The sequence below is a fragment of the Papaver somniferum genome, chromosome 9, assembly GCF_003573695.1.
Source record: "Papaver somniferum cultivar HN1 chromosome 9, ASM357369v1, whole genome shotgun sequence".
Lineage (NCBI taxonomy): Eukaryota > Viridiplantae > Streptophyta > Magnoliopsida > Ranunculales > Papaveraceae > Papaver > Papaver somniferum.
In genome coordinates, this window is record NC_039366.1 from 187,640,699 (window position 1) to 187,712,787 (window position 72,089).

A 72,089-nucleotide genomic window follows, 5' to 3' on the forward strand; every position below is an offset into this window, starting at 1 on the left:
GGGGAGCGGGATGGAGATTGTTTCAGAATAATTATCCCCCCATCCGTACCTACCCATCTGCCTTCACGTGTATGCGGCGGCATTTTCTGCCCGGCCTTTCCAGCTCCCATTACAGATAGATATTACTGATCGTCACCCCATGGTGCATGCGCATGGTTTACATGAACCATACCTTAGACACTGTTAATGCATTGTTTATGGTAGTGCCATGATGTATATGCGAAATACGGAAATGGCTTTGTTTACTAAAACTTACTACGAGGGAGAAGATGATCGTTGATACACTGGCGGATCAGATGGAAAATGCATTCTCATTTGAACTATAACGTGCGTGAATAACAGGATTAAAGAAGTAAATATATGTCTTGAACTCGTCTGCTCACAAGAGAACCATTGTCCCGAATAAAAAATGCCCAACGTCCAAGCGACAAGACCAACCTGGCTCATTTGTTTAGATAAAATCGTAACAATGTAGATATTTTCAAGTCCCACGGTGGGATGGGTTTAAAATCTGATCCTTACAGCTTACAATGAGTCCAAGTTTAGCTACACTTTAATAAGAAGGTTCAGACATATCGCAGGCGATATCAAGAGATAAGATGATGATGTTACAAAATTCTAGACGAAACATGCAGCACATGCAACCTAATGGAAGATATAAATAAGTGCTAGCTTTCGTGTTACACGTACGTGGCGATCAAGTTATACGTGTCACCGTTTTACTTGATAAAATGAAGAATTTTGCGAAGCAAGCAGACACGTGATGAGAGGCCATGGACGGTGTATAAACATTGTGTATTTATTGTGTTTCCTCAGTTTTTTTGATTCGGCAGTAAAGTTGCTCGTTTTAGCCAAGCAACAGAATGATTGGAAATAACTACGTCCATTTGGTGCTCTCCCTGACAGCCAGTCTTACTCTTTTCGCCTCCATTCAACAGATTACAGAAGATGCAAACATGAATGATTCTTTGATTGAATGCCCGTATTAGTAAGTTGGTAACTTTGATCCACATTAACGTGTTCCTGGATGTCCGAAAATCTGTTAATCTCCTTTGAAATTTCATTAAGAATAGATATGTGCAGCGAAGTTATGAGAATTTCACTAAGAATATATATGTGCAGCAAAATTATGAGCTTTTTTTTATTGTAAATTTTCTTTTCTATTATACAATGGCTCATTCTGCAGAGGTAACTGATAAGTAAAACAGAAAAATTGTAGTTACATCGAGCTTGAGCCTACTTGACTCACAAATGACAAACTTGTCATCACACCACCTCTCTCCAGTCCTCATCTCCACATCTCCATTCCTTCTGAATCCCTTAAGTTCTCTCCCTCCCAATAGAATGGAGAGCTGAGAAACTAATGGGGTGGGGGAGGTAAGATTATTATCCATACCATTATACCCTAATCATATAGGAAATTTATTATTATAATAGTTTACTTCTTTTATGTATTTTGCAATTTTCAATCTTCATTTTCGTTGAGAGATCCGAGGGGGAAGCAAGTGTCCTCACCACCTGTATTCCACAAAAAATTAGCGTAGGAACTTGCATGGAACATATTGCCCGGGTCTGCCTCAATTGCCTCCAAATATCTTTCCTCGGCTGCCCCAATATCCTTCTTTACTGTCCACAAGAAAGTCGCATAATGACTTAACAATTCTGCATCTACTGGCTCTATATCCGCTGCTCTCTTGAAATACTCCTCGGCTCTGTTTCCACCACATACACAAGGAAGGAGATTAGCAAGATCTTCAGTATAAAAACAACAAATGCATTTAACTAGATTCCAAGGTGAGACCACACATTCAGGTCCATCATCCATGACAATGACCCAAGCCTACACAATAACGTGCATAATCGCGTGGTGAATTCATGGAGATGTACTTGCAATTCCTAAGATATTTTTTTTGCCACCCTAACTTATCATTCAATTTCCAAATCCAAGAAACGCGACAAACATCAACATGGGAATTTCTTCATCAATTACCCTTCTTAGAAAATAATTAATTAGGGGAACGAAAATGAGAGGGAACAATCAAAAAAGAGAGTTTTGTTTTTATGTTTGTTCATATTTTCATTCTCTAAATGATATCAACCACTACCTAATTATATTTGAAAGTTGAAACTAGCAACTTTGATCCTAAATTTCATCAAGTCTACAATTTTAAGGGGGTAAAAATAAATTACCTGTCATGGTTATGGACGACGAGGTGCAGGAATTTAGCATAATTTGCAAGGAGAAGGGCATTGTGAGGCTCTTGTAAAAGAGCTTGCTGGTAAATAAGCTCTGTTTTGAATAACTTGTCGTTGGTTAAATCGGAATCGATTTCAACCTTCACTGGCGACACAAAACTTCGCATAGTCTCGTGATCAAGAATAGAATCCCTAGACTGCTCTTGCATTTGAGAAGCTTCTTTAACTACTGAACTCCACAGCGTCACCTCATCCTCTCTCAACCCTTCTTGATTTATATCTGATTCCAACCAATCTGCCTCTTGATCTGTTGATGAAGTCGACGGATTCCCAAGAGACGTCATCTTTGAAATCTCATCAGGAGCAATGTTGTGGTGAGTAATTGATGAGAACCCATGGAATCCCCCATCACCACCATCGGTCCCACTACCTGTAACTGATCTAACATTACCACCACCACCTTTATTTCCTCCAAGAAAAGTAGTCTTCCCACTTGAAGACGTATCTAATGCTGACTCGTCCTGCTGATGCTGATCCTGAGGCTGATTTTGATCTTCTATTACAGTGGATACCATCTCTGTGATTGCTGAGTAAGACTCCAAACTAGGATAAGCTGCAATTGCTGCATTTTGTGACATTGAATGTACTGTAAAATTTGCCATAAGGATCATAACAGAAACCATGAGGGTTGGTGTGTGCGAAAAGATCTGTTGAAACAACCAAACAAATGACGCATGCATTTCCTTATGCACTCGAGCTAGAATGCCTTGAAGATCCTCATAGTATAACAACTCTCTCATCTGTAATGTGTAACTATGAAGTTCTCGAAGTATAAACACCATCGAAGAGAATGCTTTCTTCATAGAGCAACAAGCCGACTCCCCAGCTTCTCTAAAGCCTTTTTTCCATTGATTCTTTCTCCTTAAAATCCTAAGAGACAAAGGAATATCAACACTGCTCGCCTTCATCTCAATGTTGGCAAGACTCATATAGTTTAAACCTCCTGCCCAACCGATTGGATTAGGGCCAATTCCAATTAACGAAGTAGAATCCACACAATTCATACTCACAGGTGGAAATGGCCTGCTATTCTGAACAAGATTATTAATAGTCTCACCCATCTTTGCAAGTTCTTCATCAAAGCTATTATAAGTAGTGTAACAACTGCTTTCACCTTTGATATCTCTGGAATCCGAAGAATTGTCTCTGCCCAACTTTGCATCTTCATTATCACCCACTATATTCAATTTAAGAGCCAATTCTTGAATCTCTCTAGTAAATCCATCATCAAAGAATTCATCCGAATTACTAACAGATCTTCTAAGATTGCTGCCTCTCGGTTTCTGAGTCTCGAACGATTGAGTTCTCGAAAGCTTATTAGTAGATGTTCTCCGTGAGAAGGAAGAAGATTGAGGACTATGAACAATTCGACAAGCTGCCGGAGGTTTCCGATTCCTCCTATGCGTCGAAGAAGTAGATGAAATCGCGGAAGCAAATGATGTATGAGAAGAAGAACTAGAAGAAGACGGAGATTGTGATGGTAAATGTTGCGACCAATACATACATGTTCCACCAATCGTTACTTCCATTTTCGAAATGAAAGTAGAATCAACGTTCAACGAGACAATACAGAAAGATGAGTTGGAAAAATGAAAAAGCGTTTGATAAATTAAAGTTTCTTTTTCTTTTGATTCGGATCCAAAGAAGAAGATGCAAACTCACTTTCTTCAAATTCACTCAAAACCTGCAGAAAAGAAAGGAGAAACAAATAAGTCAAATTCCAATTACCTTTTCAATCACTTCATTGGTACCTATAAACCGACTAGATACATTCTTCATTTTCAAGATAAATCAACCAGGGAAAAAAAAAAACTCCAAAAACTCATTCTCAGATTTCAACAGCACTCACATTTCAGATAGTATAGCAATTACCATAAAAACATTAAATTTTACACCATAATCATCATCATTACCATCAGTCTCGAAAACTTAATCGATAAAAAATAACTCAATTCGAGAACTTTACGCCATTTCCCAAGTGCAAATAAAAAATGCAAAAGCAAAATGAAAGACTCACCGGATTCCGTCGATACTTCCGATGAGATCTAAAGAACTTAATAATAAGCTTTAACAAACAATCTGACGCACACAGAGACACTCACAGTTTCTGGTTAATGAAAGACAGAGAGAGAGTTCTTTCTTCTTTCTATTTATACTGAAAATTTCATTACGTAGTTCCAAAAGAAAAGAAAAAAAAATGATTTTTTTATTTTTTCTTAAGAATATGAAGAATCATACCAAATTAGTACCGTACTACCGTATGTATATAGAGGCACTGTATGTATTAGTGTTTCTCTTTGGTATACGAAAAGAAAAATTACGGGTCAGTCGGGTTGGAACTATGGTTTTGGGCCTCCAAGTGATTTGCCACTGAGGTGTTACTATTTAGTAAAGTACCCGAATTTTCTGTATAGACGGTTGGGGGAACTCTAATTTTAACATTTCTAGATCTGACACGCGTAAATTAAGAAAAAAAAAAGTAAATAGAAAAAAATAATAGAAATTCATAGAGCCGTGTTTTTTGGTTTAGGTCCCTACCGCCGATTAATGGGGGTCACTTTTAGATTGCCACATGTGGTTATATTTGGACTTCTATTCTCCTCTTTGCCAAAAAAAGAAAAAGGAAAAATTCACTCTTTACTCGTGAAGTTTTACACAACTTTTTGTGTAATAAGCCCATTTGTCATGTTTTCAATCGGTGAGTTCAAAAGGTGAAGCTTCCTACGAATGTTCATGAACTAAGATGCGCAAGGTTGCTAATGGGGTACCCTTTTGTTTGGAACGATTTTTTGGGACCATGATTTTTTTTTTTGGGGAATCAATTTTGGGTAAAGACATTAGAAGTAAATCTAGGTCACCCCTTATCTAGATATTTATATTAATACCTAAATTACCCTCCTGATTAATTTTGTGTGATGATTAGTTTGTGTTAATAATAGTTAGTGTAATGATTAGTGAGATGATTAAGTTAAAGATAATTAGTGAAATTAAAAAATCAGATGTTTTTTTAAAGAAGTAGAATTATTGAGAGAGTAAAGTTAGAGAAGATGAAGAAGGAAAACATGAAAAACGATGGATTTTACCAATCACAATCGGAGGAAGGGTATTTGGGTACCCAGGTAGGCTTCAAACTTAGATAATGTTGGTTGAATTGCTCCAAACTTTCAAAAAAAAATGAAAATTTTTATGTAGACATGCGGGCCAGTTCGGTTACCATATGTCAAGAACATGTAACCGAACACACCTGAAAGTGTAGTTCGGTTACGTTTTCCAAACACGCAGGTTACCGAACTCGCTCGCTAAAGGAGGTTTTGGTCGTACAATGTAATGTTCGGTTACCTAGGATAAAATGGTAGGTAACCGAACTTTGAACTTAACAATTTATTTGGGTACATCTTGTGTGTTCGGTTAGTTCGCAAACTTCAACGCAACCAAGTTTCCAACCGAACTGCAGGTTAAAAGTAACCTAGTGTTAGAAGTTCGGTTGGTTCGCAAACTTCAACATATTTTGCGAATCAACCGAACTGGGCTTATATATGCATATATGCAATTAGGCAAACGTTCGGTTACTACGAAATTTATTTCTTGGCGAATTAGGTAGAGTTCGGTTACGAAGTTTCAAAGGTAGAGTTCGGTTACAAAGAAAACTTAATATTTTTGCGAACGAACCGAACTTGTGGACTTCACATTATTTTCGTAAACTAAAGTTCGTTGATATCCTTATTTTGCGAAGGAACCGAACTTATGGACTTGTGTTGTTCTAATACAAGGAGTTCGGTTAAAAGTATTTTTTGCGAATCAACCGAACTCTGAGTTCAGTTAAGAAAAAATTAATTCGTGATAACCGAACTTTTCTCTGAAAAAAAAACCCTTCATTAAACCTCTCTGCAACTTCCATTTTCAACTCATTTTAATGATTACTTCTCATTTATTCAACCAAAAACGAATGACAAGTAATGGATTTGTGAGAATATCTTTGTTAATGTTTTAAATTAAGCTATATATATATATATAGTGGTGGTGGTTGGTGGTCGTGGTAATCGGAGGTGGTAGTGGTAATCGGTGGTTGGTGGTGGTGATAATCGGAGGTGGTGGTGGTGGTAATCGGCGATGGTGAGAGGAGGTGGTGGTTATATATATATATATATATATATATATGTGGTTATTGGGTTGGTTTTAAATTAAATTAGGTTAAGAATAGGTTAGTCATTTCAATGCTTTAGGACATCCCTTATAACTATAGGGTAGGTGAATTAATAGAACGATGATCCCAAAAAAACCAGGATCCCCATCCCCAAAAAATCGTACCTTGTTTGGAGTATCCCAGCCCAAAGATAATTGTTTTTTGTCGTATATGTAAACTGATATATCCCAAGCAAAATGGTACCCATTAGCAACCTAATATGATGCGTAGCTGCCTTTTTTTAATTTTTTTGGTTGTGTGCAGCTTCATTTTTCTTGTTTCAAGCTCATTCACTGCTGTGGAGTTCGGTTGACCATGGTTTATTTAGAGTACCAAGTTGCACTGTGGATTCGTTGAATGTACCATTTTCAAATTTAGTCACACGTGACTTGAGGCATTGATGTTGATATGAACGGTGCTCAGAGAGAAGGTTGCATAGTTTTCATTTAGTTGTCCTTGTACACAATGCCTTGACACGTGCGCGGTGAGTAAGATCTTTCCCGCAATCCGTACCTGGCTACACTCGCTTCTTATGTAACCTGATCAAGGAACGGCGAGGTGTTCTTTGGTTATTTGTTCTTTTACACGGCAGTACGGGAGTGTTTAGTTTAGTTTCTTCTGCTGTTATTAAATGTCTTTTATAAAAAATATGTGCAATTTTAGTAGAACGACATTTTTGTTCTATTGGTGAAAGCTTTGTCTCGTGCTTCAAATAAAAAATAAAAAACGTTTTTCTCAAATTAATTCCAGTGAAGCAAAATGCCTGAGGTTAACATTTGGCAACAAAAATAAATGATTGCTAATTAGGTTTATTCAAATCCCATACAAAACAAAGGACTGTCCATATTATCTTCAATGGATTTTGGTGTTTTTCCCGGTAGATTCGTACCCATTACCAATGCTACCGAATTAAGAGGTCGGACGGATGGCATCCCTTTTTAATATCTTAAAAACGGGTCGTATGTCTGAAAAACCATAAAATGTGGGAGTATAGACACCTAAAATAAAATCAAATTAAATATAGTTTTGGATTAAAATCTTACCCAAGCTGTTATACCAAAAAAATAAAATAAAAAGAAAATAACTCATGTTCTTTACATCATGGCCTTGTGGGTGGAATAAACTTCTACGTGTGGACGAAACCAGTATAAAAATATCTCATGGGGAGCATACAGAAAATGAAAATTAACGGTCCAAAATGAAAGTTGTACGAGCGAAGCTATGAAATCAACTTGCTCATAATGCTTTTCTATCACGCCTGATATCAGTACTCATTTTTTAAATTTACTTCTGTTTTCTTTCTTCTTCTTTATTTGGTGAAAATATCAATGTTCTGAAATACGTACATATAGAATCTAGAATGGGCCCCAGCTGAAAATTCAAAGAATCTTCCCTTGACAATCGAGGAAACGTCACTGTTATGTACGCGATTCCAGTGGGACTACTCCTCATTTTCCTCCGTTGAAATAAACAAACCCACTCTTAGCCGTTCAATATGAATCCCAAATCTGACGAGGCAGATTCACCGGCTGTAACTAACTCACGTACGGGTGGGTGATCAAGCACTATGACCACAACTTTCCTATTTTTGCACCAGCCCCAACTTACAATGAGTCCCGGGCCTCCTGGCCTGAAGAACGTAATATGGTCATTAGCCGTGTACTTTTCATTAGGAAAGATAAAGATTATGTTTCATCGTTAATTAAATAAGGTGGGGATGGAGGATAACTACGGATACTTACCTTCCCAAATGCTGATTGATCGTGCTGGATAAGTAATAGAAAATTATTGACAGATAACCATCTCCAATCCCTACCACTGCCTAGCTAGCTTATTACTATTCTCGTAATTGGTTAGTTGCTTAATTATGAAGCCACGTACATCAGGACTAATAGCTTTAGTTCTTTCTTTTATTGTATTCTTCTTGTTTTTCTTTTTCTTTCTATATGCACCGGTTTGTTTTTGGTTAGCAGTTATACTAGTAACTTTTGCATATCGCAAAAACTTAATTAGTTTGTTCGTCTCTGGAAAGAGATATTATCATTTTTTATTTGGTCTATATTATATTATACCGATGACAACGACTAATGGCGTTATGTTCTGCAATCAATATTTTTGGTTACGGTGGAGTTTGTTATCTTTTAGTTTAGCTAGTGATTTCATGCATCATTTCATCTGGATGTTTCACACTGGTGGATCATATCAGATTCAAAAAATCTGTAACTAAAGCCACAATCAATCGTGTAGGTGTTCACGATCACAGCCATGCATTAATTCATGCACCAAATAAAGATTGAATAACAAAGCTATAGAGAAGATGTTTTGAGGGGCCTTAATTCACATGGCTACTTGATCTTGTAATCCCTGATAGGACACGAGCATGGAATGGATACACCAACTCCACGCCAAGTTCCTGCTCTTAATTTACACTATCTCTCCATTAATCACATCTCTTTCTGACGTTCTAGCAGCTGACTAATAATTCCATTCCTCGCCCCTACACTACGTACTGATTAGTGTTTACTCAGTCTTGCATCCACAAGTTGGTTTTGTAAACCAACTGGCAGCTTCTTTTAGTTGGATAAATGAATAATTAAGGTGAATTGTTCTTTTCCTTTGTTTTTTTTCACTCGCTGCGACACGGACATGACAATAATGTACCACTCCACGGACCGGTTGTTCTAATTAGAACTCTTTATATGTAGTAAAGTAATTGATGTTTTTCTGTGTTGAGAGAGTTACAGTCGTTTGACAATATCTCAAAACTGGTTTTCATTTCATTATCTCATAGCAGAGACACTGAGCTTGAGTTTCAAAGCTCCAAAGCGTGAAGTGGATAAGCCCTTTGTAAAAATGTCTGCAATTTGGTCCCGAGTTGATAAGAATTTGACATCCAAAGCCCTAGCAGCAACCAATTCACGAACAAAGTGGAAAGCAATTTCAATATGTTTCATACGATTATGGAAAATAGGATTAGCAGTCAGATAAGTGGCACCCATGTTGTCACACCACATAACTGGAATTCTTGGTGAGTGAAAAAATAGTTCAGATAAGAGATTGTACCCAAATCAACTCAGAAGTTGCATCTGCCAATGCCCTATATTCTGCCTCTTTACTGGATCGGGAAACAAACTTTTGCTTTCTAGAACACCATGAAATCAAGTTAGGACCCATGTAAATAGCCATGCCACTAGTAGAGCGCCTATCTGCCAAGTCACCTGTCCAGTCAGCATCTGAGAAGGCCTGTAGTTGAAGAGAAGATGACCTCTTGAATTGCAAACCATAAGAAAGTGTGCCATTCAAATATCTAAGAATGCGCTTGACAGCAGTCCAATCTGATTCAAACGGATGTTGCATAGTCTGACAGGCTTTATTGACTGCAAATGATATGTCAGGTCGAGCGATTATGGCATATTGTAAAGCTCCCATTGTGCTTCTATAGAGAAGAGGATCATCAAAAGGAGGTGAATGAGAAGTATGTGTAACTTTGAAAAATGGTGTACTGCAGGGTTGTGCTGATTTTATTTTGGTCTTAACCAAAAGATTAGTGATGTATTGCTCTTGAGATAACATAACACCTGCAGAGTTTGATGTAGCTTGAATGCCTAGAAAGAAATGAAGAGGGCTCAAGTCCTTGATAGCAAATTATTTTCCCAAGTCAAGAATGAGTTGATTGACTGGTGAAGGATTACGGCCTGTGACCAAAAATATCATCTACATAGATGACAAAGTAAATAGCAGCAGAAGTAGTTACCTTGTAGAAAAGAGAAGTATCAGTTTTGGATGCAAAAAAGCCAGATTTAAACAAAAATTGACTAAGTCTATCAAACCAAGCTCTAGGGGCTTGCTTTAATCCATAGAGAGACCTCTTGAGCTTGCACACATGATTAGGCATTAGCTTATCAATAGACCCTGGAGGCTGAACCATAAAAACATCTATGCTAAATGACCATGAAGAAATGCATTTTTAACATTCAATTGCCTGATTTTCCATCCTTTGTAAAGTGAGATAGAAAGAATCATTCCAACTGTAGTAGGTTTAACCACAGGGTTGAAAGTGTCCTGATGATAAATTCCTTCAATATGATTATACCCTTTGGCAACCAATCTTGTTATGCTGGAATCTGCTTTTCTCTTCATTCTAAAAATCCACTTGCATCCAATGACATTGTGTCCACCCATAGCTTGTACTAGCTGCCATGTGCCATTTTGTAACAGTGCATTGATCTCTTCATCCATGGCATCTCTCCACCTAGGATCCTTACAAGCTTCAGTGTAGCATGTAGGAACAGTAATATCTTCACAGACAGATTGCACCTCTGAAGCATATACTTTTGGTTTAAAAATTCCCTTCTTGCCTCTTGTGGTCATGGAATGATCATTAACTGTAGGTACTGAAGAAGTGGGTGATGACATAGTTGGTGGGATTGATGAAGTGGGTGGTGACATAGTTGATGGGAGTGAGGAAGAGGTTGTAGGTAAATCAGAGATACAAGTGGTGTCAGCATCATTAGAAATTTTGGAAGGAAGTGAAGAGGATGAAATTGACATTGTTGGCAGGGATGAATTTGTAGACTGCATATGGTTAATAAGAGTTGCATGTGGAAAATCATTTTCATCAAATTTGACATCTCTAGAAATGATAATTTTGTTGGTGAATGGTCATGGAATGATCATTAACTGTAGGTACTGAAGAAGTGGGTGATGACATAGTTGGTGGGATTGATGAAGTGGGTGGTGACATAGTTGATGGGAGTGAGGAAGAGGCAGTAGGTAAATCAGAGATACAAGTGGTGTCAGCATCATTATAAATTTTGGAAGGAAGTGAAGAGGATGAAATTGACATTGTTGGCAGGGATGAATTTGTAGACTGCATATGGTTAATAAGAGTTGCATATGGAAAATCATTTTCATCAAATTTGACATCTCTAGAAATGATAATTTTGTTGGTGAATGGATTAAGGCATCTGTAACCCTTGTGCAATGTGTTGTAACCTAGAAAAATACATTTGACAGATCTAGGTTGAAGTTTGTGAGCATTGAATGGTCTAAGACAAGGATAGCAAGCACAACCAAAAATGTGTAGAAAAGTGTAATCAGGTTGAAGATGAAATAAGTATTCAAGAGGAGATAAATGGTTCAAATTTTGTGTGGGTATCCTATTGATAAGAAAATTGGTTGTTTCAAAGGCATAAGACCAATAAGACAATGGCAGAGAAGCATGGGAAAAGAGGGCCAAACCAGTTTCAACAATGTGCCTATGCTTCCTTTTTGCAGTTCCATTTTGTGCATGAGCATGGGGCATGACACTCTATGGCCAATTCCACAATTATCCAAATAGGTAGAGACATTTATGTATTCTCCTCCCCAATCTGACTGAACAAACTTAATTCTTCTGGAAAATATATTCTCAACATGACTTTTAAATTTCATAAATGTAGATAACACTTCAGATTTATAAGCTAATGGATATATCCATGTGAATCTACTATAAGCATCATAAATGTAGATAACACTTCAGATTTATAAGCTAATGGACCACACAAGTTTTCATGACTAACAGAAGGAAATGGTAATGCATGACCTTTAGCTTGTTGACAGGCAGTGCATATTGAAGTTGACAAATGATCAGCAATAACTCCATCAACAGAAGATAATATGTGCTTCAAAGTCTTGTATGCAGGATGTCCTAATTTATTGTGTCATTAAGTAGTTGTATAAGTACCAGAAGTAAAAGCTTGTTTGAGATCATCAACTGTAAAATCCAAATGGTAGAGTCCATCTTTAACAGGGCCAGTGAGCAGAGTATGACGGGTATCAAAAGCCTTCACCAGAAATTTGTCATGATGAAATTCAAAATAACAATTATTCTCCTTAGTAAATTGTTGTACTGAAATCAAATTCTTTGTAATTGAAGGAACATGTAGTACATTAGAGATAGTAAATGTAGGAGTGCCATTCTGAAAAGAAGAAGTGCCAATATGAGTTATGTGCAAACTTTAGCCATTACCAACACGCACTTGATATGATCCTTGATAAGGAGAATGAAGATTTAAGTTGGATAGATCAGAATTAATGTGGTGTGTTTCACCAGAATCAGGAACCCAGCCAGATGATGAAGCAGTATGGTCTTCAGTGTAAGTAGCATATGCCTCAGGTTCAGGTCACCAGAAATCATCATAATTTTCATAGTAAGGATCATTAGTTGTATAGTATGCAGATGTCATTGTGTTGTCAGATTGAACATATCTATATCGACAAGTTGGTGCGAAGTGTCCTGACTTATTACATATTTGACAATCAGTTGAAGGATTGAACCTCATTGGTGAGTAAAACTGGTTTTCATTGTTGAAATGACCAAATCGTCCACCACCATCAAATCTGCCACCTCTATAGCCACCACGAAAACGAGCACCATTGCGACCACCTCTAAACATATTTTCTCTTTGTGGAGAATCTCTAGAACCATAAGAAGACCAATTTGAATTGGAATGAGGGTGAAAATTTGAGTTACCTGAATACTGTGAATTGTTGCCATAAGTTGGACTGTTAAGACTGTGATTATTTTGTGCAAACGAGTGATGCTGATTATGTTGATGTGGTTGCAAAACATTCGCAGATGCAGTTGTAAGATCCACTTTAGATTCACCATTCACACGAATTTCCTCAGATAAAAGTAAACCAAGCAGCTCAGATGATGTGATAAGATTTTCATTCTTCAGTTGATGAGTAGAGATGGATGTCTTGAATGCATTGAATTCAGAAGGCAGACCTTGTAATATGTGAAACACCAGATCATCATCAGATATTGCTCGATCTATTTGATCTAATTGATGAGAAATGGATTTAGCTTTTTTGAAGTACACCAACATTGAATCTGTGTTTTTCTTCAATGTGACAAGATATGATTTCAATTGCATTAACCTTGATTTTGTAGTAGCATTGTAGTTATGTTGAAGACGAATCCAAACTTCATGAGATAAATACAATCCATAACCCGAGAATGAATTTCTTCAGCACAAGCAGAAAATAACCATGATAAAAGAGATTGATCTTGATTATTCCAATAAGTATAGACAGGATTGCGAATGAATTCAGATTCTGGATCTGAATTTTCAACATAATCAGGTCGGAGGATAGCAACAGCTCCATCTGCAGAATTTCTGCGAAAATACTTTGCTGGGAATTAATAAGATCCATCTAGAAATCTAAAGAGGTTGTAGCTTCGAAGTAATGGTATAATATGAGATGTCCATAGTGTATAATTGGTATTTGTTAATTTGGAACGGTGGTTTGAATGTTAATGCAATGTGTTTTTCAGTTTCTGGCACTGATAAATTGTTGATGGAAATACAAATTGATAAAAGGAAGGATGGATTTACTGATTGAATGAAAAAGAGATGAAGAAATTAGGGTTTATGGTGTCTGATACCATGTTGAGAGAATTACAGTCGTTTGACAATCTCTCAAAACTGGTTTTCATTTCATTATCTTTCTTATTCAATTACAGACACAGGACTTGGATATTTATTACATTTAATGATTATCGGCTACTGTATTGGCCGGTGAATCCACCAACACATAACTGACACCTCTCGGTTGCACACATGTGAACTGCACAGGTATTTGACAAGAATAAGTCAATGGTCTAACATTCTGTTAATAATTTTAATAAAACAAGGAGGAATAATGATTTTCAAGTTGTGTGTTTTCCTTTTTCTCGATAAATCTTATAAAGTTTCGTTCTTGACAAAAATAGGGATTACATGAAGTTCAAGTATATAAAGATTAAAGATCAAAATACAATTCAAAGTTAAGAAGAGTGATTTGTGAAGAAAGAGTACCAAGCAATGTGAAAATTAAAAGAATAATTTTACATCATAATCCAACCATTTTTGATAGATTTTTTTTTCTGCAGAGAAAAAGATCTTTCTCATAAAAAGAGAATAATAAATGAATAATTAAGGCGATTTGTTAGATAAACCAACTGGCAGCTTGTTTTAGTTTGATAAATGAATAATTAAGATGAGTTTGTTCTTTTCTTTTCTTTTCCTCTCTAAGTTGCGACACAGACATGACAGTAATGTACCATTCCCCTGACTTATTGTTTCAAACAGAACTGCCTATGTCGTAAAATGTTGATATTTTTCCTATTTACATAATAATTTTAAGAAAATAAAGAGGATTAACGATTTTCTAATCTTTTTTTTTTGTTCTTGTTAAATCTCATAAAATTTCATTCATGATAAAAAAAAAGTGATTAAAAATGAACTTCAAGTACATCAAGATTAAAGATAAACATGCAATATAAAGGTATTAACAAAGAGTAACTTGTGAAGAGAAGTAACGAACTACTAACAAGAGTGTCAAGCAATCCGAAGATTAAAAGAATGATTTGGGATTACAAGCCAACCGTTTTGATAGAGTTTTGTAGAAAAAGATATCAATTCATAAAAATAGAAGATATGCCTAAAGTTGTGAATCTTGATCACCACACTTGAACTTCCACCCAAAATCTCCACTAGAATCACAAAGAAACGTCATAGGAGCGTATAGAAATCTCCATATAGGAGAAACAAACAAAAGGGACAAAACACCCACAAAAAAATCATAAAAGTCTACTAAAATCAATGTGTTAGAGCATTGCTCGGTCGAACTCGCATGCGTTGCTATCTCAAGCATATTTGTCAATGTTAGTGATCAAAACTATAAGTCTTGATTTTTAGTCTACTATAGCTAAGGTCTCGGACTAGGATAGAAAGTGTAGTTGAGCTCAAGAACTCCATGGAAATCATCATACAAGACGAAGGACTACTCAAAGAACCGGTGGATCTTCATCGACTAAAAGGTATATGGAGAGTTGAACTTATCTATCACTCAAAAGTCTATTTATCTCCTATCTTGAGACAAAACTTGTTTTGTTATATAGACTTAGATTATACACATTTGCTATTTCGAGCCGAGTTTATCTCGCCTATCTATTTCTCGAAATATGTGTTGGTAAGCTTTCGCTTTAACCAAGTTCATCTTTACCTAGTGACGAAAGTCATGACAAGTTTCAATCACTTTGGAAATTGCTTACTTTGACGAAAAATAGTTTGTGAATAATAACTATAGAATTTCAACGTCCTCTAAGAATGTTCCAATGATTGAAATGAGAGTTTAGATTATATAACCATTGGAGGATATAAGCATTGTTGTGGAAACACATATATGTATAAGTCCTTATTCCTTGAACCAAAGTTTGCGAACTTTGTTGATCAAGAGAACCGGCATGGTGGCGTGAGCCAAGTACGCGAACTGGCGGAAGTTCTCGTCCCGAGAATTTCTATTGGAGTTTGTGAACTCCGTCCGGGAACTTAAGTCCGCGAACTTGAGTAGGTTATATCTAAAAACGATGTTTGTGAACTTATTCTTATATAAACTAAGGAATGCAAATGCAAACCGTGGCTATATAGTTCATGAACCGATTCGAGTGAATCAAATCGTTTTTGCTTCGATTGTGTCTTGTGTAGTTACATAAGATTTTCTTGCAATTGAACAACTCTCTAACTAATTCATTTAAGTCACTTGAACTAGTTATGGTGAAGAAGAATATGGTTGATATGAAAGTGATCATATGGCTAACCATTTGGTTGACTATTGTTGAACCAACAAATGTACAAGTTTGGGTATGGTTACACAAGCCTAGAAACATGCATTTCATTTGTGTGTAACAAGCTAGTTTTCGATTTAACAGTTGAAAGATATTAGCTTGAATCTAAATCAGGTTTTCATCTAACGGTGAATATTGAATGCTTTGTTACCAAGCTAACATTGATTGCAAACCCTGATTTGAAAGACTATATAAGGGAGAACTCTAGCAACTGGGAAACCTAATCCCCACACCTTCTGTGTGATACTAGTTGTGCTAAGCTAGAGTCGATTCTCCTTTAAACTATGGTTTCTTCTTCTAAACCAGGTTAACGACTTAAAGACTTCATTGAGATTGTAAAGCCAGAACGATACTACTTTCTCGTAGTTGTGTGATCTGATCTTTTTGTTTCTATCGTACGAGTACAATTGTAATAATTGGCTTGATATTGATATCTCCGATAGGCAAGATATAAAAGAAATCAAAACACTTCGTCTCATCGTTTGTGATTCCACAATATCTTTTTTCGCTGCATCGATTAGGATTATTGTGAGGTGATTGATAATACTAGGCTGTTCTTCGGGAATATAAGTCCGGTTTATCAATTGGTTCCTGTTCACCTTGATTTATCAAAAGACGAAACAAAACTCGTAGGTATATTCGTGGGAGACGGATTTATCTATTACCGTAGACTTTTCTGTGTGATACAGATTTGTTTATCAAAGTCTTCGACTTTGGGTCGTAACAACTCTTAGTTGTGGGTGAGATCAGCTAAGGGAATCAAGTATGTAGTATCCTGCTGGGATCAGAGACGTAGGAGCATAAATGTACCTTGGATCAGTGTGAGATTGATTGGGGTTCAACTAACAGTCCAGACCGAAGTTAATTTGGAGTAGGTTAGTGTCTGTAGCGGCTTTATACAATGTGTATTCAATCTGGACTAGGTCCCGGGGTTTTTCTGCATTTGCGGATTCCTCGTTAACAAAATTCTGGTGTCTGTGTTATTTCTTTTCCGCATTATATTTTGTTATATAATTGAAATATCACAGTTTGTGCGTTGTTCAATCAATTAGAATATCCGACCTTTTGGTTGTTGGTTTAAATTGATTGACACTTGGATATTGGTCTTTGGTACCATGCAAGTTATCTCTCTAGTATTTGATAAATACTCGCAGATTTCTATTTGCTTGAGTATATATCAAATGGAGAGATTGAGATATAAACTCTTTGATATACTTTTTATCTAGATTGCGCCTGACTGTCTAGTTGATTCTCTAGAAAGTATATTGGAGTTTGTCCATATAGATTGTTAAGCGAAATATTGGGTGTGGTTGTTGTACCCCACTTTTTCAATTGGTATCAGAGCAGGCAAACAAGTTTAAAAAACCTTACAAGTCTGTGTTTGTGGCAATCTGAGTATGAGGACAGAATCTCTGACATATACGCATACCAAGATGTCTTCTAAAGCTTTTAACTATGCCAAATGTCTTGGGAATACCTTAAAGGATTACCCCTTAGATGATTCTTCTGAATCCCGAGGTAAGAAGATTGGTTCATCTCGTGATGACATATCTCTCTCTGATGAGACATTGGGCACTATGGAAAAAGCTGAGATGAAGCTCACCAGAATCTCAAAAAACTCTACTGAGATTATTGATTTTCAGGATCAAGATCAACTTATTGATGAATTTGAAAAGTCTCTTGATCGAGAACATGAACTCCATAGCATCATTGAGTCCTTCTCTAAGAATATTGATAAACTTTTCCAAGAGACTACTCTACAGCGTGAAAAGATTAGTGTTCTTAAGGATATTGTTAAGGAAGACTCAATTAGAGAGAAACGTTTGATCGAGACGCATTCATCAGAGCTTTACAGTCTTCGTGTCGAAAAAGAAAAACTAGAAGCATCCCTTACTCTAGCCAATGAACAGTGCAGATCCTTGGAAAAGGAAAACTCTGTCGTAAGGAGAAATTCTTCTGTACAAACTAATTCTCATGGATTGCAGTACATGAAGGATCTTCCAGAAAAAGGTTGTGTCAAGAAAGGTTTACATAACTTGCAATCTTCTCATATGGCTATGAAGTTAAAACAGGTGTCGTTTATTGCTTCTCCACGAACCTGTACATTCTGTGGGAAAAAGAATCACTATGCTATCCATTGTTTTTCCAGGAGGAAACAAATTTCTAAACTTCATAATTTGCTTCTTTCCACTGTCAATGGAAAAAATAGTCAGTTGACTACTGCAGTGAATCACATGCCCACTGAAAACCAGAAGCCTTATAAATATGACCTCTTTCCTAGAAATCATCACAAGGTTCAAATGCTTTCTAGTGGTATAAATCCTTGTGCTGCCGATAAAAGCATTCCCTGTGTTTGTAAGACTGTTTCTGGTAAATCTAAGTCTAGAAAATGGATTCATATCTATTCCGACCTTCTTGAACCAGTTGCAAGAGGTCATAGACTTAGTCCTCAGAGAAAGCCTTCTGACGGATATGATAAATACACCGTGTCTTACTCTTCTGGGATGAAAGACAAACGAAGAAAGGCGAAGAACACGAAGATCAAACTGTCAGACGATATATATAACTCCTTTCTCGATGATCACAGTGGGATTAATTTCCAACCTATCACCTGACTCCAGGTATTATTTTTCTTGTTTCTAACTTGAGAGGTACAAGGAAATTTATTGAGAAATGCTCAAGTATGTTGTATATTATTTCAGTTTGGTTTTTGTGCAAGTTTTTGTGCTAACAGTTCACAAACGTCCGCGTCCTCCTCTTGAGAGTTCTTAGGGTTTCCAAAAACAAGTGTTTCCTTCTCCTGTTTACATACACATATATATTACTCTATATTGTGTCTCTCCATCCCTAACAAAAATTATATAGATAACTCTGCAAAATCTCAAGAGATTGTGCATCTTGATATGGAGGAAGACGCTCAAGGACGTGAGTCAATGCAAGAGTTGGTTCTAAAGAAGATGCTTGAAAGAAAGGATCACAACTCCTGGATTGATGATTCCGTCAAGGATTTGATTCGTGTTCAGAACGATTCAAAGGTCGAATTTGCATATCTTCAACTGCAAATAAACCAACTCTTGGATGGTCAGGCCAGAATCCTTGCTAATCAGAAGATTATGATACGGAATCAGAAGAATCTCATCATGGACTACACCAAGGCTAGGCAGCTTGCTCGGGTTGTTGATCGCAAAGTTAGTGTTCTAACTCATGAACATGGTATGTCTACAGTCAAGAGAATAAAGGAAATCAGTGATACCTTCTTTGATGGATTCATTGAAAGATATGAAGTTCTCAACGAACTTTGATTATCTCCTTTATTTGCCTAGTAAATCTTCTATTTTCTTGTTTTAGTTAGAAGAATAACTAGAGTTTGGAATAGCCATTATTGTGATTACACATAGCTATGTCCAACGTTTTCATATTCATGTTTTTAGATTTATTGGTTTAAACTCTAAATTTTTTTGGAAGATGATTTATTGCAGTATTAATCTTTATGGTTTTATATATTGCGATTTTGTTATGGGATATGTGTGTTTACGTCCGTGAACTATGATTGTCGCATACTTTGTCAAAAATAAAGTCTTTCGTATGTCGATATGCATGTATTGATAAAAGAATGAATAGACTTTTGACAAATACAAAAGTTAAGCCTATTATGTCAATTATTGATGGAAGATAGGTTAAAATCTTTTGTTTACAAGGATTATGTCTATTGAATGTCGTTATGCGAATAGTGACGGAAAATAGAATGAATCCTTGTGTATTCCGCAGTATTGATCTTCCCTGATCCATATTTTATGTATTACTGTGAGGCTCCGTAAAGTGTCTTATGTTGAGCATAAAACGACCAAGTTGATTATTTTATATGATTAGCTATGTTGTTGTTCCGTGAGGTACTTTATGTCGAGCATATTCAACTAAATTAATCATCTTGTTTGGTTATTTAGTTGTTGCTCCGTAAGTTTTCTTTTGTTGAGCACGACCAATTAAATTGATTACTTTTGTGATTAGTTTGGTTGTGTATTTCGATTAGATTAATTATGGGTTCTCTTGTGATTAATCTAATTGTATGTTTCTAAGTCTCCATAAGTTCATTTATGTTGAGCATTTGTCGATTAAATTAATCATGGATTCTCTTGTGGTTAGTTTAATTGAATATTTTTGGATTTAAATTCATACTTGTATGTGATTTGTTATGTCCAAAGAAATCCTTCTTTTCTTTCGAAATTAAGGTCGCTCGTTGTTCTTTCGGGAATGACATTTTATGGGGAGAGTTCTTAATTGAACTTGTGCTTAATTTCCAAATCTTTGTGGGAAGTGCGGTGTTGGAATACTATAGGGGTTATCTTATATCTTTACAAACTTCTTGATGAATGCATTTAACTTCGGCTTTATGATTGCATCTAAATAAGATGATATATTTTTGCTTTCTTTTGGTCAAGAAATGTCTCTTTCGGAAATTTCATTAGGATCCCGTTCTTGTACCTTTGTTAATTTTATTGAGAAAAAGGGGGAGAATTAATATGTAGTTCACACTACAAATACATATGGTTTTTGGATCATTATGTAAGGGGGAGTGGTTTCCATGTGAGATGGAGTTTTGACTAAGGGGGAGTGATACATATCACCATAGTATTGTTGTTGAAGTTGTGATACAACTGAACTTTGACGCAGTGTAATGATACTATGACACTTTATAACAATTATTGAGAACTCTTGTTTTCTCGTTGTTATAGATATGGATTTTCAACAACGATGATGCTGAACTTACAACCTTTAGGATCATTGGAGTACTTGGAAGTGACGAAGATTTCAAGTAATGTTGAAGATTAGGCAATAATGTTGAAGATTAGGCGTATGGAATAGGAGCCACAAAAGTTAGTTAATTTATTTTTTTGTATTCCATATGTATTGATAGTTTTGTCACTAAAATTGACAAAGGGGGAAATTGTTAGAGCATTGCTCGGTCGAACTCGCATGCGTTGTTATCTCAAGCATGTTTGTCAATGTTAGTGATCAAAACTATAAGTCTTGATTTCTAGTCTACTATAGCTAAGGTCTCGGACTAGGATAGAAAGTGTAGTTGAGCTCAAGAACTCCATGGAAATCATCATATAAGACGAAGGACTACTCAAGGAACCGGTGGATCTTCATCGACTAAAAGGTATTTGGAGACTTGAACTTATCTATCACTCAAAAGTCTATTTATCTCATATCTTGAGACAAAAGTCGTTTTGCTATGTAGACTTAGATTATACACATTTGCTATTTCGAGCCGAGTTTATCTCGCCTATCTATTTCTCGAAATATGTGTAGTAAGCTTTCGCTTTAACCAAGTTCATCTTTACCTAGTGACGAAATTCATGACAAGTTTCAATCACTTTGGAATTTGCTTACTTTGACAAAAAATAGTTTGTGAATAACAACTATAGAATTTCAACGTCTTCTAAGAATGTTCCAATGATTGAAATGAGAGTTTAGATTATATAACCATTGGAGGATATAAGCATTGTTGTGGAAACACATATATGTATAAGTCCTTGTTCCTTGAACCGAAGTTTGCGAACTTTGTTGATCAAGAGAACCGGCATGGTTGCATGAGTCAAGTCCGCGAACTGGCGGAAGTTCTTGTTCCGAGAATTTCTGCTGGAGTTTGTGAACTCCGTCCGGGAACTTAAGTCCGTGAACCCAGTACGCGAACTTGAGTAGGTTATATCTAAAAATGATGTTTGTGAACTTATTTTTATATAAACTAAGGAATGCAAATGCAAAGCGTGGCTATATAGTTCATGAATCGATTCGATTGAATCAAATCGTTTTTGCTTCGATTGTGTCTTGTGTAGTTACATAAGATTTCCTTGCAATTGAACAACTCTCTAACTAATTCATTTGAGTCACTTGAACTAGTTATTGTGAAGAAGAATATGGTTGATATGAAAGTGATCATATGGCTAACCATTTGGTTGACTATTGTTGAACCAACAAATGTACAAGTTTGGGTACGGTTACACAAGCCTAGAAACATGCATTTCATTTGTGTGTAACAAGCTAGTTTTCGATTTAACAGTTGAAAGATATTAGATTGAATCTAAATCAGGTTTTCATCTAACGGTGAATATTGAATGCTTTGTTACCAAGCTAACATTGATTGCAAACCCTGATTTGAAAGACTATATAAGGGAGAACTCTATCAACTGGGAAACCTAATCCCCACACCTTCTGTGTGATACTAGTTGTGCTAAGCTAGAGTCGATTCTCCTTTAACCTTTGGTTTCTTCTTCTAAACCAGGTTAACGACTTAAAGACTTCATTGAGATTGTGAAGCCAGACCGATACTACTTTCTCGTAGTTGTGTGATCTGATCTTGTTGTTTCTATCGTACGAGTACAATTGTAAGGTGATTGATAATACTAGGCTGTTCTTCGGGAATATAAGTCCGATTTATCAATTGGTTCCTGTTCACCTTGATTTATCAAAAGACGGAACAAAACTCGTAGGTATATTCGTGGGAGACGGGTTTATCTATTACCGTAGACTTTTCTGTGTGATACAGATTTGTTTATTAAAGTCTTCGACTTTGGGTCGTAACAACTCTTAGTTGTGGGTGAGATCAGCTAAGGGAATCAAGTACGTAGTATCCTGCTGGGATCAGAGACGTAGGAGCATAACTGTACCTTGGATCAATTTGAGATTGATTGGGGTTCAACTAACAGTCCAGACCGAAGTTAATTTGGAGTAGGCTAGTGTCTGTAGCGGCTTTATACAATGTGTGTTCAATCTGGACTAGGTCCCGGGGTTTTTCTGCATTTGCGGTTTCCTCGTTAACCAAATTCTGGTGTCTGTGTTATTTCTTTTCCGCATTATATTTTGTTATATAATTGAAATATCACAGTTTGTGCATTGTTCAGTCAATTAGAATATCCGACCTTTTGGTTGTTGATTTAAATTGATTGGCATTTGAATATTGGTCTTTGGTACCATGCAAGTTATCTCTCTAGTATTTGATAAACACTCGCAGATTTCTATTTGCTTGAGTATATATCAAATCGAGAGATTGAGATATAAACTCTTTGATATACTTTTTATCTAGATTGAGCCTGACTGTCTAGTTGATTCTCTAGAAAGTATATTGGAGTTTGTCCATATAGATTGTTAAGCGAAATATTGGGTGTGGTTATTGTACCCCCCACTTTTTCAATTGGTATCAGAGCAGGCAAACAAGTTTAAAAGACCTTACAAGTCTGTGTTTGTGGCAATCTGAGTCTGAGGTCAGAATCTCTGACATATATGCATACCAAGATGTCTTCTAAAGCTTTTAACTATGCCAAATGTCTTGGGAATACCTCAAAGGATTACCCCTTAGATGATTCTTCGGAATCCCGAGGTAAGAAGATTGGTTCATCTCGTGATGACATATCTCTCTCTGATGAGACATTGGTCACTATGGCAAAAGCTGAGATGAAGCTCACCAGAATCTCAAAAAACTCTACTGATATTATTGATTTTCAGGATCAAGATCAACTTATTGATGAATTTGAAAAGTCTCTTGATCGAGAACATGAACTCTATAGCATCATTGATTCCTTCTCTAAGAATATTGATAAACTTCTCCAAGAGACTACTCTACAGCGTGAAAAGATTAGTGTTCTTAAGGATAATGTTAAGGAAGACTCAATTAGAGAGAAACGTTTGATCGAGACACATTCATCAAAGCTTTATAGTCTTCGTGTCGAAAAAGAAAAACTAGAAGCATCCCTTACTCTAGCCAATGAACAGTGCAGATCCTTGGAAAAGGAAAACTCTGTCGTAAGGAGAAATTCTTCTGGACAAACTAATTCTCATAGATTGCAGTACATGAAGGATCTTCCAGAAAAAGGTTGTGTCAAGAAAGGTTTACATAACTTGCAATCTTCTCATATGGCTATGAAGTTAAACAGGTGTCATTTATTTCTTCTCCACGAACCTGTACATTCTGTGGGAAAAAGAATCACTATGATATACATTGTTTTTCCAGGAGGAAACAAATTTCTAAACTTCATAATTTGCTTCTTTCCACTGTCAATGGAAAAAATAGTCAGTTGAATACTGCAGTGAATCACATGCCCACTGAAATCCAGAAGCCTTATAAATATGACCTATTTCCTAGAAATCATCACAAGGTTCAAATGCTTTCTAGTGGTATAAATCCTTGTGCTGCCGATAAAAGCATTCGCTGTGTTTGTAAGACTGTTTCTGGTAAATCTAAGTCTATAAAATGGATTCCTATCTATTCCGACCTTCTTGAACCAGTTGCAAGAGATCATAGACTTAGTCCTCAGAGAAAGCCTTCTGACGGATATGATAAACACACCGTGTCTTACTCTTCTGGGATGAAAGACAACCGAAGAAAGGCGAAGAACACGAAGATCAAACTGTCAGACGATATATATAACTCCTTTCTCGATGATCACAGTGGGATTAATTTCCAACCTATCACCTGACTCCAGGAATTCTTTTCCTTGTTTCTAACTTGAGAGGTACAAGGAAATTTATTGAGAAATGCTCAAGTATGTTGTATATTATTTCAATTTGGTTTTTGTGCGAGTTTTTGTGCTAACAGTTCACAAACGTCCGCGTCCTCCTCTTAAGAGTTCTTAGGGTTTCCAAAAACAAGTGTTTCCTTATCCTGTTTACATACACATATATATTACTCTATATTGTGTCTCTCCATCCCTAACAAAAATTATATGGATAACTCTGCAAAATCTCAAGAGATTGTGCATCTTGATATGGAGGAAGACGCTCAAGGACGTGAGTCAATGCAAGAGCTGGTTCTAAAGAAGATGCTTGAAAGAAAGGATCACAACTCCTGGATTGATGATTCCGTCAAGGATTTGATTCGAGTGAATCAAATCGTTTTTGCTTCGATTGTGTCTTGTGTAGTTACATAAGATTTCCTTGCAATTGAACAACTCTCTAACTAATTCATTTGAGTCACTTGAACTAGTTATGGTGAAGAAGAATATGGTTGATATGAAAGTGATCATATGGATAACCATTTGGTTGACTATTGTTGAACCAACAAATGTACAAGTTTGGGTACGGTTACACAAGCCTAGAAACATGCATTTCATTTGTGTGTAACAAGATAGTTTTCGATCTAACAGTTGAAAGATATTATCTTGAATCTAAATCAGGTTTTCATCTAACGGTGAATATTGAATGCTTTGTTACCAAGGTAACATTGATTGCAAACCCTGATTTGAAAGACTATATAAGGGAGAACTCTAGCAACTGGAAAACCTAATCCCCACACCTTCTGTGTGATACTAGTTTTGCTAAGCTAGATTCGATTCTCCTTTAAACTTTGGTTTCTTCTTCTAAACCAGGTTAACGACTTAAAGACGTCATTGAGATTGTGAAGCCAGACCGATACTACTTTCTCGTAGTTGTGTGATCTGATCTTGTTGTTTCTATCGTACGAGTACAATTATAATAATTGGCTTGAGATTGATATCTCCGATAGGAAAGATATTAAAGAAATCAAAACACTTCGTATCATCGTTTGTGATTCCACAATATCTTTTTTCGCTGAGTCGATTAGGATTATTGTGAGGTGATTGATAATGTTTGGTTGTTCTTGGGGAATATAAGTCCGGTTTATCAATTGGTTCCTGTTCACCTTGATCTATCAAAAGACGGAACAAAACTCGTAGTTATATTCGTGGGAGACGGAATTATCTATTACCGTAGACTTTTCTATGTGATACAGATTTGTTTATTAAAGTCTTCGACTTTGGGTCGTAAAAACTCTTAGTTGTGGGGGAGATCATCTAAGGGAATCAAGCACGTACTATCCTGCTGGGATCAGAGACGTAGGAGCATAACTTTACCTTGGATCAGTGTGAGATTGATTGGTGTTCAACTAACAGTCCAGACCGAAGTTAATTTGGAGTATGCTAGTGTCTGTAGCGGCTTAATACAGTGTGTGTTCAATATGGACTAGGTCCCGGGGTTTTTCTGCATTTGTGGTTTCCTCGTTAACAAAATTCTGGTGTCTGTGTTATTTCTTTTCCGCATTATATTTTTTTTATATAATTGAAATATCACATAATATGTGTTGTTCATTCAATTAGAATATCCGACCTTTTGGTTGTTGATTTAAATTGATTGACACTTGGATATTGGTCTTTGGTACCATCCAAGTTATCTCTCTAGTATTTGATAAATACTCGCAGATTTCTATTTGCTTGAGTATATATCAAATCGGAGAGATTGAGATATAAACTCTTTGATATACTTTTTATCTAGATTGATCCTGACTGTCTAGTTGATTCTCTAGAAAGTATATTGGAGTTTGTCCATACAGATTGCTAAGCGAAATATTGAGTGTGGTTGTTGTACCCCAATTTTTCTCATTGAAGATTGAAGCAACAACTTAAATAAAACTAACCCAAACTACTAGCTGACTAAGAAAAAAAAAGTATAGAAATCTGCTAAGATCTGGCCTCAACTAGTGAAAATCCGAGCAGGTTGGGTCAATATTGAAGAAGGTCTTTTTTAGGTATTTGAGAAGGACTTGAAGAAAAGAGAAAATATGAGTGAGAAAAATACACTGATTTAAGGTTTATGTGTCGTATTATACCCGTATATACATGTATCATAGTGTAATATATAAATATTAAAATGACATTTATCTCAAGTTACAAAATGTATATTTGTTAGGACCGTACATGGTACGGTTTGGTTCTGTTTTTTGCCAAGCCAGAATTAAAGTTGGTAATCTCGGTTTTCATAATTTTAAAGCCAGTGATTATCAATAAGTAATTCGGTTAAAACCGATAGGTTTTGGTAAACCTTCAATACTCATTTGACCATTTCACTATATCAGTTTCTAAACCTAAAAACTAGCTCAGTTCAAGAAATTTCGATAACTTAAGGAAAGAAAATGGAGAGAACATAGAGAAGAAATGATCAATACCCACAAGACTAAGATTAAAATAAAAACAGATTTATTCTGTCTTCTTAATTTGAGAAAATTAAGAGCCCAAATTCCAAAAAAAATCACAAACTAAGGAAACAAAGATCATTAAATTAACGTAATTGTTGTTGAGGATGGGTTATTTTTAATGATGGTTAGGTGCACTGCACCAAAATCAAGGAATAACAACAAAAGTTAATAACATGTTTAGCGTCGTTGCTAAATTATAACAACAATCCTCTGTTGTTTCGCAACAACTCTTGGCTTGTTGCTATTAGCAACAACTGAAAATTACGATGCTATTGGAGCATGTGTCTCGCAATACTTTTCTTGTTATTCTCCCTAAATTTTTGAATTTGTTAGGAATCAGGGTATGTATTCCATCATTTCCCACTTAAGAGGAATTTCTCCTTCTGAAAACAAAGTACATTGTACTGAATCTATTTTAACGACAAGTTTATTGCCTTTACTTATTCTATTTAAATATCTGAGCGAGCCCGTGTTTTTCTTGTTAAAATTTGTTACACCGCGTTTTGCAACAGTTATGCTAATGTTGCGAGCCCCATATGTAACAGATAAAGCCTGTTGCTAAATGCTACTTTTGGTGTAATGGTATACTTCAACAATAAACTAGTATCTCCTTTCAAGTAATTGCGACTTCTTTTTCCTTCAAGAAAACCACTCTTATAACACATAAGCATCCCAACCTATGTTAGTATAAGTAACATAAGTAATGATGTGACAAACAAGAATAACAAACAAAAACGAATGTTGATTTTGAGACTCTAACACTTATCTAGAAGCCCTGGACTCTGAGAGGGTTTCTTTGTTGTCGATATTCATGCCAAGTTGCGATGGCTTCTTTACCCTCTCTACTGAGGAGGATAGATTGAGATATGGTAAATAATACGTTTATTTAGGCTTGGGGTTATAATGTACTAATATTTAAGGGTATAAATTTCTAATATCTTACGGTCAAGATAAATCGGTTTTAACCTATGAATCCACAGTTAACAAACCAAAAGAGAATGTAGATTTTGAGACAGTAATACCTATTTAGAATCCATGGACTTTGAGATGGTTCCTTTGTTGTTGATATCTGATGAGTGCCAAATATTGTATATATTTATCCCTTTTTGTTGGCATTTTAACTCATCTTTTGTGCATTAATTCTACATTTTATCCCATATTCTGTATTTTCATTGTTTTCAAGAATAAATATTTTTATTAATTAATTCTGCATTTTTAGGTAATAAATAAAGTTCGGATGAGTCGCGGAGCGAAAAGAGCAGAAAAGTAGTGAAAAGCCGGGAGAAATTACGCAAGGAAACCGCGAAGAATGGTGCGCACAACCTCATTTTCTACACACAAAAGCGCCTCCGTTCTCAGCCATCAGATCATTTCTCAGAAGCATCCGACGGTCGCTCCTTCATAGAGCATCAAAATCTGAAGTCTCTGCCAAGCACCACAGCGCTGAAATTCCAAGCCTTCAGATTAGATGGTAGTTGAATCCACGGCGCTCCCTTGCTGTGCATCAAAGTTTGATACTTCCGCTTAACACTACAGTACCTAACATCATCTGAAACCGTTGACTTCGTTGTGTTTCAAATCCAACGGTTGCATCGATTCATCTCTTATCTTACCGTTAGATCTACCAACCATCTTCGCATCCAGCGGCTCCTTCGCTGGACATCGAACCTTGATATCTCGCATAACACCCTAGCAACCGAACCATTTAACCTCAACCAAACATCTCCTCCTTCCTCTCCATCGACCTCACCCCCTCTGCAGAGCCATACCCTGCCGCACCATCACCACCACCTTCTTCCCTGTCGTCACCACCCCTCCTGCAACAGCCACCAAACCACCAACTCTCCCAACAACCGCAACCCATCACTACTATCATCACCCCTATCACCTATTAAGCTATTTCAACAACTCCACCATCCTCTTCACTGTTAGGATTGGATTTGGTGAATTAGATTGATAGATGAAGCAATTGGAGGCGTGGATAGCATGAGGGGAGTCAGAGGAAGAATGGGTCGTCGCACATGGGAGGAATTGTGCCATAAAATTAGGTAATTTGCAAAACCTAATTTCACTGATTTTGGGGGAAAATTGGGGAAAGCCCTAATGATGTAATTGGGTATAAATATGTGGTGAGGGATGTGTGTAAAAACTATGTTGGGATTAGCCCACATCCAGGACTCTCATGTCCTGTTAACTGTTAATTTTCAATTTTCAATTTACAAGCTCATTTCAGTTCATGTTGTTCTCAATATTGTTTCTTGTTAATTGCTGTGCTCTTGTTATGTTGTGATGTTGTGTTATTCACTGTTAATGTGTTAAGTATCATGTTAGGTTAAATTAATTCCTGTTAGTATTTCAGTTCTGCTCCTGTTAGTTGTGCTTATGTTCATGTTTGTTTATATGTTTATCCTCATTGTTGTGTCATGTTTAATTCACTGTCATTTGAAGGAATGTTAGGCTAGATACATTTGAAGCAATGAACTGATTGTGTAATGGAAGAAATCAGTGCTTAAAGCAAGCTGATTTTCTTGCCATTCCCTGTGTATGCTTGTATGCAATGTGCTGATTGTGCATTGGGGGAAATTAGTGCTCACTAGTGACAATGAGCAAGCTAATTTTCCTCCCATTCTTTTAGTTTGCCTGTATTCTGCCTAGCCTTGCTTCATTTCAGTTTCTTTATCACCCCTGCCCTTGGCTTAGGCCTTGGTTCATCTTGTGTTGTTTTCTGTTGCTGTTGTGTCTTCCCTGTTGCTGCCCTGTTAGTTACCCACTACTTGTTTTCTTGTTGCTTCCCCTACTGCTGTTGTTTCCTTGGCCTTGCTGTGCATTTGCCTCTGTCTTGCTGTTCTTGGCTACTTGCATTGTCTTGTGCTGCAATACTGCTTTCTTTTCTTGGCCCTGTGTACAGCTGCTGCATTGCCTTCTATGCCTCCCTCTGCAGCTGCTGTTGCTTTGCTCTGCAGTTGCTGTTTCTCTTGCACTTGCCCTGCAGCACTTCTGTTGCTTCTGCCAAGCTGCTGCCTTCTTTTTCCTGCCTGCTGCTGCTGAGTCCAAAACTCAATTCAAACTGAAGCCCAATTCAGTCAACTGTGGGCTTAACCAAAGCCCAGTTGTTTAAGACCAAAGCCCAAATTCATTAAGGCCCAATCCAATTCAGGCTTAATCAAAAGCCTAAGTTTAAGGCCTAATCCCATTTGCACTTCAAAGACCAAACTGAGCCCATGCTCAGTTCCTTTTATTGTGAACAAACCCATTAGCACTCAAAGCCCAATTTAAGCCAAAAGGCTTCAAAACCCAACAACAATTTAGGAACCCAATTAGCTAAAACACTTCCAAAACACACCCGATCTCTGTGGATCGACCCGTACTTGCACGAGCTACAACTGACGACCGTGCACTTGCGGTATTACTGTAGGCCCCCGTTTTTATTTGCGCTCAATTTCTATACCCTTTCGAGGCCTGCCAAGTTTTTGGCGCCGTTGCCGGGGATTGGTGCTGTGTTTTATCTGTGTTTGTCTTAGCTATTTTGCATTTCATTTCATAGCATTTGCATCTGCATCTGCTTCACTTCATTTGCTGTTGGACCTGCTGTTCTGAACCTGTTCTTCCTCTGCTGGGACGCCACCAAGGAAAAGAACCAAAACCCAACTGGGTTTTTGCAACAATATCAGAGCAGCTGGGCTGTGCTACAAAGGTAAGCCTAAACCCATTCCATTGAGAGAACCCAACCTGTGGGCTTCCAAATTTCTTTAATTGTGGGCTTGTAATAATTAACCCAATTTTTTGGGCTTTTTATTTTTCTATTTTGGGTTTGTAATAATTTATTTGTGGGCTTGTTTGTTTAATTTGTGGGCTTGTATTTATTTTGTGTGGGCTTGTTTAAATTCTTTCATTGGACTTGTATTTTGGACTCTGGGTTTAAACCCAGCTGAGCTTGTAACCGATTGTGGACTTGAAAAGTGGACCGCGAAACCAAAGTTTTAAAACAAACGTCGGGCCTTAACCAACTGGGCCAAATTAAACTTTCAAAATTAAAACTTGGATTTTCGTAGGCCGCAGCCTTCATTCCATTCCATTAGAGGCTTGCACAGTGGGCGTGCTCCCAATTCAAAAACCAAATTTCATTTTCTTTTTCAAGAAAAAAAAAAAAAAAAAAAAAAAAAAATTCTTTTGCTCCCTATTTTTAAAACCAAATTTCTACTTTGCTCCCATTTTTTAAAACCAAATTTTCTTGTAGATAATGTGTTAGTTAAATTTCTTTTGTATATATTTTGCTAATCCAATATGATCTCGGCTGAAATATGTTGGATTTTTGCCTTGAATAACGGAGTTTTAATTCTGCTTTCGCCGAAATCGGGTATTCTCTCTCCTTTTACTCTACTCAGCATGTCCCTTTCCATATGTTGCATTTTAATTCTTTCCATATTTTGAAACATTGAGGACAATGTTTAGTTTAGGTTTGGGGGTATAGAGTAGATACCACGATAATATGCTATAATTGAAAACAAAACTCCTTCTTCTTTTTGAAAAAATTGAAAAATTCCAAAAAAAAAAATTGAAAAATCAAATTCAAAAAAAAAAAAAATTAAAAAATGAAAAATCATAAAAATGGAGCTCATTTACCTTGAAATGTTGACTCTTGTGCAAATATGTATTTTTATTAGGAGTCTTAGTCTAGATATTTAGGCACCCTGATTCTAGCACAATTCACATAGTGATAAGAAATTTGCACGCGCACGATCTACCAATACATGTATGGCCTCGATCTTCAAGGTGTTGGATAGGAAGTTACGATTGCCAATCACTTTAGAATACTGAACGAAACTTGACTAGCTTGTTCTTTGGTTGGTTGGGATAGAAGATGGAGGTTACATTAAGAAAGACAACCATCGAATTTAACTGGGTGCATCAAAAAGGGCTACCTCTTGCAAAGTGTCATGTAATCTTTTGTTTCTTTATTGTTATGTATCAAAAGTGTTTCCTTAAAAAAAAAAAAAAAAAAAAAAAAAAAAAAAAAACGATGTATATATTCAGAAAAAAAATATATCAGAAAAATACCAAAAAAAAATCAAGTATTTATCAATTCCATCATCTCTTGTTCCAAAAAAATAAAAAGAGATTTGTCAATGTAAATAAGAGTCATGTAAATAGTCATCTTTTGTTGTTTCGTTGTAATAAGCAAGGAGGGTGTATGCCATTGATGTACAACGCGAGAAATTGTGAAATACCTCCAACTCATTCACAATTCTCGTAAAGTCCGGACAGCTAGCTAGATTTCGACCTCAGTTCTTAGCCTGAGAAACTATCTCTTGGTGATTAGTAGTCATGACTTCAGATCTTTCTTTACACATGTGTAGATACACTTTACACTCTTATCACATGTCTTTTTTTGTTATCAGTGCTAGGATTGTGCCTTCGATAGCTAGATTGACATCTCCATTTTGCTGTGAGCTTAAACTGTTTTGCACATGTCACGTTTGATGGAATCTGAGCTTATATTTTGTCCTTAGGTTTTGTAGGCACACCTCTGGTAAACCTTCACGAGACTTCACTCGTCCACTAGGGACACTTAGTGGTTTAAAAGGCTTAGTGCATACGCTAAATGCATTCGAGAGACCAACGACAGTGGTATAGTTAGGATTTCCTTAGTTTTGTTTTACTTGAGGACAAGTAAAATTCAGGTTTGGGGGTATTTGATGAGTGCCAAATATTGTATATTTATCCCTTTTTGTTGGCATTTTAACTCATCTTTTGTGCATTAATTCTACATTTTATCCCATATTCTGTATTTTCATTGTTTTCAAGAATAAATATTTTTATTAATTAATTCTGCATTTTTAGGTAATAAATAAAGTTCGGATGAGTCGCGGAGCGAAAAGAGCAGAAAAGTAGTGAAAAGCCGGGAGAAATTACGCAAGGAAACCGCGAAGAATGGTGCGCACAACCTCATTTTCTACACACAAAAGCGCCTCCGTTCTCAGCCATCAGATCATTTCTCAGAAGCATCCGACGGTCGCTCCTTCATAGAGCATCAAAATCTGAAGTCTCTGCCAAGCACCACAGCGCTGAAATTCCAAGCCTTCAGATTAGATGGTAGTTGAATCCAACGGTCGCTCCCTTGCTGTGCATCAAAGTTTGATACTTCCGCTTAACACTACAGTACCTAACATCATCTGAAACCGTTGACTTCGTTGTGTTTCAAAATCCAACGGTTGCATCGATTCATCTCTTATCTTACCGTTAGATCTACCAACCATCTTCGCATCCAGCGGCTTACCTTCGCTGGACATCGAACCTTGATATCTCGCATAACACCCTAGCAACCGAACCATTTAACCTCAACCAAACATCTCCTCCTTCCTCTCCATCGACCTCACCCCCTCTGCAGAGCCATACCCTGCCGCACCATCACCACCACCTTCTTCCCTGTCGTCACCACCCCTCCTGCAACAGCCACCAAACCACCAACTCTCCACAACAACCGCAACCCATCACTACTATCATCACCCCTATCACCTATTAAGCTATTTCAACAACTCCACCATCCTCTTCACTGTTAGGATTGGATTTGGTGAATTAGATTGATAGATGAAGCAATTGGAGGCGTGGATAGCATGAGGGGAGTCAGAGGAAGAATGGGTCGTCGCACATGGGAGGAATTGTGCCATAAAATTAGGTAATTTGCAAAACCTAATTTCACTGATTTTGGGGGAAAATTGGGGGAAAGCCCTAATGATGTAATTGGGTATAAATATGTGGTGAGGGATGTGTGTAAAAACTATGTTGGGATTAGCCCACATCCAGGACTCTCATGTCCTGTTAACTGTTAATTTTCAATTTTCAATTTACAAGCTCATTTCAGTTCATGTTGTTCTCATATTGTTTCTTGTTAATTGCTGTGCTCTTGTTATGTTTGTGATGTTGTGTTATTCACTGTTAATGTGTTAAGTATCATGTTAGGTTAAATTAATTCCTGTTAGTATTTCAGTTCTGCTCCTGTTAGTTGTGCTTATGTTCATGTTTGTTTATATGTTTATCCTCATTGTTGTGTCATGTTTAATTCACTGTCATTTGAAGGAATGTTAGGCTAGATACATTTGAAGCAATGAACTGATTGTGTAATGGAAGAAATCAGTGCTTAAAGCAAGCTGATTTTCTTGCCATTCCCTGTGTATGCTTGTATGCAATGTGCTGATTGTGCATTGGGGGAAATTAGTGCTCACTAGTGACAATGAGCAAGCTAATTTTCCTCCCATTCTTTTAGTTTGCCTGTATTCTGCCTAGCCTTGCTTCATTTCAGTTTCTTTATCACCCCTGCCCTTGGCTTAGGCCTTGGTTCATCTTGTGTTGTTTTCTGTTGCTGTTGTGTCTTCCCTGTTGCTGCCCTGTTAGTTACCCACTACTTGTTTTCTTGTTGCTTCCCCTACTGCTGTTGTTTCCTTGGCCTTGCTGTGCATTTGCCTCTGTCTTGCTGTTCTTGCTGCTACTTGCATTGTCTTGTGCTGCAATACTGCTTTCTTTTCTTGGCCCTGTGTACAGCTGCTGCATTGCCTTCTATGCCTCCCTCTGCAGCTGCTGTTGCTTTTGCTCTGCAGTTGCTGTTTCTCTTGCACTTGCCCTGCAGCACTTCTGTTGCTTCTGCCAAGCTGCTGCCTTCTTTTTCCTGCCTGCTGCTGCTGAGTCCAAAACTCAATTCAAACTGAAGCCCAATTCAGTCAACTGTGGGCTTAACCAAAGCCCAGTTGTTTAAGACCAAAGCCCAAATTCATTAAGGCCCAATCCAATTCAGGCTTAATCAAAAGCCTAAGTTTAAGGCCTAAGCCCATTTGCACTTCAAAGACCAAACTGAGCCCATGCTCAGTTCCTTTTATTGTGAACAAACCCATTAGCACTCAAAGCCCAATTTAAGCCAAAAGGCTTCAAAACCCAACAACAATTTAGGAACCCAATTAGCTAAAACACTTCCAAAACACACCCGATCTCTGTGGATCGACCCGTACTTGCACGAGCTACAACTGACGACCGTGCACTTGCGGTATTACTGTAGGCCCCCGTTTTTATTTGCGCTCAATTTCTATACCCTTTCGAGGCCTGCCAATATCCATGCCAAGTTGTCATGTCTTCACCCTATTCCTTTACTCTCTCCATTGAGGAGGAAAGATTGACATATGGTAAATAGTACGTTTATTTAAACTTTGAGTTATAATGTACTAAGATCTAAAGGTATAAATTTATAAAATCTAACAACCAATATAATTTGGTTTCAATCGATGAATTGGGTTCATTTTGTAGCATAAACCAGAACCAAACCTATACAAGTCGGTTATCTATAAGAAAATACCATTAATGAATTTAGCCTGGTTTTCTCAATTTCCAGTTTTTTATGCAATCCTAGTATTTATAATAGGTCATTGAAAACATTTTAAACTACTTCTGACACAAGTACAAACATGACTATCAAATTACTTACATCTAGTAGAATAATACTGATAGTTTAAAAGAAACATTTAGAGTAACGAAACGTTCTTCCACTCTCTCTCCACTACTTTCTGACGAAAAAGTTTTTCTTTTGCTCAGTCTTTATTGATATGAGCAGATATGATCCCTACTCATTGTTATTTAGAGTAGATTTACTTAATTAGATTGTTTGTTTCTAATTTTAGTAAGGATGATAGGATCCGGAGATGCCTATTTATATATACCGCAATCGCACGGTGTCCAACTAGTAGACAGAGGCAAGTACGGGTCGAACCCACAGGAAGCAGTGGAAATACCGTAATCACTATCTCTAATAAAACTAACACGAAATAATATTTTTGGGTTCTTAGGATTGAAAATGAAATACGAAAATTAAACTAAACTACAAGAATGAATCCAATGAGAAAGTCGGTAACCAGGGTTTATAGTATCCACCACAACGTCTACTCAATTACTGAAATGAAATATAATCCATGAATTATTTATCGTTCGTTCTATCGACATCACCTAGTATACGTATTAGAATCGCAAATATCACTGGGACACCCTAAGCATGGCACATCAAAAGATTGAACCAAAGCATGCACCATCAAATTGCGTTAGCGAGAAAGTTATACGAAACTAACTATAGGTTCACAAATAATACCCGGCTATTCTAAGCATATCCCATCAAAAGATTTAACCCAAGCATGGAATATCAAATAAGTAGACAAATATATTTTCGATCCTAACAATTATGTATACAAAACCGGTGAAGCGACAACTCATATTTCGATTAATCAATAAATAAGATCATGAAATTAATTTATTCAAATCAAAATAGCCTCAAAACCATATATGTTTTCAATCAAGGTGGTCTAATGCTCCAAAGTGATTTCAACATAAACCCTAGTTACAGAGAAATTAGAACATAGTTATGGGTTTCTCAAAACCCATGCAAAATAAATGACTAAGAGATTAGAAAGATAAACCAATAACAATCGCGCCGTAACCACGATGAAATCAGTCGTTCTCGCCTTTTGTATCTTCACAGCCGCACCTCCTTTTCCTTCTCCTTGTTTCGGCTTTGTCGCCGGCTCCCCCTCAATCTCTGATCGTTTCTGTTCATATAGGTGCTGCCTCGAATCTCATAAGACCTAGCAATCTTTGCAAGGCCCAGCCCAGTACCACCGTTCCATCATCTTGTTTCGGCTCTGTCGCCGGCTCTCCCTTTTATTTTCCATCGCTGCCATACCTAGACTAACAACTCCGACCCGGCCAGAACTGACAACTTCACTTGCCTATTCACACCCCCATGAAGAATTAGTCTTCTATCCCATCTCCACTGCTCGAACACTTCAGCCAAGAGCTTCTCAAACTCGAGCATAGCACGAGCAATATCATCTCAGTCACGTCCAAATCCCGCTTCTCCTTAATGTAACATTCAACATTATTCATTTTTGCCTTCAATTACTTCAGCCACTTCAAGCTTCTTCGCAATCTCGTACCCCCATTACTCCGTCGATGATGTCTTATCACACCTTCAGCTGGCCTTCGATATGCAACTGCCAGCAACCATCGAACTCAGTTCACCACTGCATGCTTTTACTCTCTCAAGAAATTCCTCCATTGTTGTTGTACAACAAATCTATTGCGAACCCCAGCTATATGTTAGATTGATTTAAAGCTTGGCCCGTCTCCATTTGCATCTGCCGAGCACTACATTGTAGTGGATAAGCTTGTTGTTTTTCTCTTGATAATGGAAGACGAAATACATCATCACCTGATGATTCGAAGCTTCTATCCAGCCTTATTCTCGTCCGCAGATCTTCCCATTTCCGTTCACGACAACCCCAGTTTCAACCATCAGAACCAACTGCCTTAACACCGTTCTGTGTCTGCCAAAGAACTTTCTTCACCTGCTTGATTTTATCGAGCAGGCCACTGCACATCTTATGTTTCTTCCATGTCCTCCAATTTCCGAGCTCTCTTTACAGCCACCGTAACCGAGTGAAACTTCTCTGAACATCTCACTACCCCAGAAATCTTCATTCTGTCGGTTCTACGTAAACACCAGCGTATACCAATTCATTCTTATTCACGGCTACAACACCATTTCTCTGACCTTCTCCACTCGAGCACAACCCAAGAGATTCAGTTGAGCCACTGCCTGCAACCAACTCCATTTGATAACCACCAACATCACTGTCTCTATCTCGGACACGACTTCACAGCTCAGCCAATAACCATCTCAGCTACAATTCCGCACACCCATTCTTCTCAAATAATCTCAGCTTCAGTTCGTTGTTGTCGAGCTTCCGGCAACAGCATCACTTTCCAAATTCAGTCAGAGCATCTAACTCTTCACCGCACTGGTTGCCATGGTTCGTGCAACGACTCCAAATTACACGAATCAGCTCGGACAGATTACCATTAACCAACACCATCAGTCACCACACCAACTTCCGTCACTTCTCATCTCCATTCACGACCAACACCAGCTTGAGAACTCACTTCGTACACCATCAGAAAATTCGTCCCATGCAAGAATGTTTACTGCCACCAGTTGCAATCATCTCATTTCTATACTTCCGCCACAACCAACTCAATTTCAATATGTGTAGCAGCTTCTTTCATTCGATCACACAGCCATAGAAATCACCTCATAGACTCGAGTACACCATTGCCACTGCCAGATACTGTCTGTCCACGAAACCCCATCGAACTCTAATTCCATCTGCTGTTGTTGCATAACCAAATCCCGAAACTCCGTTGTTGTTCTCAATGTTGCTTCCCTGACTGCAAAACAAACTGGTTAACTCCAACCTAGTTCTTTTACTTGAGCCAGAACCCTCTCCAGTCACAGCTCCTTGTCTTCTCAGCGCCTTCTCGTAGTTATCATGCCACCACAGCCAACAACAGCTTGAGAGTATAAACTCCACCGCTGCCTGCAACTATTTATTCATAACCATGACCATAGAAGTAGCACCAGTAGCAACTGTTCAATCCACCAAAGACACTCAACGCCATTTTTATCCGTAACCCATTGTAGTTATTGAACTCTGGTGACCGGAAATGAAGAAACATTCCAGCCATTACATCTTCATTGTCAATGTCTCTCTGCACTATATAAATCTCCTAAGTCAGATTATGGTTGTTGTGGAGGCCACATCTTCTAACTCCAAATGGGCCTGGCTCGTTTCAACAAACCAAGACAATCCTTTGCTTTGCTTTGCTTCTGGAGTTCCCAGCAGTGATGCGCTTTGGTGATTCCAGCAAACATGAAATGACACGGCACTTTGGCAAGATTGTCGCAAATGCTATTTAAGCCTCCATTTAGTAGTTATTCTTCCGATAGATCAAATTCACTTGTACTTTCTACAAAAGCACTAAAATGATATTATTAGCCAAAATATCGAGTCCTAACTAATATAAATATGGGTATAAAATGTAGCACTTACGTGCTTATCAAAGGATTTGTAGTCTTAAGGTTTTATTTGTTAGATTTTATGTTGGTTTAGCAAGAAATCAAGTTTACACTTAAGACAATTTTGGCTTAGTTTTAAACTGATTTATCAATTAATCCCCTTAGTTATCATATGACTCACCTAGTGAGATATCACTCAACTAATGATTGACATGTTGGATGACATATGACTTATGACTAAGGCCTCTTCTAGCCTCTTGTACTTATCTTCTTTTTCTGTTTTCTCGATCAATTAAGCAAGAGGGAGTATAAGCGTAAGTTAAGTCATTGAACCGGTTTTTTTTTATTTAGTAAAGAATTTGGTGCTGGCGATTTTTTGAACTCGGGTCACTAATATCATCACCCAATGACTTTACCACTGCACTACACTGATATCAAATAAGGAATATAAATTTTATTGTATTGATTCTTAATTAATATTCTTGTACTTGAATCAAAATTTATATGATGAATCATTCATATTTAGTATGAATTGATAGCGTAATATCTTAATATTAGGGTTAATGTTGTTTTAGCATAAGGGTAATCCTTAATCATGTTTGAGCATAAATTTTTATGATTTTGAAGCTGTAATTCTAACATTGTACTTCTTTTTGCCTAGTTATTTCATATTCTTTAAGTATGGTATATACAAAACCATGGTTTTGCTTTAGTTACCAATGAAGTTATTCATATGTTATCAAAATTTAACATATATTAGAGAAATTATTATGCCAATAGCGGATTATTCTATTCTCATATGAGTATGAAGTTAAAGATTGAATTACATGGTTAATGTTCTCTTTTGCAAAATCAGATACATCATACATGGGTGTATTAGAGTTTTAAAGTTAATAGTCCATTATTGGTAAAATTATCAAAATAACTATTATCTTCATGATTTAATCATGTCAATCATATTTGTCATGTTAAGGAATGATTGGATGAGTTGTTGGTGTAATCTTTATATCGTAAACATACTGCTTGAAGTTGTTTTGCATTCTGTTTGAAAGGTTCATGTTATGATATTACTGATGATTAACTTCTTTTAAGAAGTTGATGACGTGTTAAGACTCCGTCATTGATATTTTAGGGAGGATTCAAGTGAGTGCTAAGTGGCTTCTAAGTTTGCTATTTTACTTTGAAAGTCTTGTTAGATTAATCTTTGATTTTCAAGTTATGATTAACCATACTAGTGATCTTGAATCACTGCCACGACTTCATATAGTTTCAGTTTTGATTACAAATCATTCAATTGTTGATAATAAACAGGTTTTGCCATATGAGGTTATTACAATATTAGTGGGAGCAGTTTTCTTAATTGTTGAAAAAAAATGTTTTTTTGGTACTGTTCAATTCTCTGAGTCAGAAACATCTTTTCTATTCTGTCTGGAATTGCTTTTATTATAGTGGATGAGAACTAAAACTTAGAGATTTATTGCTGCATTTGATCTTGTCTTTGAGGCGTATTTCTCAAGCTATGATTATTTTAGGTAAGTGTTTGTATGGACGAAATAATGAGGGAGTATCAGAGACGAGATGATCCCAACATGTATATCCTCTTTATTAGGTGTAAGTCAATTTAAGAAGTTTGGAACTGGTGTTGACCCAACGAAAGTTTTTTCCTAAGCTTTTGGATGCTTCAATTGTGGAATTGACATTAGACAACTGGAGTTTGTATTCTTTTTTCCTCCATAAAATCACTAGGACTCATATCAGGAATCGTAAAAGATGGCAGAAATAATGGCGTATTTTTTCGGATTGTGTTTGCATTGGGTTCTTTACGTCGTTGGGATTCCATCTATATATGTGGAAGAAGACCAGAAATGAAAAAATGTTTTCCCGTTATACCTCAACTTTCATTGTTCCTCTAGATATGTTATTCTGTGATGGTATGGTCAATGGACAAAACCCAAATTTCAATTGCTCAAATGCTTACTTTTAGGGAGTTCATAACGGCTATGGGGTTTATAGGTTTCCAATAACTATTGTGATTATATTTTATCTATCTCAACCAATGGTAAGGGTATGTGCTCAAACCCATTGTTATGGGATCAAACCCATTGTCGGGCCTACTGTTACAGTTGCAATAATTTTTTTCATCTCAAATTCTACTTTCAAATTACGGTGATTCAAGAGCAGTGCTCTGGTGTGGCAAAGCATCAACAATATTAGTAAGATTGAATTATCTTGGAAATGATGGATTCCTTGAATGGAGTATTGCGGTTATCTTTTGTATTTTGAAAGCATTTCTTGACATAAGTTTGGTAGGAGCTACAACGCATATGCATGGTAGTTTGATTCCAAAAATTGGGAACACAAGTCAAGGTTAAGGTAGATTTTTCTTTAAAGTACAAATTTGGTATCAAGTATGAGACTTTTGTTGTTTGGTGATGATTCATTATAGATAGCTTAAGTGAAAATGAACCCAAAATTTATTCATACTATTAACATTTGAAATGAATTATATCTCATACTTTGTTGAATAACTAGTCTATTAGACTCAAAGGTTTAATAGATTTGTTGTTTGCTTTAGGTAAGACATAAATTTTGAAACTTAGAAGTAATATTCTTGTGTATCATGGTCTACCCAAAGGTGAAATTGTAATAGTATTGATTTGTTGGGAGTATGGTAACTTTTACTTTGTTACTCGTCTTAAAAGATTATTTGTTCTTATTGTTTATGTCATATAAGGAACATAAGATCAGTTGGAGATTAGTACAGCAAGTCTCTTTTGATACATAGCTCATAGTGTTCACGGATAATTTATCGGAGATCAACAAAGGTCTCGACAGAGACACGTCTAATTTTAAGACACAAATGATTTCTTCGGATATCATTAAAGGTCTCAATAGAGATATGACCCATTATATGGTCTCTTCGAGCACATATCCCATATTGAGGACAAAATATCTTAATTGAGACATGTAGGATCTCTTTTGAGATCATTAGGAATCTCGTGTTAAGACATGAGGGATCTCTTTTTAGGTCATTAAGGAGTCTCAAATTGAGACATAAAATGAATCTCTTTTGAGATCATTAAAGATCTTGGTTTGAGATATAAAGGATCGTAAAGTTATTAAGTGTTTGTTTTAAAAGTATTGTTGAGCATAAAGGTTAGCTCAAATTGCAACATGAATGGTTATAATAATCGTTTTACATCGCAAAGTTAAAGCTCCCCATACCAAGTATAAGATGTCGTCCAATAACGAGGGATTCAAGTGTAAGTATACGACAATAAAGTTAAAGAAAAATTTTCCATCCAATTTTCGGGTACTAAAAACGTTGTATGCATTTTATAAATGGTGTATAAGTCTCTTTAGTCGAATGCTAACTTGTTATTGAATTCATCTTGTATTTTCAGTAAAGAATTTGTCACTAAATAAAGTGGGACATGTTAATGTTTGTTTAGCAACAAATTAGGATTAGGCTTAAGATAATCTTAGCTTAGTAATAAGCCCCTTAATTGTCCTTTGACTCATGTAGTAAGGTGGCATCCAACTAATGACGGACAGGTTGGATGATATATGATTAATGACTAAGTCCTCTTCTAGCCTCTTGTATGCATCTTGTATTTTTATTTTATCCATTAATTAAGCAAGAGGAAATAGAATTAAAAAACTAAGCCATTGAACCATTCTTATTTGATGAGATTTTTATTTTCTTTCTTCTAACTTGACATTGTTTTATCATGTTCTTGTGCTACACTTGTTGATGACGCGTAATTCAGAAATAAGAAGTATTAATTGTGTTGTGTTATAGGATATTCTTGTATTTGAATCAATACTTATATGATGAGCCATTCATATTCAGTATGAATTGGTAGATGTTTATATATGGTGTTATCTATCTTGTGGAATATGTCCATACTAGGTTAATGTTGTTTTATCACAAGGCTAATTTTCAATCATGTTTAAGCATAAGGGATTAAGATTTTGAAGCTAAAATTCCAACATTTTACTTTGTTTCCCATGGTTGTTTTATATTCTTCAACTAGGATACATATAGAATCATATTTTAGTTTAGCTACCAATAAAGACTTTCATCCCATAAATAATCTCCAAACCGACGGCATGTTCGAATTGTATAGGCTTTATGCACGGCCCGACAAAATAGCCCAGTATGGCCCATAATACCCTCTGTAATATCTACCTGCGGTATGAACTGATATATGTGATCGGGGAATGGTGATCACAGATTCACAGTAGAGAACAAAATACACGATTCTGCTAGCGCAAAATGATGGATAAAGAAGATGCTCATAGATATACAATTAATAAGATAATGTTCTAAGTAAATCCACGTTGATTTTGTGCATGCTTGGGAACGCACGAGGCTTGAATTCATTTGCTTGTCGAGCTTGTCGGGGCAGAAGACATTTAAGCCATATTTATGTTTCATTTTCCCCCTCTCGCGGCTTCAACTAGCCACAACATTTTTCTTTTTTGATCGATAATTAGCCACAACCTTTCTGTTGAAACTATTTGCTCTTGTTGACATCCATGATTTCTTAAATATCTTCTACAAGAAGTTTGTGTACATAAGATGGATCCTTCATCGAGCAAACAAAAAAAAGAAAAACTAATAATAATAAAAGGGGATTTTAATAAAGTGCCACACTTCCAATATGCAGTTTCTGAAAATGCCACCGTTTTTTTGAGAGTTTATTAAATGCCATACTCTTGACTTTTATCATCCCGTTTTTTTGAGATAACGGTTAACGGCTGTTAGTCTTTGTTAGTACATACGTGGCATTAAATAACCCGTCCAAAATTACATAGAAGCCCCTGAATCAGTTAACAGGGATTGAGTTAATCAGTTCACTGGGATTGAGTTAACCGGCTATAGAGTAGTGAGTTAACTCGCGACTCCGTGCACGTGAGAAAAACGTGCAAGATTTGCTAACGGTCGGAATACACGTGGGATCAATCTAAGAGAAAAAATCGACGATCCATATTTTACCTGGATTTATAACGGTCTTATTCATCATCTTGAAGCTCTATATATACTAATGAAGATCCCAAACTCTTCATTAGTCAATTTCTTCAGAAGTTCAACACATAAAAATGAGCCAAAAGGTTATAAACTCTCCAGGTAGTAACAGTTGCAGTAGTAGTAGCAAGAGCAGCAGCAGCAGCAAATTTAGACAGCAAACTACCCCAGATCTATGTCCAACATGTGAACAAGGAAGTCATGAGTCTAAGGTTTGTCCCTGGATGTACTCTAGATGCAAACATATACCTTGTAATGGTATAAGACAACTACTAAGATCCAGCACAAGAGAAACAGATGGAGAAATGTTCTTGAAGTGTTCAAATCCTACCTGCACCTACTTTGAATGGTTTGATTCTGCCAGTCATCCACTCAAATCCAAGAATATCAAGCTACCCAAAGAGAATTGTTGTTGTGCTTGTGGAGAAGAGACCCACTGTTACAAAGAATGCCCACTGCATAAGCAAGAATGCTACAAAGAGCAATGCAAGTCAATAATGCAGCTGAGAAGATGCAAAAATGAACACAATAGAAACATTGCTTACCTGATCTGCACAGATTGTGAAGCATTTAGATGGGTATCAGACCACCTTTTCATTGCAGCAAAAAATAGGGTTATCCATTCAAGTTTCAATCTCAATGCCATATGTAAGGAACTTCAAAAGACTATTAACATGTAATTAGTTCTTAACTAATATCATTTCCATTCATAAAGTAAGATTATCCATCAAAATAAAACTGAATTCAGGTACATAAAAAAAAAACAGATCTAACACTATGATATCAGTGTCTAAAGCAAAAAAAAAAGATCTAACACAACAAGAAGCACACACACACTTCTACTTCTTCTTAGCCTTGCTTTGCTTTCCCTTTGTGACAGGAATATGTTGACTAACAGATCCAATACCAGTAAAGTTCTGACTGAAATTCAGAACATCTTGTGTAGATCCATGGGTGCTAGGTTCTGTTGGTGCTCTTCCAAAGTTTTTAGGTCCTGTTGACTCACCAACAAATGAAGATGTACCTCTGGATTTGTTCACCTTTGCTTTACCCCTTGCACTGCTACTTTCAGGATGATCTCTACTAGTGAAGGTGCAGTTTGCAGCATCATACTCGGTGCTTGGCATGAATCCAGTTGGGTTTTTACCAACATCACCACCAGCACAGGTTCTCTTATTATGACCAGCAGTAGATCCACACTTTCCACATTTCCTTTTCTTCACCACAGTTTCAGGTTCATCATAGCTCTCTCCTCTTCTTTGCTGGTCTTCCAGTTTTTCTTTGATAAGGAGGAGGCTTTAAGTTGATGTCCATGGATGCCTGCCAATTAAGATAAGAAGAAGAGAAAAGGAATGAGAAAGTTAAAGTAAAGAAATGAAACCCTAACCCTAAAAGAAATGAGAAATAAGGATATAATAAAGTAGAGAAAAAAGTAGAGAAAAATAAGGATATAATAAAGTAGAGAAAATGTGAATGTATCACATTCAATAATATATTTAATGCTGAAAAAAGTACCTTATCTTCCCAGTTCCATTCACTTATGTCTTCTAGTGGATTTACAGCATCTGCATATATGGTCCTATAATATTCCACAGAGTAGTAAGGAGCACAATAACTGTTCAACCAATCAAACAAATGTGTCAGTTTACAGAAACAAAAGTAATAGCATATTACAACCCAAAAGTAATAGCATATTACAAAATTTCTTACTCTTTCCAGTTTGGCCTGAGCAGTTTCAATGCACATACAGCATGTTGACAAGGGAATCCCCTTAGCTGCCATTGCAAACAAGTGCATTGTTTGTCTACAATGTTCACTGTGAAAATTTTCTTGGTAGACACATTAGTTACCAAATAAACCTGTCCAACCACACTTCCTTCTGTATCAAACTTCCCAACCAAGTCAAGCATCTTATTTATCAACTTAACAGCAGCAGGGACCAAATCATTTTGATTCCACTTAGCAGATTCTTCCCTTCTCTTAAATAACAAACCCATTACTAACTGACCATACATCATGCCTAGTTGGATTATTGGTTTATCTCTCATATTAGAACTCATAGAATTAAATGATTCTGAGAAATTGTTATTCATATGCTCACAACAGCTAATGGGATCAAAATAAGCCCTAGACCAAGTACTTGGATCTTCTTTCCTAAGATTCACCAGCAGCCGGACTTTCTTGCATATGTGTCAAAGTGCTCCTACATTATAGTAACCTGAGTTATTATATAACCTACTAACTATGAATCAAAAAACATAGGGATATTTAAAAAAGAGAGGCACAAACCTGAAAATGCCTCACTTTGTAAGCTTTGCATGCATTCCACAATAAGTTGTGCAAGGTTGGTGCCTTGTGGTACTTCTTGAAGTTCTTGTACAAGTGCCTGAAGCAATATCTAACTCTTGCACCAGGGAAAACCTTTGGAACAGATTCCAACAACCCTTTTTGCCTATCAGAAATAAAGGTAATTCTGCCAGCATGATGTGCATTGATTGCTGGAGCCAAATCCTTGAGGAACCCAGTCCAGCTCTCCTTGGTTTCACTCTTAGCCACCTTAATGCCTAAAGGCACCAGAGAATTCTGACCATCAATTGCTGTTGCAGCCATTAGAACACCACCACGCTTTCCAGTTAGATGGCATGCATCTAAACCTATGACTCCCCTGCAAGCTTTCTGAAATCCTCTCATTGGTGCAGCAAATGAAATAGTCATGCTCATGAATGTCTTATCTGCACATTTAGTAACCAACCATTAAATAACTGAGCACCACTTACAAATAAATGAATCAACCATGAATGTCTTAACATAATGTATACCTCTTTTCCCATAAGTGTATTTAGCAACAGACCCTGGATTAGTATGAGCCACCATTGCACAAAAGATGGGTACATCCTTGTAGCTGTCTTCATAATTACCAAACAGATCTTCTAAAAGAAGATTTCTAGCCTTCCATGCACAAATATAAGGTATATTGATGTTATGAGTTACAAAAAAGTCTCTTGCAATGTGTTTAGGCTTTGGAATTAAGGCCCCAGCTGTCTGCTTTAACTTCTCATGTACCACATCTTTTACGAACTCAGGATCCGCGGATCTGTTAAAACTCTTTGGATCCGCAACACAAGTGTGTTCTAGATTAACCTTCCTAACAATAAAAGTAGGCTCATGCCTTTTTATGCTAGCATTTACAAACCAGTTACAGCCATACTCTTCCCTAAACCTACATCTCACTCTTAATCTTGTTTTGTCACTCTTATAGACCGTATACTGATAATTATGTTTTACACAGTAACCCCTAAGATGTTTCTTATAAGCACTCTTGTTATTAAAAGCATACTTTACCTCCATCTTAGTAGGATCAACAGGAGTCACCTCTTCTTCTACAGGGAATAATGGTTCTTCTTCTTCATCACTGTGCATATTGAACATTTCTTTCCACTTCTGGTAATCAAGCTTTGGTTTGGAATATTTATCATCATTTACTTCAGGACCATCATTATCCTTATCATTATTCTTGTCATCATTAGAAACTGCAATCAACATCAAAGTGTTAGTACATGTAAAAAAAACAAAAAATTATAAACACTAAAGGGTCCATACCTTCTTCATTGTCTTCTTCACTACTGCTTGAATCACTGCTTTCATCTCCAACTTTGTATGTCTTGACAATATCTTCATAATCAATATCATTTTCTTCATCACTGTCAAAGATTGGTGGAGCATTTGGGTCTTCAATGGGGTGACATTCATCTACAGTAGTGTTCTCTAGCACCACATTGTCCTCATCATCACCATCACTATTGTCCCCTGCATCAGTCTTATCCCCTGTATCAGTCTTATCCCCTGCATTAGCCTTATCCCCTGCATCAGTCTTATCCCCTGTATCAGTCTTATCCCCTGCAGCAGTCTTATCCCCTGTATCAGTCTTATCCCCTGCATCAGTCTTATCCCCTGCAGCAGTGTTGTTTACTTCATCAACCCAGTAATCATGATTAAAGCTATCAACTGGTGTACTGCTAGAACCAACAACAGTGGCTTGACTTAGGCAAGAAAAACCCTGAGATTCCACTTCATTTAACAGATCCATGAACAAAAACTTCCTAGATGCTCCTCCATTTGAGTTTTCATTCTTTGATTGAGCATGCAACCTTGGTGATCTCCTTGTAGGTGATATCTTTACTGACTTTTCCTTTGAAACTGGCTTCTTAGCAATCCTCTTAGGTGCCTTCTTAGGAGTCTCATCAATTGTTACTACTGGTTGTTCCATTGCATCCTTAATGAAGTCATTGTCATTCCTAAATTCTGAATTCATTACACTCATTTGTAAACATATGAACCCTTTATCATCAGGTACAGCATGCTCCCAAAACTTAAACAAGTCTTCATTTGTAACCAAATACTCAGGCAGACATGGGTCTATGGTCCAATATAAATTTGGAATTTCTGTTTCATCAAGATGCAACTTAACACGCAACATCTTCTCAAATTCCTTAAGGTCAATTCTATCTCTATCCATGTGAGGGAATAGCAAATTAAGTTTACTATTCACAACAAACACACTGATATCTCTATATGGATAATATGTATAGTCACTGTAAATGAACAAACAAAATAAAATTCATCAAATTCCACACTTCACACAGAAAAGCCCTAAAATAAAATTCATCAATTCATCAAACACACGAAATTAGGGTTTTAAAAATTCCACACTTCACACAGAAAACTCCTAAAATAAAACTCATCAAACACACGAAATTAGGGTTTGAAATCGTACCATATCCGCTGCTTGTGCTTCCCCTTATTCTTCTTCATCTTCAGCTCCCCAACCCTTTACTCAGACACTAAACCTAAGCAAAATCCCGCTGAAAACTGACCCAAACCCTAATTTCTTCCACTAGAGAACAGAGCGGACATAGAGCAAGAGAAAAAAAGTACAAGAAAGAGAAACAAAAACCTAAGAGAAAACCCCTAATTCAACTCAGAAAAACGAAATTAGGGTTTGCAATCATACCATATCTGCTGCTTGTCCTTCCCCTTCTTTTTCTGAATCTCGATCGCTCCCCAACCCTTTACTCAGACACTAAACCTAAGCAAAATCCCGCTGAAAACTGACCCAAACCCTAATTTCTTCCACTAGAGAACAGAGCGGACAGAGAGAACGAGCAAACCCTAGAAAAAAAATGAAACGATACAAAGTTGCAAACTGTTTTCAATCCCACGAAGGATAAAATAGTCATTTAGCCTGTGCTACGTGTAATAATCTCATGCTCGACATCTTGAGCCGTCCACATAAGACACGTGTAAGTAATCTGGACAAAGTCAAAAAAGTTTGACCAATCATGTGGGTCCAAGACGTTAGTGCTAACGGTTGTGGCATTAAATAAACTCTGAAAAAAACGGTGGCAGTTTCTTGAATCGGGATTTGCAAGTGTGGCAGTTTGTTAAAATTCCCATAATAAAAAAAATGGATCATTATTCATTTCCGTAGACTAGTATTAATGCACAGGAGCTTCGATACAACTTCTAGAGAGCGACTCGAGATTTCGTCAAGTTTTTCTCATAAAACAGTGATTTTATTACTAAACCAAGAATTTATTACAAAATCTCCATTAAACACAGACTATAGACATATATATTCTTACTTGCCATGGTTCGGGAAAAAAAAGAACTTTCTCTCAAGGGCTAGTGCACTAATGACTTGTGCATTTCATACCATATTTACAAATATCTGGCATACAATTTAAAATTTAAAAGAACTGTACATTTGTATTACATGATCTATTCTTCAATTGTATAGAAAATGGTCCATCTTAAATCTGGTACGGTCCCCAATTCTGGTAGTATTAACGGTGAAAATCCTGAGATTACTCCTACTACCACCATCCATGTTAACAACATTTTCGTCGGGTATCGTCCCTGGTTCCACCATTCCTCCTCCTTCTAGTAGTGTTCCTGAAGATACCAGAAACATCCAAGCTCCGCGTACCATAGGTAATATGATGCAGAGATAAGAAAATCTCGCCAAGACAGAGATGGATATGGATACCGTTTAGAAGGGTGTGCTCAATGAAGCAAAACCAACGTCAGATGGAACAAGCTAGGAATAATTTCAAATCCTCTGCTGATGCTGGTACTTCGAGGACTAACACTTAGGAAAACAACGAAGTCCACGTTGTCATTGATCATTCAGAAAGGAGTCAACAACCTAACTTCATCACTCGTGAGGATTTGGAAAATCTCATACGAAAATGCGGAAGGGAGGACTCAGCTTCAGCACTAGACTCCTTACCTAATAGAGAACCAAGTGATACCTCTGCTAAGGGGATATTCCTCTGCTTCCTCTGCCAAGGGGAAAACGTTTGATAACATGTATCCCGGTTCTTGGATTTATTAGGACAACATGAATACAAACAGGTATTACTCCTTAAGGAATCGTCAAAGTCTCTTATTGGAAAAGCCTAAGCATGGTATAAAAATATTGCTCCCAACATCATCTCCAATTGGTTTGAGACGACCATTGCTTTCTACAGAAAAGTATTTCTTGTCTCTGGAAAAATTACTATGTCAGATTTGGAAAAGATATTTCAGAGGAATAACAAACACCCCAACAACTACGTGAAGTGGTTTAGAACTTAGGCTCTCGACTGTCATGACCCGAACGCGACCGAATTATAGTGGATGGTGTTAGAGCATTGCTCGGTTGAACCCACTAGAGTTGGTATGTCAAGTTAGTTGTCAATTTTAGTTGCCAAAATGCATTCTTGATTTAGTATACTAAAGATAGTTTCAGACTAGATTAAGTCTAAGAAATAGAATCGAACCTATTTTTGAAGGATGAAGTTTGGAGACTACAAGAAGACATCAACAAGGACTTCATAAACAAAGGTATGTGGTAATTGATTTCATTTGGATTCTTGTTCAATTCTACCTTTCTAATCTATCCAGACAAATGCTCACTCTATGGAACAATTCCTATATATGACAGTATATGTACATTGATGTATGCATACTCGAGGTTATTTGCGCCACGACTTTTGTGACAATAACCTTTATCCATGAAAAGGTTCGCACGTTATAGTGAATGAGCTTAAGAATTCAGCGAGACAAGAATCACTCAATTCCGAGTTATAACGATAAAGTTATGAGTGATTTATTAAGGCAACAATTATAAGCATTGCTGAAACTGTTGCACTTCGTTAGTAAGAAACAATCTACGAACTGTTTGTGACGGTTCACGGACTTGAGCCGAATTACGTGACTAGAAGCCTTTTTAGTCAAGTTTTTGATGTTTCCTTATCTAGGCAAGATGACTATTAATCCAAACATATTTGATCACCATATTAAAGTGTTTGTGATATCTTTTAATTCATGCCTAAGTCAAAATGTGATTTATTCACATAAATACAATATATGCTAATAATTATTTTTTAATTATTTATGCAAGATATTTGTAACTTAGGAAAGAATCCCATAATTAGGAGAGTCTTGAAAAAGGAAAATAGCATAAACCCTAGCTTAGCTTTCAAGCTAACTTATTCGCTATAAATAAAGAGTTCGTGAATGCTAAACCTTTTTATCCCTTTGGAAAATTGGTGTAAGCTCCACAGGTTGTTTTCCATGTCTTCTATTCTTCGTGAACAAGAGTGAGATAAAAGTCTTTGTATTGGGGATCACAAAGCCAAGTTGATGATAATCTTCGTGATTGTTTTTAAAACTTATAATCTAGTTTTTTCACCTCTTGTCTATTCTAAGGTCTTCTCTTCTGATATAAGACCATTCAAGAGTTGTTGATCATAAACCCTAGGTTTTGGTAAATTTCAGTTCTCGATCGTATACCGACTCTAGTTGGTCGAAATCGGAGCTAGAAAGAAAACTTCGATTAAGGTATCTCGTAAATAATCCTTAAGAAGTTTTAAACAAGATATCTCTAGATTTATTATAATTGTTCTTTTTGTAGAATAATTAGGTTTCTCTTCCTTGTTGAAGAGTATAATAAACCTTAATCTACAAGTTTGTTTTGATATTACTTTTACCTATTACTCCCTCTGTTTCAAAAAGACTGTCCTTTATTCCATTTTCGTCTGTTTCAAAATTGTGTCCAGCTTCTGTTTATAGTCATATATTTCCAATGATCTCTCTAATATACCCTTAAATTTTTTATATTCATAAATTCATTTTTAACGAAACCCGATCTAAAATATTAAAGAAATTTGTATAATTAAGGAAACAAATATATCTTTCATTCCTTTTAAGAGAATATGTATTTAAAATCCAAAAGTTAAATTCCTTACAAAGTTTACACCCCATAAATTCGATACCATTAAATTTTCCTTTTATAATTCGTGTCTATAAATCCTCATAACAAATTTAAATAGTTTTTATTGCTAGCATTTTTATTAACATAAAATAGGTAAGTAATGAAGGGTAGTCAAGTAAAATACTTCGGGCTCCTTAATATTTTGACAAAGTCAAAACAGACTGTCTTTTTGAAACGGAGGGAGTAATTGTTTTTCTCAGAACAAACACAAGATTTCCAAAACCTTGATTTATATCTAAAGGGAGATCGGTTCGGTGTTTTGTAAAAACAAAAGATTGAAAAGTATCAACCGTGTTGTTGTATCTTCTGAAGAGAACCTTGTTCTGCCAGAAGATTTTCGGGAATAACTTCTAAAGAGAATTTGTGTTCTGCTAGAAGTTATACGAGAAGAAATCCTAAAGAGAATCGGTGTTCTGCTAGGAGTTCTACAAGTGCTTGAATACAGCTGAAGCAGGTATTACATCTAGTCTGAATAGGTAGTAGGAAATTGGTGTAACAACTTATAATCAGTGTGTGTTTATTCTGGACTAGGTCCCGGGGTTTTTCTGCATTTGTGGTTTCCCCGTTAACAAAATTCTGGTGTCTGTGTTATTTCTTTTCCGCATTATATTTTCTTTGTATAATTGAAATAATACAGGTTGTACGTTAATCAATTATAGTTGTTAAATCCAACCTTTTTTGTTCGATAAGACTTGATTGATCTTGGACACTTGACTTTGTCTTTTTCACATTGTTAGACCAGTCTGGATTAACCATGTTTTAAGTGGACACCGTGTTGAAATATTCCTTTAGTGATTGTTGCTTAAAGAAGTTTATATACGGTGGGTCTTAAATAGGTTGTGATAAAAACAAAATATATCGGTTTGATACCGTCCAATAACTCACACACTATAATTAGGTTTACGGACTTGTTTCTGTTCAACTCGGATTGTGTTGAGAGAGAGATATAACTCTTGGATATACTTTTCTTTGATTGAGTCTGACTGTCTAATTGATTCTCTTGAAAGTATATTGGAGTTAGTCCATACAGATTTCCTAAATGAAATATTGGGTGTGGTTGTTAGACCCCCGTTTTTTCGGTTGGAGCTCTACGTCAATTGGATGATTCTTATCTATCATGCATTACTATAAAATATATACACTTTCAAGACTTCTCTGAACTCTAAGGCGGCCAAGCGATCTGAACAACTTTTCTTGTATTCATCTGACATACTATTTGTTGATAGTGGGTTTTGACAAAGGAAAAAATTAAAAAAAAAATTCTCTGCCAGTTGAGGAAACCTGGAAAACCTAATGTATCTTTCAAGTCGTGCTATATTGAAAACATAACTGCGAAGCTGTGTATTGGATATATTACTCTAGCAGTGAGACATGATAATATGATCATAGTATTAAGGAATTAGACTACGAAGTATAACACTTATCTATTGAACTTCGTAGATGTGAATATCAATATTCTCACGGGCGCGTGTCACATATCTGACGGTCATATGCAAGTTAACAAAGTAGCCCTGGCAATACACAGATATCTGAGGAGTAGCAGATCCCTTCTTAATATACTTTATACCATCTCGAGGAAGGATACCTCGACGGCTAAGATGGTAAAGTAGATCCTATCCTAGGGAGGTGGCAGTTGTCGAAGGGCCAGAGCTAGCTGACATATCCAATCAGCATTTAATGCCGCGAGCCTTATCTACACGTTTGGACAAAGCACGTGGAGAAAAGTGAGATGACACTATTTGACTGGCGAAGGCATACAATGAACGAAGGTACAATCTGTACCGAGATTGGGTAGTTTCCGAAGGAACGTGGGTCAGCTAAGGTGGCAAAGCCCGAATGGAGAAAGCATGCGATGAAAGAAGGTACCATTTGTACGGAAGATATATCAGGATATGATGGACCCAAAGACAGCGAAGATATATCTGGAGTAAAAGAGGCTATAAATACCAAGCTTCACCAAAAAAAGAAAGGCATTCAAGACCCGAAGGAGAGAATATCTAGTCTTAAGCTTATACCTCTTTAATGTTTAGAACTTAAGTATTTACTATTGCTTGAGTTATCTCTATTACTTTGGGAAGCATTTAAGATCTTTGTAACAACCACACTTAATACAAACAATCATTCATTACCACGTGGAGTAGACGAAAGTCGAACCACATAATCTCGTGCGTCTCTTGATAACTTAGTAGCATTTACATTACCTCAGTATTGTTCGTTATTATTGTCTTTATCTGGAGTACCTTCCTTTACTTAACCATATAAGTTCAACTGAGATATCATTACCACTTAGTATTGGATTCTCTAAGCTATATATATTACGTAGACTATGGGAAAAATAGTAGTCACAGTTTGGTGCTAGAAACAGGCTCCGTAAGTCTGAGTTATTGTTATCATTTTCGTTTTTTACAAACCCTTCTTTTGAAAAAGAGATTTTAGTACAAAAAAGATGGATCACACTTCCTAGTGATACGTTCATCGTTAGTTTACGTTATTTCTTTGACTTCTTAGCCTCAAAAGACTTGCAACATTATAGATCTACAAAGTTTCTTTCTCAAACGTGTTTCAAAAAACATTAAAACTTTTGTTTATACGAGGAAAAGATTTTCCGACAAAGTATCCTTTGGATCTGAGTAGCTCTAAACACTAGGGCGTCTCAGTGAGAATTTAAGGAGAACAAATATTAGAAAAGTATTTACCACCTTAAATCCTTAAGGATCTGACACCCTTTTCAGTTCTTGTCAACATTTATTATCACCTTTTTCGACAGGTGTCAGCCAAAAATTAATTACCAATCTTTTCAAACCTCATTCGTGTGGATTTTCGAAAAAACTGCTCAGCTGTCTTCTGTGTCAGAGCATTAATTGTTACTTTAACGAAGTCCCAAAAACGTACCTTGTCATTTTACTTTGTGTTTTCAGGACGAAGGTATGCAGAAACCAAGTGACGTACCATCAAGTTCCATACCTGTTGTTACCAGAGGAAGGTCACAAAACCCATCACGTGCAAATCGAAGAACCGAAGCAGAGGAAGGACAAAGAGAGATAACACGAAGAACGGCGTCCAACCGACCACCTATTCCTACTGAAGGTATGGGGAAAAAAACTGGAGTACAACTACCTTACGGCATGCCGTTACCGGAGACCGCTCATCTTATGCAGCCTCTTGTTGTTAACGGAGGGTTAACCAGAACCTCAGTTCCTAACAGACAAGGGTTGGGAAACCTAACACCAGTTTAGATCAATCCCAACGCCCCCATAATAGAGGAAGACTCTGAGGACCCGGCTGGCAGTACTCCTTAGGGTGGCGGAATCAACAACGAAGAGCAAATGGCAGTGCAGGTGGTAGCTTTGCTATTGCGCAACAAGGAGCATGAGGATGCGATGCACGTGATGGCTCAGGAGAACCGGAACTTGAAAGATGTGATGGATGTACAGATCGAAGGTTCCCAAACTCACCCTCCCTTAAAGAGGCGTGGTCAAGGAGCCATCTCCGGACACCGAAGGGGTGGTCTCAACGCACTGAAGGTTCACCCACCAGGAGGAGCTAGGAGAACAAGGCATGATCCAGATGAGACAGATCCCTCATACAGGCCCTCTCAATCCTTCTACGATGAGACATTGTCCGGGGATGCTCACAATGTGGGAATAGTCATGGAACAAATGAAAAAGATGCTCAAAAAAATCCAAGGGTTAAAGACTGGTCAAGTGATAGGTGTTGTAAACGCCTTAATATTTATCTATTATTTATACTTTGTTTGCGAGTTTTTGTATGAATTATGTATCTTATGTTTGGTTTTGAGTTTATTATAGGTGCAACGAAGTCATTATGAGAAAAAGAAGGAGAAAACGTCTATTTCGAGTGTAATGAGCAAAAAGGTCAATTCACAGGCGAGAGATACTTGGAGCCGGCTAGGTTGCACAAGAAGGAGGTGAAGAATGTACTGTGCTCCCGAGAACTAACAGTTGAGTTGAACAAAGATTTAAGCTGTCGGTTATTTGGAACTGACAAGCATAATATTTCCGGATTGCCCTTATCCAGCAACTGGGTGCCGATAGCAACTGGGTGCCGATAGCAACTTCCTTTACACGCTCATATTTAGAGAGAATCATTTTTTCTCTCATTCTTCTCGGCGGCTGCTGTGTGTCTGAGAGCCACAAAAATTCAGAGATATGAGTGAGTTATTCAGAGAGAGACGGCTGCTTATTAATTGGTCGGAGAATCAGTGAAAGAAATTGATGTAGAGATGTTGTAAGATTCAGATGGGTTTTGAGTTCGAGCAGTTGCAGATTGATGCAAAGAAATTGTTAAGGGTTTGACATCGATGGAAGCAGTGAGCAGATGGGTTCGAATCCGTGAAATTCAGAGAAATCAGAAGAGATTCATGGGGTTTTAGGTTCGATTTTGTTGTTGTTGTTGGTTCAAGAGACTTCAGGTGGATGCGAAAGCTACAAATGGGTCTAGATGAGAAGCTTGAACTGGAGGGCTGGATTTGGAGTTCTTGAGCTGAGGAATTGAAAGTCTATGAAATGGAGATCGATCTGGTGGTGGCTTAATTGAGATTAAGGGTTAGTTGGTGGTATCTGAGATGAAGCTGCCATGGCTGTTGCTGTTGTAGAATGGCTTAAGGCAAAGAGTTGTGTTGTTGGTTGCAGGTTAAGGTTCAGATTTGAGCTCAAGTTTTAGATGGGTTTGTGGCAATCGATGAGATTGTTGAGTTAAGGAAGGTGGAAGCAAAGCTGAAGTGGTCGTGGTGGTTCAGCTGGTACAGCTGGATTACAGGTGATGCTGCAATGATTGTAACCACTAAATGGAGTCTAGTGATGATTGTGTGGTTGTCATGAGGAGATTCAGGGGAGCTAAAATGGATGGGAAGATGAGCAAATGGCAGTGGCTAGGGCTGTGAAGTGAACTGCAGATGAGGTTGCAGGGTTAGTGATAAGCAGTTGGTTTGAGGTGAACTGAGAGATGCAAACTGGTTCTGGTGGTTGTGTTACTGAAGGGTGCAGGCTTGTAAGCTGAGTAGGTGCGATGAAGGTGCAGAGAAAGAGTTGAAGTTGCTACCAGTAAACCAATGTTGCTGCCATGGGTTGTGCTGCAGGTGGGAGCTGAAAGGAATGGTTAAAACTGCAACAGTGACAGTGGACATGAAGTTGTGAGCTATAGGAAATTGCAGGAATAGAAGGGTAGTCTTGTTGTTGTATGCAAAAGAACAAGGTATTGGAAGAAGTGTTGTTGTAGCCAAAGCATAGAAGCTGAGTCACTGGAGTTGCAGTTGATAATGCAATGAGAAGTTACGATACAGAGTTACAAGGCATGGAGATGTCACTGAAGGTTAGAATGCTTCAACAGAGGAGTACACTGTCAGTTCCATGGGACTGACAATTGAACCGAGTTGACTCAATCCAGTGAGACAGGTGATCTGGTTAGATGGACTTGGATCTGGGCTTGACTGATGGGTGTTTTAGGAGCGGGCTTTTGGCAGAAGATGGTGCAACCTAAGTGAAAATCAGGGAAGGAGAGAAAGTTTATAAGGGTCTCATATTCTATTGGATATTATCTTCTCTTCTACTTTTGTTCTAGGGTTTAGAAACATGAAAGCTTTTCTTTTTCTTCTTGTTATGAACTCTATGAGCATGAGTACTTAATATTCTTTTGGTTATGGATTAGTTGGATTTCACATAACATGGTTCTTTGATTCAATATATTAGTTTTGTCTCATATTTATCGTTCATGATTCTCTGAAAATATAGTTGTATGATTGACGTATTACAACATGATGGATTGTTTGTTTTGTCAAGTTGCAAATTGGTAGAACTTGTAATCACATCTATTGCTAGTTTAGGGTTTATCATCGAGCGATATTCTTGAACACAAGTAGCATAAATTTGGTTATAGCTTATAGTGATATATCCTTATAATCATATGAGAACCATGACCTTTGTTAAATCGTTTGCGCAATGTATTTCGGTTGCATTGATTAGCTTTATTTCATGAATCTTAATGCTCCATGGGAATTGAACTTAATTAGCGCAAGGTGTTAGGTTATTCTTTAGGTAGAATTCACATACACAGCTCTAATGTGTGTGTTGATGAACTTAGGAAATTAATGGAATATCTTGCTTTCTTGATACTCTAGGATTTTGATGATGAAGAGATTAAATTGTAATTCTAATCATGTATGCAAGCACTCGTTTAAGATTGAAGATGAATTCCTTGACCAATACTTTCTCTCATTGATTATTTCTCCAATTTACTTTGCTTTTGATTTACTTTTATTGTTTACATAAAAATCAGAAATCCCCCCGATTGGTTACTTTAGGAAATTGAATACATAATAACTACAATTGCCTCTCTGTGGAAACGAACTCTTTCTTATCATATACTTTAGGAAAGTGAAATTATTTTTGACGCATACGACAGCGATCAAATTTTGGCGCCGCTGCCGGGGAGGCAGCGGTTGTCACTTGTTTTTGGTTTCTTATTTTTGTTTTTATTTTCTTGTTTTTAACCTTGTTTTGCGAATCGTGTTTCAGGTACCAATTTTAATGGACGGAGCATATTGGAACAATGGATACGGATTCCAATCTCAACAATATGACAATTACCAACCATCCCATGGGTACAGTCAAAACCAATTCATTGGTTATGATCAATATCCTACGGAATATTGTGGTCCTCATACATATCAACAACCTTATGACGGGTATGTGTGCGAACAACCACAAGGATTGGAAGATTCTTATGCTCGTGAACAACAAGTCTCTAACTTGTTAGACAAATTTTCCGACTTTGTACGAAAAGAGTTTCAAAAAGATAAAGAGACTACAAACGAGCAACTCCAAGAACTTCGTGAAGGTATGTCTATCTTACGAAGAAGCATTGATGAATACAAGGAAGAAAGATATGAAGAAGAATTTTGTTTTCAAAGCAATAACTGTTCTAATGTGCCTGTGATTTGTAATGAATATTTGATTGATGCTAATATTGAAAAAGGCCAACCTTTAGGGACTTTTGTTGATAATTGTGTAGCTAACTCAACTCTTGATCTTAATAATGATCATTCGCCTATCCAAAAGGATGAGTTTGAGATTAGCAACATCAAATTCAGTGACAACCCATCTTATGTTAACTATGAAAGTGACAATGATTGTGAAGATACATTGCTTGAAGCAACTCATGGTGACATAACTCAAAGGTGTACTACAGAATCTTTTTGGGATCAAGAGGAAGAGGAATATGATGACACATATATAGCTTACTCAAGCCTTGATCTTTATAATGATCAAGAACATATTCAAAAGGTAGAGCTTGAGAATGATGCAATGAGTGTTCTAAAAAGTTCCTTATGGACAGAACTGCATCCACAAAAGAGTATGTGCCGAACAACAAGGTGGAGTATGTTGAGAATGAAACCGATTTGACCAATATTGTGGAAGACCCAATTGAGCATGCAAAAGATTGTAATGAAGATGTTGATGTCGAGACTTTAGTTAAGGTAGAAACGAATGAAGAATTTTTGCAAATTTCGATAGAGGACCACGATGTGCAAGAGGTAAGTAATTCATTTGAATTTTCTAAGGTTGAAGAGGATACTATAATACAAGAGATTCAAGGTTTTTCTAACCCTTTGCCTATTAATCCTTGTCCTTTACCTCTTATTGGCTTGAATGTGTGTGCTTCGAGAATATTGTTAGATGACTTTGTTTCTCGATATCAGCCATTAGAAACCTTTGATTCTCAAACTATGCAGGTTTTGGAACAAGAAACCGTAGAAGTTCCTGACTCCTATATTATTTATACACTTCCAAGTGCGGACAAGAATAAGTGTGGGAGAAACTTTTATTGGGCTTTAGCTTCACTTTTGATTTATTGTACTAATTTTTGTGTGAAGTTACTATTTGCAAAACAGGTTCTATGGGTGGATCCCCAACTTTTCAGATTATTGGTGCATGGGGAATTCGTCTTGCAAGTCGGGCTGACGACTTTAAACCAAGCGCTGCATGGGAGGCAACCCATACGATGAGTATATCTTGTCTTGTCTTATTTTTATTTTTGGTTCTTTTCTTGTATTTACTTTTTCTTGTCGCATATCATTATAAGATTTCCCACCTTGACTTTCTTAGGACGATTCAATTTACATTGAGGACAATGTAAAGTTTAAGTGTGGGGGAGTGGTTAAGTATTTGCATTGTAAATTTTTCATGAAATTTTCAAAAAAAAATTTGTAAATTAGTGAATAAAAAACTCCAACTTGTAGTTGGTTTAGAGTCACATAGTATACATGAAGGTTACATCGAGATTCTCACGAGAGTGACTGAACTTAGAGATGACAGAGAACGTGATCGGGTTTCTTACTTGTATGAGAGTTAAAGTTGGATTTAACCATGCCAGTAGCAAATGAGGTGCAGACTGAATTCGATATTAGATTTGTGATCCCCTGTAGTGGAGACTACCCATGTTAGATCATGAGAGGCACCGACCTTCACTTCTTTGTACGTGTCTAAATATGTGCTTCTAGAGTGTGTGTCACCGTACGTAAACTCCGGGTAGAATGGTGAGCTACCCAACCTCCCACCAATAGAAGCACTATTTTGATCTCTTGAGTGTTATTTTATCAATCATGATGGTGACATCGAATTGCTAACTTACATACCACTTGTAATCTTGTTCGCAGTTATCACCATCCAATTTATCTCTCTCTACACCAACAGGTCCATAGAAACACCATCATTATCAACAAGAGAAGCATCACAAATTCGAAGGAAAGTTGAAGACGTTCAAGGTTTACAAGCAACGGTACAGAAATGAGCAGATTTCATATTCAAGTAAAGCAACAAGACATGGAGCAGAATTTTTACAAGTTGAAGACTTATGTACAAGAGCGAAGATTTTCAAGATGAGAATTCAAGAGTTTATGATATCGAGACATACAAGTTGTGAAGAATTAAGCGGTAAAGTACTTACACCATGGCTTTTGTACTTGCATTTTTATTTTTATTTTCAGTTTATGTTTATTTCTCTTGTATTAATAAAATAAAAGAAAAAAAAAATCTTAGGACTTGGTCATCATTATGCTAGGTCCCTAGTTACAAAAGAAAAAAAAAAGACAAGAGAAAATTCATTAGGTTCAGCATTAGTTTTAATATTTTGTTTGTTTTCATTTTATATTTACTTTATTTATCTTGCATATAAAAAAAGAACCTAAAAAAAGAACCAAAAAAAAAAAAGAAAAAATAAATAAAAAATAAATCATTGCATCATATTTTGGTTGTATAGTTCATTTTTAGTTTTGTATTCTTTCAATAAAGCCAATGGAAGAAGAAATATTCATAATGAAGTTTCAAGCAACAAGGAATTAGAGGAAAGAATCATATTGTCAAGATTCTACGAAGTTCAAGATTTCATCATCAAGAGTTGAAGACCGAAATGAAGACAAGGATTGAAGACCAAAGACGTTTCTATAGATGCTGTGAGAGTGGTGCTAACTGCACGCTGAACGGATAACGAGGTAAGTAAGCTTATTCCCACCTTCGTTAAGTGGTTGATTTCCTTTCTTAGAGATCGTCAGAAAAAGGATTTTCAAAATGAATAAAAGATGTGGGTTTTCAAAATTCGGAGGGTTTTTGCCTTCCTACTATTCAACATGTCGTAGGATTCTCTCTTCATTCCTACCTGGACACATGTGTGACCCAAAAAAATCTATTTATTATTGAGAGCAACTTCATAAAACCCTTTCTTGTGAGGCATAGTCGAGACTGTCGATCACTCTGAACCCGAATTTCTTTCGATAAGGGATGGTGATTTCTCTCTCAACTTTTAATAATGAGATTGTGTTCATTTATGTGTCTAACTTCTTATGACTAGTGTGCATAATCTCTATGTCTTCTTAGCGCGTTGGATGATATCATTTCAGAGAACTTGTAAGTTGGGAAAGTAGGTTTTGTGGGTATACCTCTTGTAAACCCTCACGAGACTATAACTCGTCCACTAGGGACACCTAGGGGTTTAAAGGCTTGTTACGACACGGAGTTGTATGTATGTTTTAGAATTGTTTTGTTTCATTTGCTCGAGGACTAGCAAAGTTTAACTGTGGGGGAATTTGATAGGTGTTGTAAACGGCTTAATATTTATCTATTGTTTATACTTTCTTTGCGAGTTTTTGTGTGAATTATGTATCTTATGTTTGGTTTTGAGTTTATTAGGTGCAACAAAGTCATTATGAGCAAAAGAAGAAGAAAACGTCTATTTCGAGTGTAATGAGCAAAAAGGTCAATTCAGGCGAGAGATACTTGGAGCGGGCTAGGCTGCGGAAGAAGGAGGTGAAGAATGTACTGTGTTCCCGAGAACCGACAGTTGAGTTGAACAAAGATTTAAGCTGTCGGTTATTTGGAACTGACAAGCATAATATTTTCAGATTGCCATTATCCAGCAACTGGGTGCCGATAGCAACTTCCTTTACACGCTCATATTCAGAGAGAATCATTTTTTCTCTCATTCTTCTCAGCGGCTGTTGTGTGTCCGAGAGCCACAAAAATTCAGAGATATGAGTGAGTTATTCAGAGAGAGACGGCTGCTTATTAATTGGTCGGAGAATCGGTGAAAGAAATTGATGTAGAGATGTTGCAAGGATTCAGATGGGTTTTGAGTTCGAGCAGTTGCAGATTGATGCAAAGAAATTGTTAAGGGTTTGACATCGATGAAAGCAGTGAGCAGATGGGTTCGAATCCGTGAAATTCAGAGAAATCAGAAGAGATTCATGGGGTTTTAGGTTCGATTTTGCTGTTGTTGTTGGTTCAAGAGACTTCAGGTGGATGCGAAAGCTACAAATGGGTCTAGATGAGAAGCTTGAACTGGAGGGATGGATTTGGAGTTCTTGAGCTGAGGAATTGAAAGTCTATGAAATGGAGATCGATCTGGTGGTGGCTTAATTGAGATTAAGGGTTAGTTGGTGGTATCTGAGATGAAGCTGCCATGGTTATTGCTGTTGTAGAATGACTTAAGGCAAAGAGCTGTGTTGTTGGTTGCAAGTTAGGTTTCAGATTTGAGCTCAAGGTTTAGATGGGTTTGTGTGAATCGATGAGATTGTTGAGTTAAGGAAGGTGGAAGCAAAGCTGAAGTGGTCGTGGTGGTTCAGCTGGTACAGCTGGATTACAGGTGATGCTGCAATGATTGTAACCACTAAATGGAGTCTAGTGATGATTGTGTGGTTGTCATGAGGAGATTCAGGGGAGCTAAAATGGATGGGAAGATGAGCAAATGGCAGTGGCTAGGGCTGTGAAGTGAACTGCAGATGAGGTTGCAGGGTTAGTGATAAGCAGTTGGTTTGAGGTGAACTGAGAGATGCAAACTGGTTCTGGTGGTTGTGTTACTGAAGGGTGCAGGCTTGTAAGCTGAGTAGGTGCGATGAAGGTGCAGAGAAAGAGTTGAAGTTGCTACCAGTAAACCAATGTTGCTGCCATGGGTTGTGCTGCAGGTGGGAGCTGAAAGGAATGGTTAAAACTGCAACAGTGACAGTGGACATGAAGTTGTGAGCTATAGGAAATTGCAGGAATAGAAGGGTAGTCTTGTTGTTGTATGCAAAAGAACAAGGTATTGGAAGAAGTGTTGTTGTAGCCAAAGCATAGAAGCTGAGTCACTGGAGTTGCAGTTGATAATGCAATGAGAAGTTACGATACAGAGTTACAAGGCATGGAGATGTCATTGAAGGTTAGAATGCTTCAACAGAGGAGTACACTGTCAGTTCCATGGGACTGACAATTGAACCGAGTTGACTCAATCCAGTGAGACAGGTGATCTGGTTAGATGGACTTGGATCTGGGCTTGACTGATGGGTGTTTTAGGAGCGGGCTTTTGGCAGAAGATGGTGCGACCTAAGTGAAAATCAGGGAAGGAGAGAAAGTTTATAAGGGTCTCATATTCTATTGGATATTATCTTTTCTTCTACTTTTGTTCTAGGGTTTAGAAACATGAAAGCTTTTCTTTTTCTTCTTGTTATGAACACCGTGAGCATGAGTACCTAATTTTTTTTTGGTTATGGATTAGTTGGATTTCACATAACATGGTTCTTTGATTCAATATATTAGTTTTGTCTCATATTTATCGTTCATGATTCTCTGAAAATATAGTTGTATGATTGATGTATTACAACATGATGGATTGTTTGTTTTGTCAAGTTGCAAATTGGTAGAACTTGTAATCACATCTACTGCTAGTTTAAAGTTTATCATCGAGCGATATCCTTGAATACAAGTAGCATAAATATGGTTATATCTTATAGTGATATATCCTTGTAATCATATGAGAACCGCGACCTTTGTTAAATCGTTTGCGCAATGTATTTCTGTTGCATTGATTATCCTTATTTCATGAATCTTAATGTTCCATGGGAATTGAATTTAATTAGCGCAAGGCGTTAGGTTATTCTTTAGGTAGATTTCACATACGCAGCTCTAATGTGTGTGTTGATGAACTTAGAAATTTATGGGATATCTTGCTTTCTTGATACTCTAGGATTTTGATGATGAAGAGATTAAATTGTAATTCTAATCATGTATGCAAGCACTCGTTTAAGATTGAAGATGAATTCCTTGACCAATACTTTCTCTCATTGATTATTTCTCCAATTTACTTTGCTTTTGATTTACTTTTATTGTTTACATAAAATCAGAACCCCCCCCCCCCCCCCCCCCGATTGGTTACTTTAGGAAATTGAATACATAAAAACTATAATTGCCTCTCTGTGGAAACGAACTCTTTCTTATCATATACTTTAGGAAAGTGAAATTATTTTTGACGCATACGACAGTGATCATCAAGCAGGCGCAAGATTGGAGGAGGTACTTCAGGAGGCGACAACATCTCTGTTGTCCCATCGCGTTTTAAGGGAACATATCCCTGCGAAATGCCCGGTACCTACGTTCCAGGCGTACAATGGTACCTCAGATCCCGCAGCTCACCTACGATACTACACTTGTGTCCTTGCCCATTGGGAAAGAGATGAGGTGGTATTTTGTAGGTACTTCCCCGCAAGCTTAACAGGATCACCATTGACGTGGTACAACAACCTACCAGCAAATTCAATTGACTCTTTTGAGCAATTGTCTATCGTGTTCTTGGAAACGTACATGTACAATAAAGCTACGAAAGCAGGGTTAGATAGGCTATTTGCTTTAGCTATCAGACCCCAGGAAACATTGATGCAATACACTGACAGGTGGCAGAAAACATGCCAAGCAATTGGAAAAGTCAACCCAGAAATTAGCATTAATTGCTATAAGTACGACCTTGATAGGACCTCAACTATCTTCGTGGATCTCCACAATCGGACCCTTGATTCCGTAGGGGAGCTTCGGGTTGTTCAAGACCGCTACATCAAATTCGAAGAGATCCATAAGGACAACCCCAGAGCACAAACCAAAGCAACGGCCACCCCGCAATGCACCAATTATCTAGAACCAATTCCGGAGCAACCTAAGAGGCAGAACTAAGATGGGGGCAGAACCAACTCTAGGGACAAAAGATCGAAGTACGGAGATAGCAAAGGGAAAGGAAAAAATAGGGATGATTTTTCAGACAAAGTCTACACAAAGCTCAACACAACTTTCTCTCACATCCTGAACATGGAAGGAGCGAACCCAGACTTTCCATACCCTAACACTAAGGGGAAGCAACCAGATAAAACAAAGGAGTCTAAGGAGTAATGTGCATACCACCAGTACTACGGGCATACAACTGACGCATGTTACCACCTAAGGAACACAATTCAACGACTCATAGATGATGAAAAACTCATGGAATATGTGCAGCTACCGCCTACCAGCACTGATGATACCTCAAAGAAGAGGGTGTAGCTACCGCAAGACGACAAATACATCAACATGATCACATTCTCGGACATATCTCAGGAGGAGCTGCTCTAAGATATCCTCGAACTTGCGCGGAACAGAAAAAATATGGAAACACACGAAGTGTTTAAACTAAGTGGACCACCAATTAGCACATGGGAGGAATGGATGGCCACACCATTAACATTCTCAACAAAGGACATTAACCAGGAAGTCAAAATGCACAATGATCCACTGGTGATCACTCTACCCATCCACTGATGGAATGTTACGAAGGTTCTTATCGACGGGGGCAGCTCATGAATGTTTTGTTTTACGAACCATACTTACGTATGGGTTTAACAAAAGAGCATATGGATTCATCCACTTGCATGATCTACGGTTTCAACGGGGCAGTCTCCAGACCAAAAAGAGAAATTGTATTGCAGGTACGCGCAGGCCCTTTGGTAACTCACACAAGATTTTGCGTTGTAGAGGCACCTTCGCCTTACAATGTAATTAGGGAAGACTTTGGGTCCACCGACTAAGGGGGACATCTTCGACCTACCATCAGTACCTTCGATTCCGAACACATATGGGTGAAATGGAAATCAAGGGTGATCGGCATGATGCAAGACTTTGCAACCTACCGGAGGTCAGACTCAATAATGAAAGAGCCGCAGCAAAGCAAGAATGCCAACGACTGACGGATCCAGCACTTCCACTACTCTGGTAGAAGATACCTCTGCCAAATGATAATTACAGAAAAGCACTCCTTGACAGCCTCAACATCCAACCTTCTCAACAGTGTAGCCAACGAAGAAAATCAACATTGGAACGAAGGACCAGCCAAAGATGATCACCATCGTAACTTTACTAGATAAGGATGAGAAAGTGCAGTTACAAGATTTACTCCAGGAATACGCAGACATCTTCGCATGGTCTATGGAAGATATGCCAGGAATTGATCTGAACCTAGTCTCGCACTACCTTCAGACCAAACCAGAGGTCGCACCATTCAAGCAGTGCAACCTTAAAGTCGCAGACATCTACCAAGAAGCGGTAGAAAAGGAGTTTCAAAAGCTCCTAGTAGCAGGATTCATACGAGAAGTCAAGTATCCCACATGGATATCGAACATGGTAATCGTACCTAAGAAGAACGTAGGTGTGCGTATCTGCTTCGATTTCAGTGACCTCAACAAAGCATGCCCCAAGGACAGCTACCCACTACCCAACATCGACCAACTGGTCAATGCAACCGAAGGACATCAACGAATATCCTTTATGGATGGTTACTTCAGGTACAACCAAATAGCACTTGCAGAAGAAGATCATGAGCATATTGTGTTCTTCAGTCCAGGCGGCTTGTATTGTTATACAAGGATGCCTTTGGACAAAAAAACGCGGGGCAACATACCAACGATTAGTAGACAAAATATTCAAACAATGGATAGGAAAGATCCTGGAGGTCTACGTAGACGACATGCTCGTCAATAGAAAAGAAGCAAAATATCATCTGTCAGACCTTAGGGAGATATTCGATGCCATGAGATGATACCACATGAAGGTCAATCCATAGAAATGCACGTTCGGAGTAACCTAGGGAAAATTCCTAGGGTACTTGGTAACCAAGCGAGGAATAAAAGTGGACCCCGAAAGAGTCAGAGCAATAATGGATATGCCATCACCAAAGACGCTAAAAGAAGTCCAAAAGCTAAATGGAATCTTAGCTTCAATGGGAAGATTCATAGCAAGATCATCGGATAAATGCAAAGCATTTTTCGATACGCTCACAAAAGGAAGTCGGTTCATGTGGACTGAGGAATGCGAACAAGCCTTCCAAAAGATCAAGGAGTATTTAGCCTCCGTACCCACCTATAAGCCAGTGAGGTACTCACTCTCTACCTAGCAACAACTAGCTACGTTGTAAGTGCGGTATGGTACGAATACAAGGACAAGAATAAAAACCCATTTATTATATCAGCAAGGCTCTTAATTCAGTGGAGCGCAACTACAAAAACTGAGGATCTATTTTGACGCACATACCATCCAAGTCCTAACAAAGGGCCAGATAGGTCAGATCCTCGACACCACAAAGAAGATAGGAAGGGTGGAAAAATGAAACGCGTTGATCAAACAGTTCCAGATAATTTTCGAAACAAGGAAAGCCGAGAAATCGCTGATATTGGCAGACTTCTTGGCAGTGTTACTCATCAATCACGAAGCAGAAATAGATGACATCCCGGGGATGGAAGAAGACAATGAGGATCCTGAGAACTTGCTTGAACCTCAGAACCTACACAGGTGGGAAATATTCGTAGATGGCTCCTCCAATAGAGAAGGCGCAAGCATAGGAGTGGTGATAACAACACCTACGGAAGATCGATGAATCTATGCCTTCAGGCTAGAATTCGATTAATCCACTAACAATATTGTGGAGTACGAAACAGTGATATATGGCTTGCTTTAGCAAGGGAGCTTGGCCCGAAAGATATCCGGTTAACTAGTGACTCTCAGTTGGTCATTAGGCAAATCAAACTCAAATATCAAACTTTGGATCTGGTACTATCCACCTATCTAAGGCAGGCACAGGAGCATGCGTCCCGAATAAGGAACGTAGTATTCAGGCATGTTTGTCGAAAGGACATGCATATGCCTTGGAATACATATCGTCAATGTCTTTTTTCTTCTTCTTCGTAGCACTATCTTGCACTTCTTTTCACTTTGTTCCTCGACTTTGTGGGCTTTTTGTCCTTCTGGCCACTTCCTTTCATTTTATATTTCAATGCTCTTTTCCTACCTGTAACTATATATGTATGTGAGAAAAAATAAAATTAATTATATAGATTCAGGGAACCATCTTTGTGCAAAAAAAAAATAAAAATTTTAAAATAAATAAAATTATTGCGAAATAGAAGGAAACAAAAAATAGGGAGAAGAGGTAGACGAAATTCTCATTACATGTGTATCATAGACAGACATTAGAGTCTCTATTTATAGGGATAGACACAAGGGCATCCCAGTAATAAAAGAGATTCATCCTTGATATTCTTAATATAATTACACGTTTATAACAAAAAAAAAGATTGGGAGACCAATTAAGTTATGGGCAACCAAACCTGGTTGATTTTCTGGGTCGGTAATGATTGAGATGGCCATTTCCACTGGTTGTGGGATTCGACGTATCTCACTACATTCCATTAAATAGTCGAACAACCATCTCAATAGAGCTCGCTTTAAACATGTCCTATAAGTGGTAGCTAAAAGGTTTTGCAGCTCCGTTTCAATACGACTACCTATCCTCTCACAATTTCCCATAATTACTGATGCTCACCAACAAATTCTCTTGAATGGGTCTCACATCAGTAGATCATGGATAAGGCTAAGGTGCATCTGGATTCCTTATCCCACGACTCAAAGCGACAACAACTAAAGATTTTGCTATGCTCATAGGTACCCCATTTTCTAGGTAAGTATTAGCAAGTTGTTCTTCTACAATATCAGCTTCAACAAGCTGTCTTTCGAGTTCGTTTTTCACTTTCTTCCCTCTTTCCGATGTTATGTTTGGCCTTGTATAACTTCTTTCAAAATATTCACCCAATATAGGTTCTTTGAATTAACTTTCAAGCTTCCTTTGCATTGCACATATTGTTTGCCAATACAGTGTACGGAAATTCGTCTGTATATGACTTCGAATCTGGAAACAAAATAGTAACTATATTACAATATTAATAAATCCTAAAAAATAACAACCTATTAATATATCCTAGGATTATCTTAACAACAAAAAAACAAAATATTCTTGGAATTGGAAATCTGTACGAGTTGGATAATGAGACAAGTTAGAGTGGAGATAAGAAGATGAAGAAGAAGAGGAATAGGATTTTAGAAAATGAGAAGCAGCAATAGGGTGTTGGAATCATGATGGGTGAGTTGAAAACAAGTATCCTTTGTCAATCTTTTCTTGATCAAAATTATATCACTGTAGACAACAATTCTTACCTTCTTATTGTACGTGGGAGTAAATTTCTTCGTCAATCATCATATTTCTTCCTTTGGTAAAAGAACATTTAAAGGTAACATTAAAACTTAAGTTTAATTGTTAGTTTAATTCTGAAATTCTATAAATAAATAAAATATTTGTTAGCATTTGTGTTCGGACAGGTTATTTAGAAGGCAAAGTGGATTTGATAACAGAAAAAAGGATTATGTATACCCATAAAGTTTTAGATGAATATTTATTGGCATTTACTAAATTGAGTCGGTATAAATTGGATTTAAACTCCGGTCATTTGGATATTTAATATTGATGAGGTTTATGAGAAGCATTTAACAAGGCTAAAAATCAAGTATCATAAAAGTCTTAAATCCAATTACCATAATCGTAGGTATTTAGCAATTCATCATCAACTCTTTGAACCTAGATAACTTTTGGCATATGACCCAGTAAGCCATACTGATTTCTAATATATATTTATTAGAAATCCCATAAAGTCGTCTAAAACAAGTTTCCTCTTGAGAACCCTTGCACGACTATCTTGTAATACTTTCTCAACAGTAGGGGCATCTACAATGTCTTTTTTCTTCTTCTCTGTAGCACTACCTTGCACTCCTTTCACTTTGTTCCTCGACTTTGTGGGATTTTTGTCCTTCTGGACACTTCCTTTCATTTTATCTTTCAATGCTCTTTTCCTCCGGGTAACTATATATGTATATGAGAAAAAATAAAATTAATTATATAGATTCGGGGAATCATCTTTGGGAGACCAATTAAGTTATGGGCAACCAAACCTGTTTGATTTTCTGGGTCGGTAATGATTGAGATGTCCATTTCCATTGATTGCGGGATTCGACGTATCTCACTACATTCCACTAAATAGTCGAACAAGCATCTCAATAGATCTCACTTGAAACATGTCATATAAGATCCGGTAGCTAAAAGGTTTCGCAGGTCCGTTTCAATACGACTACCTATCCTCTCACAGTTTCCTATAATTCTGATGATCGCCAATAAATTATGTTGAATGGGTCTCACATCAGCAGAGAATGGATAGGGCTGGGGTGCATCTGGATTCCTTATCCTACGAGTCAGAGCAACAACAGCTAAAGATTCTGATATGTTCATAGGTACCCCATTTTCTGGGTAAGCATTAGCAAGTTTTTCTTCTACAATATCAGCTTCAACAAGATGTCTTTCGAGTTCGTTTTTCACTTTCTTCCCTCTTTCCCATGTCCTGTCTGGCCTTGTATAACTTCTATCAATATATTCACCCAATATATGTGTTAGAGTATAGCTTGGTCAACCTCGCATGCGTTGCTATATCAAGCATGTTTGTCAATGTTATTGATCAAAATTATGAGTCTTGATTTCTAGTCTATTATAGCTAAGTCTCGGACTAGGATAGAAAAGTGTAGTTGAGCTCAAGGACTTCATGGTGATTCATCATACAACGACGATAATCTACTCAGGAACCGTGGAACTTCAACAAAAAGGTATGTGGAGACTTGAACTTATCTATCACTCAAAAGTCTATCTATTATATCTCCTACTTCTTATGAGACAAAAAGTCGTATGCTATATAGACTGGATCATACACATTTGACATTTCGAGCTGAGTATTCACTACTTATATTTTTCTCGAAATCGTGTGTTGGTAAAGCGTTTCGCTTTGATCAAGTTTATCTTCACCTAGTGATGAAAGTCATGAAAAGTTTCAATTACTTTGAGAATTGCTCTGACGTGAAACGGTCAGTTAATAACGGCTATATAACGTCCTCTGGGAATGTCTCAATGATTGGAATGATAGTTTAGATTACATAACCATGTATTCCTTAATCGGAAGTTTTCGAACTTTGTTGATTGAGAGAAACTGGAGGAATTGGCTTTGCCAAGTCCGCGAACTGACGGAAGTTCTCTTACCGAGAATTTCTGCTGGGATTTTCCAAAAACTC

General features: G+C 37.2%; 2 protein-coding genes across 2 annotated transcripts; both read right to left on the minus strand.

The window, feature by feature from the left end:
• Window positions 1–1,113: 1,113 nt before the first annotated feature.
• Window positions 1,114–4,418, minus strand: LOC113309980. The gene is made up of 3 exons (XM_026558514.1): window positions 4,274–4,418; window positions 2,191–3,940; window positions 1,114–1,712 (listed from the first exon to the last, which is right to left on the minus strand). The coding sequence occupies exons 2-3, from the start codon at window positions 3,783–3,785 to the stop codon at window positions 1,466–1,468; spliced, it is 1,842 nt and encodes a 613-aa protein (XP_026414299.1). The 5' UTR covers window positions 3,786–3,940; window positions 4,274–4,418; the 3' UTR covers window positions 1,114–1,465.
• A 40,818-nt stretch (window positions 4,419–45,236) lies between these two features.
• On the minus strand, window positions 45,237–47,873 carry LOC113312987. The gene is made up of 6 exons (XM_026561719.1): window positions 47,598–47,873; window positions 46,817–47,527; window positions 46,287–46,729; window positions 45,708–46,177; window positions 45,513–45,612; window positions 45,237–45,317 (listed from the first exon to the last, which is right to left on the minus strand). Exons 2-6 carry the CDS (start codon window positions 47,424–47,426, stop codon window positions 45,237–45,239), a joined length of 1,704 nt encoding a protein of 567 aa, XP_026417504.1. The 5' UTR covers window positions 47,427–47,527; window positions 47,598–47,873.
• Window positions 47,874–72,089: the final 24,216 nt, after the last annotated feature.

Excerpts from the sequence above, each read along its gene's own strand:
- LOC113309980 (XM_026558514.1), bottom strand. The coding sequence starts at position 3,785 with ATGGAAGTAACGATTGGTGGAACATGTATGTATTGGTCGCAACATTTA. Across the intron at positions 1,713-2,190 it reads GTCGTCCATAACCATGACAG|AGCCGAGGAGTATTTCAAGA; the intron begins GTAATTTATTTT and ends TGGTGGAAACAG.
- LOC113312987 (XM_026561719.1), bottom strand. The coding sequence starts at position 47,426 with ATGTTCAATATGCACAGTGATGAAGAAGAAGAACCATTATTCCCTGTA. Across the intron at positions 46,178-46,286 it reads ACAAAGTGAGGCATTTTCAG|AAAGTCCGGCTGCTGGTGAA; the intron begins GTTTGTGCCTCT and ends CACATATGCAAG. Across the intron at positions 45,318-45,512 it reads AATGGAACTGGGAAGATAAG|GCATCCATGGACATCAACTT; the intron begins GTACTTTTTTCA and ends CTTAATTGGCAG.